Here is a 60948-nt window from a genome sequence, read left to right as displayed (position 1 = left end):
GAGGTCTTTCCTCCAAAAAAAAAAAAAAAAGAACCTTTACTAGAGGTCTAAACTTCTCCTTCAAAAAGTAACGCATTCATAACGATATACTCTAAAGATGTATTCCTGGGTGAGACAAAATTGTCAATCTCGTTTTAATACAAGTCCGGAATATCGCATACCAAATTCCCTTGAACTTGAGAAACGGCCTGTTAACGCAACATTTTGACTTGGGATTTAATATCGCAAATCATCTGTTCATCCCCATTATAATTGAATCAGACAATTTGCTAAAGAAAATGTGTTCCAATGGCAAATAGCAGCAATTATTATCGGCTTAAAATGATTTTTTTTTTTTTTGCGCCGAGCAATGATAACATGGTAGCTTTTCAATATTTTTAATGAGACCAACAAGAAATATTACAAGACATCAAGCTATACATTTTAAGCATTGGGATCACATATGCACAAGCCACTGTACAAGAAGAGCCACAGCAAGTTTTGAGCTGCAGAAACAATACACACACATTAACTTTTGCTTTTGACCTTAAAACTGCATTCGCAAATTTGAGTTCTGACTCCCAACTCAAACAGCAAATCCCCAGCTTTTGTTTCCATCAGGGAAGCGACTCCAAAACTTTATCACTTTCTCTGAATAGTTCATGTTCGTCGTCCTGTGCAAACACAACAATATTTTTTCACAGTTGAGGATCTGAGATGTGTCTTAAGGCGTGGAATTCACCGAGATCTCCTGAGGCATGGGTTGGCTTGGCTGATCTATGTGCGAAGGGATGACAAGCCGCTGCAATGGTTTCAATGCCACTGTGAGTTGACTAAATGAAGGGCGCAGATTTGGGTCCCTGGTAAAAGAAAATGGCATAGAACAGGCAAGACTGATTAGTTGAGGAAAAACTGACAAAATGAAAGAGAAAAATGCATCGCTGTAGTCATATTGTGCAACTTACGTTTGCCAACATTCCCAAATTATTCTAGCTACTAATGGATCAACTTCCTTTGGTATATCAAGACGGCGATTTTGAAAGCCTACAGCACCCACAACCTGCATTGGATTCATCCCATTCCAAGGTAGTCTGAGGGTTGCTAATTCCCACAAAATGATGCCAAAACTATAAACATCACACCTGCACAGAAATCCACAAACCTCTTAGTGCAAAGCTCCCTGCCCTAAATACCAAAAAGCACAAAAGACACTGGATAAAGCTCCCTGATTAACCCATATCCATTTTGTGCCCTGTGTTGGAGATGGTAATATCCAAAATTTCAAAGAATGGTGCTAAACTGCTAAAGCAATGTCTGTTCAAATTTCTTGCAGTTTCATCAACCTTTATTCAAGAATGAAAAGGGCAAAAAAAAAAAAAAAAGGATTTGTGATGACCCTTGTTTACATTTAAGTAATGAATACAAACAATTATTGCCAGAAACTAGAAACCACCAGTGTCACTTCATACATCATAATCAGGACAAATGCGACTTTGCACTTCTAATGCTTTTACCAATTTCCAGTTTGCACCTGGAACTTCTATATGGGCATAATGCACTCTAAAGTTATCAAAATTTCCAAATAATCCTGCCAATTACTTATAATGTTAAATTTAAAATATACGCAAACACATCATGTGTGTGTCCCAAAATTGTTGACTACATATGTTCAAAACATGATATGGTCACTTTATGAAGCATGATGTACAAACACATAAGCAATTGGGCTAATTTGGGACAATTTAGAAAGACTAAGGTAAAAAATGTCCACAACAAGAGTTTGGGAGTCAAGGTTGAAAAAATGAAATGTAAGGGAAAATCGGTTTCGCAACTGATTATGGACTCAATTTCTTGCATCAGCCATCAGTTGCACGGCTCAATCACATGTTCGCCCCTTTAGACTATTGCTTTGACTTTTATGGAGCCCCTAGCCAACAGCCATACTCCAATTCTCAGGAACAAGGAGAATTGGAGTATGGCACCCGCCTAGGGCTTCTGGAAAAGTATTTTTGTGCAGAGTTACTAAAAGACAATTGTGACTAGGTTCTTGTTATAATGAGTTTAGATATAGAATCTGGTAGTATTTCTAAGTTTTTAAACTCTCTCGGTAAATAATACTTTGAAAAAAAAAAAAAAACTCTCCTTGTAATAACACTTGATATATCTTAGATAAAATGATTTAGTTTGCTTTAAAAACTTGGTCAACCTACCACACAAAAATGAGCAAGCAGACAAAAATAGCCTACTTATAATATCCCGAGGGCGCAAGGACTTGCTAGGTTCAATTTAGCAATACACGAGACATAAGCATATTTCAAGTAAAGAAGAAGTTGTAAACAAATTTTAGGAAAGAAAAGATGAACATGAGCTCCAAACACATCGTGTGCTGCACAATGGACATTTTTAGGATCAGATTATAATGCCAACTCACTTCTCATTAGAAGGCTCATTTCGGAGTACTTCTGGTGCCATCCACTCTGGCTACAGGGTAAAAGTTATTTTCATAAGAAACAAAAGAACAAAGCAACTAAAGATTGAAATCTAATCTACTAAAGCTTGAAAGTGGTCATCCTTACTGTCCCAGCTGTCGACTTCGATGACAAAAATGTATTGTGCTTCAAACGTGACAACCCAAAATCACATACCTGCATGATAGACGTTATATACATGGAAATAAACAAAAGATAAGCATAAAGAAAGAGCTACAACTTGGAAGACAAGATGATTCTTGATTAGTTAATGAGAGAGCATTATGCAACCATCGAAAGGCGGGGGCAAAAAAAAGAAAAGAAAAGAAAACAGCAATAACAATTTTCAGTCATATAGATGATTCCACCCCATTATACACGGAAGCTAACAGGTCTAGCTAACAAATGAACCATTGGTCTCCTTTCATCACTAGTTTTAAGTGCTGCTTCATTGAAAGCAAGAAATATCAATTTGACATCCAGACAACCCCCATTAGGAGCACTTTTTCTCAATTAAGTCATCCTCTCACAATAGTTCAAAAGGCATGACTCACAAAAGCAGCCACGAGGATTACAAAAGAATAAATGATACTACAATTTTAGTTTGTGGACACCATAGAATGAGGCTACTGTTGAGCTGACTCGAGTTGTGCTGAATTCAGAAAAAAAAAATCTCAACAGTGTACATACCTTCACATTCCAATTATTATCAACCAACAAATTTGGTGACTTCAGATCACGGTGGACGATTGTAGGTATGCTAGTATGTAAGCAATTCATGCCCTTTGCCTGAAAAACAGAACCTCAAATGCAGTTTATAAGCAAAAGAAAAGTAGGAAATCAGCCAAAACAACTATCAACTATTTCATTATGCCATACCACATCTAAAGCCATTTTAATTCTTCGCTTTTCATCAATTTGACACTGTGGGCGATGAATAATCCGATATAAGCTTCCTCTGGAAAATAAAAGAATTAATGAATGAACTGAACTCACAAAATCTAGAAAGGAATGTTGAGGATAAAGACACAGTGATAACAACAATCAGCTTCTGACATCTGACAGCAGTACCAAGGGGCAGGGGACAATATTCATCTTAAGCTATCTCCTACGAGCAATAAACTCCCAAGTGACACAATGAATAGCTCACATATAAATTCTATTAACACTTCCTGAGCACTATAGATGAGTGCAGTTACCACTTAAACTATTGACCAGCACTTCTACTTTTAGGCAGTTATCATAATTTTATCACCATTGGCAAAACATATTACAACTGCAGCATAATCACTGTAATTCTTATAAAAAATGCAAAGCTTTGAGTTCACAATTTTGATGGGGGGACAGCTACCAGCATTTTGAGAACTGATACTTAAAAAACTGCCTTGTCTTTTGAGTCTGGTATAATTACTGCAATTCTTAAATAATGCAAAGTTTTGAGTTCACAATTTTGTGGGGACATAACCACCAGCATTTTGAGAACTGACACTTGGAAAATTGTCTTGTCGTAATAGCCTTGACATGTTTCTTTACATTTTGTTTTTGGTCCATCCTTTTTACATCTTTTGATAGCAAGAACCAACAGAGACAGTTACTATAGATACGTAAACTTCAATACTAAGGAGCAACCACTATGAATTGACAATATCTGATGCATCAAATCATCTCAAAAGAACCAACTCTTAAAATATGTAAGTCTCCATGAAAAACTAACGATAGAAGAAAACAGGGAAGCTACTTCACATGAAGCAGATTCCAGGATAATTTACAAAAAGTAAAGCATAAACCATAGCTTGTCTTTTAATGGGATGAATTGCCAGTAATTCAGCAAAACCAAATGCAACATGATATGCTATCTTGCAAAAGAGTAGCACCACCTTAATAGGTACCTTTGCACATAAATGCTAACTATAGATAATAGAACAGGGGAAAATTAAGAAAAGAAGGTAGCAAACGTACCGTGGTAAAAACTCTGTGACAATAGAGAGATTCGGAGGCCGAGTTACAGCACCCATAAAAAGAACTACATTTGGATGGCGTAACCTTTGCATTATGCGCACCTGCATGCACGAATAAGCGTTGCTCATCCCTTGTGAACCGATTTATTGTAAAATGGAGATTTATATCAATCTCTGTTTACTCTTACCAAGAAATTGAAAGGAGAACAAGGTAAATAAACATTGAGAAAATCTAAAAAACAGCATGACCTCATGTGAATAAAAACGGCTGTCTTTTAGTTTGTATTGTAACCACACATATCATATGTCAATGTACACTAATAAAGGTTATAGTATTTCACTCAACAAGTGGAGGACTTTAAGTTAATTCCTCACAAATAAATTTCAACTTCAGCATCAAAATTCATTGTTGCACCCAGCGCTTCAAAACCCGCACTCACATTTTTTTTTATTTCCATTTTTAACACTTCACCTTATGTTATCGGCTTAACTAAGAATAGTTCACAATGCTTGCTATAATAATGATGCTATAATCTCTGATTTCTGTAAAATTCTGCTCTCTTGTATACCAAATATTTTTGGCCAAATAAACAGAACAAGAATAATGTACTTTATTATGCGCATAAAGGCACATAGATTAACACAAATGACATCACAGTTACCAGTCAAATGAAGAAGAAAGATGCTTCTAAGAAATAGTTCTTACTTCTCTCCTAAACTCAGCCAAAGCAGCACCCGAGAAATCTTGGTCAAGGAACTTTTTCACAGCAACTTCCTGATCCAGACAATTCACCAGACAAGTCATTAGAGCCAATGACATGCTTTCTTGCAGGAAAAATGAACAGCTATATCAAGTTCAATATCACACAAGACTGTCCTCCAGAAAGAGGATTAAAGTCCCAATAAAAACAGATGCAAACATATCTCATCTTCAAGAGTTTCAAAAAGTTAGTGATGAATTAACAAATGACTGCCGAGTTGATACTCACCAAGGAGGAGGAGGAGGAGGAGGAGGAGAAAAGAGGGGCAGGGGGTTGCAATCCATGCTATGACATATAATCAATATAAAGATTTTTGAGCATAACATCAGAAAGATGTAATCCCCTTTCCGCCAAGCAGTATAAATAGTCCCTTCATTATACTTTCAAGTTTTAACTACAGTAGTGATCTTGGGTCAAGAAATAAGCAATTTAATATCAGATAAAGCCATCTATAATTAAGTTGATCAAAAAAGTGACTGAGACAAATTCTAGTACTGACACTTGAGCTTAGCAGCAAAGCAAATTTGTGTACTTGTCCCTTCATTCACCCATTAGCCTATACCGGCTTCTTTTACGGTTGCCTGATATTAATTCATTTGAATAGGGTATCAGCTAGTTTAAAAATTTAAGTCGACAATAAGTAACATTAAAGGATGGCTCCTTCCTCAGTTTTCATAACGATAGCAAGCTGGAAAAACTGTTCAAGAATGCCTTGGAGCCCAGAACTACTTCCAAATCCAGTTGCAAACAAGCAGAAAGCTCTATAGGTTCCTTTAAAAGTGAACTACTTGCTGAATTAAACCTTAGTGGAATTTTAGAAGTATCCACTTTACGAAGAACTTGTTGGTAAAAAGATTAGGAATTATTCCAAAGAACCTTTACTTAATATTCCTAAGAATGAAATAAAAAAGAAAAAAAAAAGAAAGAAAACATCACAAAATTAGGCATCTGGATCACCAGTAACTTTCAATTAAAAGTTTCACAAGGAGAATCTCATAAGAGACAAACTTCTACTTCTCAGATATCAAGTATGAAAGTAGCAGAACAACTATATTAAGCATGAAAAAAATGACTTACGGTGCCATTCAAATCAGCATGATATACTTCACCATAGGAACCTGTATATAAGGTGGATAATTAAGTATCAGAAAGTTACGACAAGCAATTATATGTCAATGCTAACTCTAATGGGTCGGAGAACCTTAAAAAGTAAAGCAGGCAGTTCCATGTATATACCTAGTCCAATCCTTTCACCAATAACTAGATCTTCCCATGGAATTTCACATTCACTGACATCATCAATTACAGGATCAAGTTGAGGAACAGCTGGATTAACAGAAGAGCTTGGATATGCTTGATCCTTGAATCTTAAATCAGTCAATGTAAAACCATCTTGCTGATTGTTTCTCTGGTCATGCATCCCACTAGCATCCTTCCCATACTCTTTTGTAATATTTGATTGGCCATTCTGAAGCATTCCACCACCACTTTGATAAGTTTTTTTCTGATCAATGCCCTGGTCATCCTGTAGAGACAACCGATTGAATTGCACCTCAGCTATTGCCAAATTATTAACAGCATACATGTTTGCATCATCCTCTCTGTAGGCATCATCAGACTTTCTAGCTACGACTGGAGGAGTGAAGCTTGTAGAAGGAGTTGACAACATACTGCATTCACCAGCTGTGCGATTGCTCTTTGAGAAGAGGCTCTCAACAAAGTCATATTCATTTTTCTTGGAAGCCTCATTATATATCTGGTTACTTTTTTGTGCCAAAGGTACTGGAGGTCGGCCACTAAGAAGGTTACCTTTTGGCCGTGGTATTTCATTAAAGTTTTTCCTACCATAGTCCCCTTGCAACGAAGCCTTACCGGATCCTTTTATTTGGAATGGATTAAGATCAGCAAAAAGATTTTTTGGGTCTTCAGTACTGCTCTGATTATATGGAACCAGATTCACATTCATTCTTGCACCATCACCAGCTGCATTGGGCCCACGACCACCTTTGTACAAAGAAGTCCCAATAGCCAAGGATGGGATATGATCCATCTGGTTGGAAGCTGGTGCCCTTTTGTTCAATCCAGAAGAGCTAACACTGCTACTGGTTCTTCCATTCTGAGGAGAAGGCAATGAATCTGTCTTTTCGGAATCTTTTTGTGAAGAGAAACTATTTTCCTCTGCAGAACTCTGTCCAGATAATAAATATGGATTTGATTGAGCAGCTCCAGTATCACTGGTTGCCTGAAAAGTGGGAAGTTTGCCTAATTTCGGAGGATATGACTTGAAAGATCCATCTTTTGCACTCAAAACATCAGCAGGTATGAGTGCCCCAGGTTCACCCATGAGATCAACTAAGAACTCACTGCAGGTAAAGAGATTAATTTAGGAGCTTAAATTTGGAGAGCAAATGTATAAAAGCATTAATCAACTAGAACCATATATAGGATTATACACTTGCAAGAGTACCAAACGTTGACTGTTCTATAAAACAACTATAGAGTATTCTTCAACATTTCAGCTATAATTAGAGACCAAAATTCCATTATCATTCATTATGAATTCGTCCTAGTAAATCTTCAAACTCACCCCAACCCAAAAAAAAATGATGGAGCACTTGTTGATCATTCAATACCTTAAATGTGAAAGGATTAGAAGAAACCAGGAGGAGGAAATTAATCATTTAGAAAGCATTAATAACCACGCAAATAGATAGGGTAAGCTCCAAAGAATAGTTTTTCTGATGGGTTTGCTTCTTTTATTTATGATATTTATAAGGTTATGAGTTAGTGCTATAAACAAGCAGAGATAAGAAGCAAAAATGTACTGTTTCAGTCAAAAACCAAGTCTTCAAGTTTAATGAAGATGCTATAGGATGTAATGCTTTACAAAAGAAAGCAAACAAAGGTAGCTCAACAAGAATAACCAAAAAAATACCACTGGACAAGAAAAAGTAAAAGAACTGAAAGCCAAAAATAACTTAAAAAAGTACTGCTAATCTAAAATGGTGTCAACTGATACAATTAATCGAGTACTGCAATACACGCGTTAGTTTACTGGAAAGAACTATTTATCTCTCAATGAGGCATGAATCTTCACATTCATGTAAATGAAATGGTAAAACAAGGGGAACAAACGTAGAATAGACATCCTACAAATTTTCTTTATCCACACAGAATCCATAAATTTCATCACATTCTTTCACCAGGCAGCAATTAACTTTAGTCTTTTGTGCACGTGTTGAACTATACATGTCAGTGTTTTCCAAGAACTTTACCCCAGCAATACGATTGAAACCATCAAGATATAAAGGGAACTAGATAAAAACACAAACCTCAACCTTCTCAGTTTAAAATACAGAGTACAATACTGATATTAGAAGATTGAATCATGTATCCTCCATTTTTGTTCAGTGTCCTTATCTAATTATTTTACAATGTCAAACGGTTTCCATTGTGCTGAGCATTGATACAATCTTCATGAAATCATAGAATTTTAAAGTTGGGCCTACAACCTTCAAGTTGGTATAAACTAATTATGATAATGAACATAATCAGTTCAAAAATTCGCTCTTGCTACTTAATGTCCCAGTTGGTACCCACAGGCAGGATCTATACACAATCAGGAAAAGTCCTCAAAAGACTAGTATTAATTCTCTTCCACTGGCGTCCACATAATAGAAATCTTTGGGCTGTTGTGCTCATTTTTGAATTGTAAGATGCGACTCAGACATCAATGATACTGATGCAAAAATCCCTGCAAATCGGACATCTAAACAAACCAATTTCTGAGTGCATTCAAAGACTTAAGGACACAAGAACAATACCAAAACCCTTGTTTCAAGAAATTCAGTCCAGAAACGGTTGAGCAGCAGTCCCTTTTCCAGCACTACTTGTGACTCAATCCTTTGCAATTTATTTTCGATCAACATCCTTGGACTTAACAACTCAAAATACAGAAAGACTACTTGTTTCCAATTATATGCAGCCTTCAAGGAATTATGCACATTTAAGTGACATACAAGAACTTGACATCAATCTTGCTGCCTCTAACAAGTTACATCAAAAGCATCCTCATCCTAATCCCTATTGACCAATATATAATTGGTAGAGAGGAACTAAGCAACTTCCACAACCAGGTTAAATATAGTTCAGTAGTTCATCTTGACTCCTATTTCAGCAAAACAGCTGTACGCAACACGACACATACATGAAAAAGGTTCAGCCAGTTTTATCAACTATCCAACAAAATCCACAATATACAACCGCATTACCAAGAACTAGGAAATCTGCCATCTCTAGCACACACGCAGACTAAGGAAATAAACAATTGAAGGTACTGTCATCCAATCTTTTAAAAACACAATGTACGATCAATAACTCAAAGGTGCATGCCATAACCTTCAAAGTTACTAAGCTAGAAAGCTGAGAAATAAGAACGAATACCCCAAATTCAGAAACATATGAGCAAATCATACAGCTATAAAGTTCTGAGATAAGTGGTCAATTTAAAAGTACATGAAGAGTAAAAAGGAAAAGGAAAGGCACAAATTTTACCTTCCGTCTGAAAACTTTACAAAGTTCACAACATCAACCTCATTTCCAGTGTATTTACTCCAATTCGCCAATTTACAAGGTATACCAACATTGTCAGCCAATACCTGCATTCCAGCAAAAACAAATAAAAAAATCAATACAAAACCGAAAAAGGTAAGACATGAATTAAAGTTTTTACAGCATTTTCTAATAAAATTTGGTGAAGTACAGAAACAACACTAGATATATAGCAAGCAAAGGACACAATTAAGTTCAAAAGAAATATATTAGCCCCAACCTTAAAAAGCAGCGATCGATGACGTAAAAGCCCAAGTCTTAATGACCCAAGAGGTCGCACAACTGTGTGGAGAGATGTCCTTAACTCTGTGCTTCTTTCCAGCCATTTTGCCATTATGACATTTGCATCCTTCACTGGTCCACCCATTTGGTCTGCAACAAGTTCAGCAAGTCTCTGTACTTGAAGACCAATCTCAGTCGTTGCTACTATACACCGTGCAATCTCCACCAACTCTCTCAAAGCAGGATCAATAGATTTGTTGACTATTACTACTTCAAAATCAGAGCCACCAGGATTTGTCTCAAGATCAGTAAGAGATGGCATTTTTCCTTTGCTTGCTGGATCTATGGAGAGACTGAAGACATCATAGAAGCCTTCAACCACCTTTTCCTCATAGTCAAGTCCACTATCTTCCTGACAAATCAAAGATAAATGCTAAATAAGTATTTTATTACTTTGAACAGGAAAATTTCCATTCTCATTACTTTATATCCATTATTCTATTTCCTAATAGTTTGGCATAACGCAAAATGCCTCAAAAGTATTTGTCGCATATGAATTTTAAAAGCTGAAATCCACAAACCAAAACACGTCTAATACAGCACTCAATGGCGCAAGTAAAGCCTGTAAGGCAAATGAACCAACAACTCTCTTCTCAAATCAGTAGAGTGCGCCAATACAATAATGGTCTGGCAATTAAAATTTCCAACAATTCTCAGTATCGTGCATTGGATGAATAAATGCATCACTAACCCCAAGACCAAAATCTGTGCAGAGTGGCTGCAAAACTTGCACATCAGAAACAATTATCCTTCATTTTAACTCTTACTGCAGACAGATTCTTACTGCTCTAGATTAGATATAACTGAAAATCTCAAATGTGCCACGATTAAGTGTGCAGGTTAGTCATTAGTCCTAAGTGACAAGAAGAATATTGTCAAACTGCATAAGCAAAGAACACTTCAATATCGAAAGGCTCATGGAAAAGGAAAGGATACTTCCCTGTTATTTGAGTTTGAAATAGACAATGCCAATTTCCTTGTTATGTGAGTATGATTCAATGTTTCTAACCTGAATTATATTACTGCTCTACCACAGAGAAGGTTCACCAATAAAGGAAACTATTTCAATCTCTTGCCGAAAAAAGCTCTCCTTGTCATTGTAAGGGATTCTAGAACTGAACAATTAGCAATGACCAGTATTCAAGCTCAATGATAAGTTGCTAGATGCATATAGTTGCTAAAGAAAAACATTGCACAGCTACACAGAGCCACCACTCAAAACCAGGTCAAGCTTTCATTCAACAGTCTCCCTGATTTTAATCAGAAAAAGTAGAAAAATCAAATTCTCTCATTCACTAACCTTTGATTTGCCAACACATCTTCATAACAATAGTCTGCACTCAGAAAGAGTAAAAGAATTCTTGCATTAATTTGCACTAATTTACACTACCAACATAAGCAAATATAGATGTCTGTACAACACCCAAAATGGCTAAATCAAGCATGTCAAGCACTTCCTAATTATGCCTAATATTCTTTCTCACTCAACTCTCCCATTTTCTCGGCCATTTTGGTCTCTAATTTTTGTAACTTCACATAGCTATGAACTCAGCAAATATAGTAAGAAAGAAATCTAAAGAGTTAACAACATCACTGAATAAAGAAGCAGAATAAAATCTGCAGAATAAGGGCATTTTTTAATCCAGCTTCGACATTTACATGAAATTAATCAAATTTACCACCTTATTCAGATTCGACTTAAAATAACAAAATTTTCCAATTCAGAAGAATGCAGTAGCCTAACTGAATTTTGGAGTAGAATTTTTTCAGGAAAAAACAAAAAGAAAGCTTTAGACAAAATTAAAGCAAATTCGACAAGGACAAAAGCTCACCCAAAACCGTCTGGACAACAAGTCCGCAGCAGCATCATCCCTGTGGCCCACAGAGTCGCCACCTTGGCCTCCTCCGAGAAAACTCTGATGATGATGATGATCAGTATTCCCATCGATAGTACCAGACTCCTGCGCCAAAGAGGCCGAGACGCTCATTGCCATGGCTAGCTGCATCTCAAATTCCTCCTCCGAATCAAAATAATCCTTCTTCTGCTGCTGCTGCTGCCTATCCGCCACAGCTGTAGCCTCCGGAGAAGTGGCAGGAGCAGCAGAAGTCGGCGAAGTTGTAGTAGGAGAAGCAGCGGTAGCAGTAGTGGGAACACACGCCGGAGCGTTGCCGAAGTTGGAAGGCCGGTGATCGGAGACACCACATGACGCTGACGTTGACGCCGGCGCCGACGATGATGACGTGGACGAAGAAGTAGAAGATGTTGATGAAGAAGATGGAGTTTCGTTGGATCGATTAGGGTGGTGATGAAGCTTTTTCAAGAGGTGCTTCATTTCTTTCCTCCTCTTCTTCCCTCTTTCTTTCGGTCTTCGTACTTTCTCTCTCTAAATTTATACACAAACAGTCCATATGGATAGAAGAAGACGAGTGTTTTACTTCACTAAGTCCTACTACGCGGGTATGGGTTAACGGTTGCGGATATTTATTTTTAGAAACATAACCAATTTTATTTCGGGCAAATTATCCAATTGGCCCTTGAACTCTTTGTCTAAGTAAAAATAAGCATCTCATCTATTTTTTGTTGACTTTAAACCCTCAAACTTGTAAAATTGGGCACCCGTGACCCTTTTAGCCAGTTTCTCCGGTTTTGCAACCGGAAGGTCAATTTACACGAATGTCAGTGTGCTTTTTCAAAGGGTATTTTTGTCCGCATTTTCTAAGTAAAAAGGGGCAACTTCTCCTTCTTCCCTCCATCTAACCTAACCCAACCGCTAACTTATTCAACAAATGAATTGCAAAGGGAAGAGAGAGAAGTCTGCAAAGAAACAAAAAAAGGGAAGAAGGTAAAATCTTTGTGAAGGGAAGGAAAAAATAGGAAGCAGAGGGCTGCGATATTTGCGCATTTTTTTCTTAGTTATTGTAACAGATACAAACTTTCACCAGGTAAACTCGGGTTCCCAATCATTGGAGAGACACTCCAAATTTTTTCAAGTGGCCCAGAAAAATTTTTTCGTACAAGAATGGAAAAATACTCAGAAGAAGTATTCACAACTTCACTGTTCGAAGAAAAAGTGGCTGTAGTTTGTGGTCCAGCAAGGAACAAGTTTATGCTCTACACTGCAAACGATCGTCTTGCTCCTTGGGTTCCTTCTGCAGCTCTAAAGTTATTCAATTGGTTGGATTCACCTGGTCTATCAGTCAAAGAAGTAATTTCAAAAGGTCGCAATTTTCTTTACAGTGAAATCCTGAAGCCTGAATCTTTGAGACAGTACATCTCCATCATGGATTCCTTGGCCAAGGAACAAATGAAAACTTACTGGGATGCTTCCCAAATGGTAAAGGTTTATCCTCTTACCCAGAAATATACACTTTCATTGGCCTGCAAATTGCTACTTGGTGCTGAAGATGCTCACCAAGTTGAAAGAATATCTGAATTTTTCCATCTCACATTGCAAGCCTTATTCTCATTGCCTATCAATCTGCCTGGCACCACATATAATCGTGCTTTGAAAGGGCTAGAAAATCTCAAGCAGCACTTCCCGGTTGCAAAACCGGAGAAACTGACTAAAAGGGTCACGGCTGCCCAATTTTACAAATTCGAAGGCTTAAAGTCAACAAAAAATAGATGAGGGGCTTATTTTTATTTAGACAAAGAGTTCAAGGGCTAATTGGATAATTTGTCCTTTTATTTCTCACATTTTACAAAAATAATTTTCGCTCATGCTATAATTGCGAACCAAATTCATGATATTTAAAAGGGTTAAAAACAAAAAAAATCCCTGCGATATACTTAATACACAAAAAAGTCCTTCATGATTTCAAAATATACAAAACAACACCTCATATTTTGAATTAAATTATAAACTAGCAGAATTCGTTTAAACTTAACGGAATTCGGTAAACTTAACAGTTGAGACCGTCATTTTCATTAAATTTAACGAATTCTGTTAGTTTACAATTTAATTTAAAATATGAGGTGTCGTTTTATATATTTTGAAATCACGAGGGGTTTTTTTTATGTATTAGATATATCACATGAAGTTTTTTTGTTTTTAACCCTATTTAAAATATTGAAACTACTATATCTTTAAAATCAACTTTCAATCCGAATCCAATCACCCAATAACCTGATTACAAAATTTGGGAATATAATTGATAGATCACTTGGTAAACTCAACATAATTCTTAAGGAAATAAAAACCCAACAAGAAAAAATAAAAAATTATAACATAAAAAGGAAGGATTAATTTTTCATACATTGTTATTGTATGCACTGACGTACCTAGTTATCTACTGCATCATATTAATTTAAAATTAAACACCAAAATTTATATGTATGATATACATCTAGACTCGCAAAATGTATATACTAACGGTGCATGAAATGATTGATCCAAAAAATAAACTCATTATTCCAAGACAAAGAACGTCCTTTTTATGTTATAATTTTTAAAATTATATATATATATATATATCCTTTCATGATACTACAAAAAGTTTATGATATGTATGTACATGGATAATTTTAGAAACCTCCCTTAACGTTTGTGACAATTTTATTTAGCCCCCTGAACTTTAAAAATATTGATTGCCTCCATTATTTTTAACTTTTTGTAACATTGGTAGCACATTTCAAAATATATTATCCAAAAACTTATTTGTGGATAGAGAGTATATTTTCATTCCAATATTTTCTTGTGAACCATTTTGTTTACATAACAAATATAGTTAATCTCTTAACTTTTGAACACTTGGCCGATGTGATTTTTTAATTAGGAATTATAAAGTGGTTAACAAAGTTGAAACACATATTCTTAATTTTCGTGCCATTATTCTACACAAGGAATTTGATAAAATTTTGAAATTCTAAAAATTTGCATGAGAATTTTACAATGATAATAATAGCATTTTGCACCTTGAAACACCTCAAATGAGTTTTTAAATTTATAGTTAAGAATTCTATGTTATTCAAATTTTCAAGCCATTGATCTAGTCAAAGAATTAGCAATTCAAAAAATTTATACACAATTCATAAATCTTTAATTTCATTCATAAATATTTTTGAATTAAAAAAATGACTTTTTTCTTTGAGAAAACCTCAAATGAATTTGTAAACATAAACATTTTATCTTTTTAATGATTTACAAGCCATAAATCTAGAAAAGAAATTTACAAACTTTTAAAACTTTAAAAATTTGAAAAACTCCTCAAATTGACCAAAAACACTTTATAATAAAGGAATAATCTTTTTTTTTTTGTTGTAAAAACACTTTGAATATATTATTAAAATAAATTTTGTGTACATTGATATACTTACAATTATATTGTGTCTTTCAAAATTACACATTTGTACAATTCGTCTTTATTTAACTTTTTATGACAAGTTTACAATTTTGAAAAAAGTAGGACAACAAAGTGTATTTTTGAAATGAAAACATCTCCTCTATCCAAAAAATGAATTTTTACATATTATATTTTGAAATGGGTTGACAAAATTACAAAAAGTTAAAAGTAAGAAAGACAAATGATATTTTTCAAAATTATGTGATGCTAAGTGAAAATTTGAGAAACCTTAAGGGAGGTTTGTGAAATTATCCCATCCATGGCTTAGCGCGTTTAGGAAACTTAAGGAAGAGGGGAATTGAATTGACGGTGGTGATATGAACAAAACGGGCCCCACTTCTCTTACATTGTGACACGTGTTTGCGCCCCAAATTTATTAGCAATGGTGAGTCCCACATTGGCAATGAAATTTTATTTATTCGAACTAACTTCTTTTTTAAATCCTACAAACAAAAGCATTGCTTTAAGCTTTTTTAAGAATTACTGAAAAATTATACTCTACTGATAGATTTCAACTCTTGTCTTCCCTTTCCTCGAGTCGTCCCAAGAAAAAATAGGGCCAAAACCAGAATAATGGAGAAAAGGAGGTGTTTGATAAATAATGTAGAAAATGCAACCAGAAAATATTTGCTGAATTTACACCAGAATTATTTGGAACAAATACACAAATAGCGCTGCAAAAACAATGGGATACAAGATCAGAATTGACGATGGTGTTATAAGAGAAAATATGGATGAGAATCTCCAGTATCATACTGGAAAAGTGGTTGGAAAGATTTAAACATGTCCATTGACAATGGAATCATAATTCCTTCTGAAAAACAAAAGCTTGACAAGATGCAAATCCTCGTCATATCAGTTCAGAATTCTCAGTTGACCACCGGAAGATGAACCAAGTCCCTCCCTAGGCGCAGGTCTGGGGGTCGAATCCCCCTAACTGCGTTGCTTCCTTCCCTAGAGCATGACTGAAGGTTGTTTAGCTTTCTTCGAACCTCTCAATAGATTAGATAGGACCATTCTCGTCCACTTCCAGTATAGGACTAATTGTAACAATATTGTACTGAAAAAAATTCAGAATTAGATTGAAATGGTACAATGAGTACAGCTACTGATACAAGCCGGTTTGGCAGTGGGCAATTTTGTTCTAATACAGGCAAGAAGGAGACTTGATGCAACAAATGTCACATTGCTCCCTCCTCTGTAATGCGAAAAGCCTACAAAACTGAGTTACAGGGTTTCCTTAACTGGAAGAGCTTGCTGCAGGAATTTGTCCAAAGGATCAAATCATTCTCTCTCTTCCACAAATTATCGACAGCACAAGCAGATGGCGAACCCCTCATCTTATAGCAGGGAGTCCGGGATGATTTACAAACTCGTCTCTCTTTGGAGTCTCATGTTTCATTACTCATAAGTTATCTTCTATTTCATCCGGTACATGCAATTTTTCAATGGCAGCCTGTTCGAGGAAGGAATGAAGGGTATACTTAAGCAATGATCAAATAAATTGCCCAGCTTAATAAACCACAAGAGGAAGTGCACCATAATCTATAATTGATTATGAAGATGATAAATGACTTCTCTTGATATCTGAGCTATAGAAGTACTATCAAAAGATTGAATCGGTAGGAAATACTTGTACAGATAAAATGTAGGGATGGAGAGGGGTCAAATTTTGTGATTCAACAGAATGCACTAGACCAGTATTAAACATGAGTTGCAATCTCACGGTTCAAGTCAAAGTTGATGGTTTATCCAAAAAATAATACTAACAGTATCTAATTTTAGCAATTTCTCATGCTGAAATAATAAACAAATAATACCAGTGATTCTTGTACCAGTACTTCAGTAGCACCTATTACAGGTAGAAACCATAGATAAGAAGCTATATTGTTACCTTAATGGTAGCAACATCAGTTGCAGATGGTTTCATATCCAAAGCGAGTCCAAAATGTAGCATGGCCTTGTCGTACATATCACGCCTTTTGTAGATCCTACCCATCAGTGCATACACGCTGCTCTCCCGCGGCGCATACTCCTTAAGCTCCTCCAAGACTTCCAAAGCCCCATCGAAATTCTCCACGGTCACAAGAATATTAGCCTTCTGATAAAGTGGGAGAGGATTCTTCTTATCTGCCATAATAGCTTTCTCCATAATCTCCAATGCTTCCTTATTTCTCTGCCAAATTTAGAAGATGCCAATGGTTAAAATTGAACTGTCTTAATAAGGTTCCCAGCTCATAAAATTTGACAAACCTTCAACGCATGTAGAGCTGTCCCAAGATATGACATTATAACAGAAGAACGTGGATTTATTTGAAATGCCATTCGGAAGTGATGCTCTGAAAACTCAAACTTCTCTTGCCGAAGGTAGACCATTCCAAGACCATACCAGGCATTGTAATGTCGGGTGTCAACACGAAGAGCACTCTGATAGCTCTTTATACCATTCTCAAAATCCTCAAGGGCCACATATCTGTGAATATAAAACCTCAAATTAAATAATCTCTAAACTGATACTACGTTTAGGTGAAAAAGAAGAGAGATCCCATCTAACTCCTGGTTTCATTTTTTGCCTAAAAGAGCAGATATATATTCATACTCATGACCACAAAGGGTGTGGGCATATGCAAATCTTGAATCTAGCTGCACTGCACGCTGGAAATTTTTGAGTGCCGTTTCATGGTCTTTCTGCAAGCTATAGCAATTTCCCATAGCACACCTGCCATATCAACATAAAATTTTTTTAAAAGAAAGTGACCAGAAGCAAAAATGTCTGACAGAAGAAAGGTGTTCTATGCTCATCAAAAGACTGCTTATATGACTGCAACTAAAGGATTTATAACCAAAAAGTGTCATCATATTACAGTGACAGCAATAAGCACCAACTTGAAAAAGCAACAGAACAAAAATAGCAGGTAATATTAAAATGGCCAGTTCCAAAATAGGATGGAAAAACGACCATTTTATGATTAAAATACTCAAGACCATCACAAAGCACGTAAAAGTGTTTAATTTCAGATAAATGACAGATTTCATCAACTGGCAGTAAATCAGCTCACTTAAGTCCCAGGCTCAAAAGCTATACTGCACAGATTTTGCATCAGGTCAGAGACCATTCAGCAACCGTTTTTGCACGGATGACAACTTCAGGAAACCAAGGAACCCATCTCTATTTAACATGTGAAAAACCAAGGAACCCATGAAATGTTGCATTTTCCAAAACCAATTGATTCTCTCAAGTGTAAAAGCACAGAAAAAGGGAATGTGTGCTGCACACAATGTTCTATTGAGAAGAGAAGACACCTGGCAGAAACTAATTTTTCAAGATTAATAATTTAGTCAAACAAACACAATCACAAATATAGCATATCTACCATGATTGGGGAGCCAGACGGTCAGTTGATATCAGCTCTTGAGCCAGGTAACTCAACTTCATATCCTCCTTGAGATGCTGATATACACGGTTCACATAAAATTCAGTTAGGTTTTGAGGGGTCCAGGAAAATGCAGTTGGAAATGAAGAAATCAACTTTCATGATAACTAAATAAAAGCAGCATAATCCTTCTTTAGTAATTCTTTTATTTTCTATGTTGATAACCTTGAGTTTTCAGGCTAAATGAATAAAACAACCTCCTGCTCACACTATCTCCACAACTACTTTTTACATTGATTGGAAACTATTAAAAACAGTCAATTACTTTAGCATCTTTAGGAACAAACAGCAGGGAGCTTTTTTGCAATGCACAGCGCCTTTTTGTGCTCATGATTCAAAGAATAAACTTTCCAAGAGTGTTGAAAACTCACATATAATACTGTAGAATAAACATCCATTCCTTCTAAGCTATAGGGGGAGGCAAGACGAGCCAGATTGAAGGCATGATCTGCTTCTACATAATCAACCATTTCAAAGTATGCTTTTCCGACCTGCAACAAATCCGTATACATGAAATAAGTATGTAAGACATGTCACTGATTATACATGGTTAGTAAGGAAGACCTATCACTATGTTCTGCCTAAAACGAACATAAAGATGTAAATTGCAGCTTTGTCCTCTGGAAAAACCCATGATACCATTAAATAGAGTTAATTCACTTTATCCCAAAGTGAAAGTTGCCATTCGACAGGTCTTCCTTTAATGAGAAGTTTGGAATATTCAATAGTCCAAGGAAAAAATAGCAACCAGATGGGGCCCAACACTTAAAGTGCAAATGTACAAAGGAAAAAGCGAAGAACAAACAGGTCCCTATTTTTTTGGCTGCACCAAGCATGTCAGAGTTCAAGATTTCCAGTTGAGGAAAAGTCTAAATTAGTTTGGGGAAAGGAAAGTAAGACACTCAATTTGGACATATTCAGCTCAACACACCACGTTTGAAGCTATCTTTTCTTTTCCCCTCAAAATCAACCACATCTAAAAGCTTGAGAACAAAGATTCTGACCACTGGTAGTGGCAACCATCTCTCAAGGAAAATTTCTAGATTCAACTCACACTCCCAGTTCATTTATCCCACTAATACACAGAAGAAGCCAGAAGAAAAGCTTTGCAGGTGATGTAGAGAGATGGGATGCCAATGTCTGTGAAGTCAATTGCTTGAATTGGTGCATGCAAATCATAAGATCCACAAGACATAAAGCACGAAATAAAGCTAGCAAAGATACCTGGGATAGTACCCAGCCTGTATTATATTGCTTCTGCGGGAGTTTAACATAGACATCCAATGCATCCTGTCCTAGCAAGAGGATTCATACAACTAAATATAGTTTCAAGAGAGACTGGAGATTTCATTTCTTCAGGATGTCAAATGCATACCTGACATCTATATCCACAAGAGAGTCTATAACCTTCCCCAAGTATTCTCAAGAGCGCCAATAAATCCGAAGCACCAACTGCGACTCTTGAGCCACTCAGGCAAACCCCAGCTGCAGACGTAGGCCCTTCTTGATCCAGAGATCTAGATTCACTAGACGGGGATGAACAAGTTGTGCTACTATTACGAGAATCATCATAACCATCATGCTTAATCCCTGCAAACGTTAACCACTTCTTTTAGCTACTGGAATACTTCATATATAAGAGGCCTGACACTGGGAGAAATAGTGGAATATCTCTTATTAGTCCTTTACTTGCGACATCAGTTAAATTCCTATTTTGACGTGGTTGTTACTTGACAATTGCTCAAGAAGTTTTTTCAACTAATGTCTGTCTTAAAATCAAGCAGACCAACTTCCCTAATTACCAAGTATCATAAGATCTTTATGCACAATAATTGCTCATACACCCCCAAAAGCAATATGAGAACATAATAATTACCTTCCAAAACAAAGAATACAATGCATATGAACCCGTTCTGACTAGTTAATGGGCTTAAATGGAAATTTCTACTCAAACTCAAAAAAAAAAAATTAAAACAAATAGTGAACAAAACTTTGACCTTGTAGAATTAGGCAAATGCTATTAACTTGTATCTATTGTATGAGAATAATTTCATAAATTTTGTAGACAGTTAAAAAGACAAGAATATTGTAATTTGCGGAATTATCCATACAGATCAGAACTTTTAGTATAACCAGCTAGAGACCTAGTAAAGGAAGAAAAAGCCCTACAGCGAGCTCAACCAGATTATATTCAATAAATTACAAGGGCCAGTATGAAGAAGGGAGTCTCAGCCCTAGAAAGCCACCCAAAATTGGAATTGCAGCTTGGTTTTTTCTGCAATCCTAATCCTTGGAATTGATGCATACTAAATATTTGAACGCGTGCTGATATTTTACATCCAAGCCTACCAATCAACTGATATATGAAAAAGTTAACAAACAAATGAGCAAGAAAGATTATCAGGAGCTTTGCCAACAAGATTCATCACCTTCATCAAAATTTTCATTAGACCAAGACTGTCCTTTCCGACCTGTCACTGGACGTACTGATCCAGTTGCAATCTTGGAACCACCAAGGTATTTTGACGAATGATTTGTCCCATTGCCAGACACTGTTGACACATTTGAATTAGTGTTGGCCACAGAATCTCCAGTGGCAAGTCTTATGCTCCGTCGAGGGGCAGAATCAGCAAATAACCTCCCTGATACCTTACCACAATCAGGATGAGTTCAAATCAGTAACACAAGACACTATCAGCCACAAATACAATGTCAGATGAGACTTATATATGCTAAATAGAACTCGATGTGCAATATGCACCTAAAAGGAGAACAAAAGCACAAAAGGATGCAAAGCAGACGTACAACTCTGTGATGCCCAAGAGTATTAGGTTTCAAATGACCTTAACCAATAACAAATCGAAAAGCCAACTTCAGGTTGAATCTTGCCTTCAACATGACTCTGAGCTTTGATGGCCCAGCATAATCAATATCCACCTTACCGTACAAAGACCATCTAAAGATACAGTCCTGAAGTTTCCTTTCTATTTTCCATATCATTTTACTTGTACTTACTACTTGAGAGTTTAGACTAGATGCCCACCCCATCCATTTATTTTAGCCTATGTTCCATCTCAAGGCAGAGCCTCACTTCCCTACCAACATAACCCAGATCTGGATAGTTTTCATACATCTGAAAGGTTCTCAGCTCATTTCCGTAGTCTCTCTCTCTCTCCCCCCCTTCCCCATCCCCCCACATAACTTATCTAATGCTTTTACTATATTTTACTTTTTAGACTAAAAGAAACAAATACAAGAGTATCCAAGTTACTTTGGTCTGAAATAGCAGGGTAGAAAAGTGCAATATATGGTGAAGTGTGCTACCAGAGTACTCATTAGTGTCAAAGCCTAAAACTACCTTAGCAAAATTAAGGACCTTTCTACAGCACACATCTGGGTTTAACAAATGCCATCTACCTTTTAGTTACTACAGTTGATGCAGCTTTACAGAAAGCAGGCACCAATCTCTCCTACAAACATTATTTTGGTTACAATCTAACAATCAGGAGGTGAGACAACAATTTCAAGCTAGAGTTGTATCCTTATCAGCCTTCAGGTGAAAGACACATAGTTCTTATGCATTACTATGATATGCTCCGTCCAAGCATGACATACTTTAAAAACATTGCAGGGGAAGTTTGAATAGGTAACAGAAAAAGATGGTTATCAGAAGGTGCAACAAACCATGGATGGCATGTGGAACCAACACTCCATTTCCCTAGAGATCCTATGAGGTGCTTGAAAGCAGTCAAAAGTAGTTGACTAGGAGCATCACTATTACTGGTTGTCCTTTGAACAGGCACAAAAAGCAACATAACAACTTTCTAACCTTTCTTAGTTTTCCTTCATCAACAAATTTCCTCCGAGGGGCCTGAATCGTTGAGTTCACAGTTGATCGTGGAGAACTATCAGCCCCAGTTGCACAAGAATTTGGGCCATTTATTTGCATATTTCTGCATATAGGAGGTGGAGCTACACCTGACAACTGCAAGATATTAAGAAGCTAAGACGGGCAAGCTATCTGCAAAACTCATAAAGAATATGCAGCTATTGAAGCTTAGAAAAAGAAAAAGCTACTATCTAATTTATGAAATTAAATAAACTTAATTGCAATTATAGAATCTCCAAAAGTAACAATAGAATGATATTATCTGGCCAAGATCACCCAATTGCCCTTCCCTGGCAAGATACTCTTCGTAAGCTATAAGCTGATTGTCATACCTGGGAGGCCGCAGCCATTGGTGAAGGAGTACTGTAGAATGACAAAGTAGTAGGACCACCATTTAAAGGCTGACTACCAGTTCCTCCAGGCTGAGGTGCACTGTGATAGTTCCCAGCAGCATCTCGTTGACTATTGCCATGGATATTTTTCAAATGCCTTGGACTCAAATCTTCTGCACCAACATTCCTGCTAGAGATTAGACCCTGATCTTCAGCAGATGCTTGCATACTTTTGGAACCCAATCCATGAGGCAAATGCTGCTTTTGGATACAAAGAGAAGCAGCATCACCAAAAACTGTAGCAGCCTCTTCAGCAGCACCTGTCTCCAAAGTGTGTTTTTAGCTCAATCTTATAGCCACAATACAAAACAATTCCAAGCAATGTTAGACAAATAAAATAAAGGTAGGTAGTAGCTTAAGAGGAATATGCAACACAAAAAACCGAATTGCTCTACTGGTGAAGACCTTACTTCAGCCAAAACAAATCATACTGTTTCCATAGTAATCCAAAGGACTTTCTTTAATCATAAAACTGGAAATTGGCCAAACAGAATCTACATTAACTGCTGACAATTTGAGCTGTGAAAATCATATTCAGTGGATAAAATGGAATAATACCTCAAACTGGCAAAGAATTTTATTCCTATCTTTGTTCATAGAAATTCTTTTTTCTTTTGATTTCCTTATTGTGCTGATAAAATATAGTTTTAAAACACGATCACAAGCTGTATGACTTCAAATTAAAGGTACTATAATTGAGTTAAATTAAAGGTACTATAATTGAGTTAAATTAAAGGTACTATAATTGAGTTGACCAACATGATGACGGCAGCCATCATTTTCAGGTTAAATGGGTGCAAAATATGGAGAATGATTCAATCTTTCTCGAGGAGATAGAATTCTGCGTCTGCTATCTGGTCACAATTAAATCAAACCAAGCAACTAAAACCACAAATCCTGTGGAAATTCAGGTCAAGATTATCCCTTTAGTCCATTTCCCCAATACCAATGAGATATAAAAAATGAAAACTATTCATGGTTGCTGGTCCAAAATAAGAAGTAGCCAGCACTATCAACTACTTATCAAATAACTCAACAAGATTAGTGTAATAAATTCTGCCAAAAGAAAAAAGGAAGATTGAATAACGCCAATGTTCATTTACAAACCTAATATGCACAATTCCTCATAAGCAGCCCAGAGCAATGGATCCAAGGACAAAGCTTGATTAAAGTGATAAATGGCACTCTTTCTTCTATCTGTGCATCTGAAATACATGGTGAAAGATCAACAGATCAACAAAAACTTATAGAAGACACTTTTCTTAATAAATACACAATTTTGGAACCCAGTAAAACAGAAGTCAAAAAAAATAAAAATAAAAAACCCAAGAAACGAATGAAAAAACAGTAAGAAGATAGCTGAAAAAGAGGAAAAAACAACAAAGCTGTGCAGACAGGCCATAAACTGTGAAATACCATTCAGAAAATACTACTAGCTAGTAGCAGAAATTAATAAGCAGGTTATAAAAGGAAAGCCAAATCATAGAAGTAAACTGTTGCATTGATAAAAAAGCATCATCCACAATCCAAAATTCCAGTTGCTGTAAAGAAACTTTAAAAATGTTCAGACATAATAGCTCAAAGCACTCGGGAAAAACAAAAGAAACTAACAACCATGATATAAAGTTATAATATGTCCAAAACCAGACACATTAGAAATTGTATTTGTGAAGATACCAAGAAAAGAAATCTGTGCAATAGTATCATTAATAAAAGTTGACAAAATATTTCAAGAACACACCTACACAGCCAGCCCACATTCTCATGTTTCAACACAGGTAAACTTTGAATATGCCATTGTTCTGAGGTTGGGATATTAAATGGTGACAATATGGACAAAACTTTTAACAGAAAAAGGAAAAGAAAATTTCTGAAATGTTCATCTCTAGTCAAGAAAGAACTTTCGGGAAGTGATGTTACAAAGCCACACTTTGGATGTATCTAATTACATCAAGTTTTAGCAAATTAAGTACTAAGGTAGCAGACTCCATTATCCATCCAGAGGAAGCTTCTCCAAAACTTGCAGACATAATGGAAAACGAATGATCAATTCATAGCAAAACTCACATAAATATAATGACTAAAAAATGATAAATAACTAATGAGAACCTGTAAATAAGCCCAAGAAGGTAATGCCCAGCTGCACCATTTGGAATCTGCCAAAAAGACATACTTCAAGTAAAATCACCTGAATATAAGGTTGATAACTACAAAAGAAGGCGGCACTTGTATTTGTCTAGATTCTAAGAAAGCATTGTAGAAAGGTTTTCTATTTCTGTCATAATACAGTGCCTACTTTCTACTAACTTTTTCCCCCTCTTGATATCATCATTATTTCTCCATGTATATTACTGCACCTTGGGTTATACTTCCAACAATTTAAAATCAGAATGAAGTTTATCTATCGATATTTAGTTTAATCCTGCCACCAAAAACATTTAACCATGACCAATATACTGAGTCAAGCAACTTAAATTTCACAACTCTAACATAAAGCAATTGAAGTGTATTTTTCACTCAGGAAATATAGTGCCCAAGCTACTGAAAGCAAGGAAAACAATATAAAGCAAAGTGGTCAGATATAATTTCAAAGTCAAAACAAAATCCTTAGACACTGCCATATATGAGTCTGTGCCATTGCCTCCCATCCAAAACATTATGCTCTTTCCAACTCTCTAGTCAGAAGTATTAATCAACTCATAGCTACATGCTTTAGCATCAAGCAAAATATGTAAACTTTTATTCAAAATATTTACTTCTTTGTTCCAGCACTTAACTGGAATAAAGTTTGCACTTTCCATAACACTAACCAGCATTTTGAAGCTCATATTGGACTCATCATGCATTATCATTGTCCAGTAAAGACCTGTTATACATCTAGGGTGAAATTTAAAACATAATACGCAGACAACATCCTGAAGAAAGAAACAGTTATTGTTTACTTCCATAAATAAGGTCATAGGTAATTATTCTGGAGGAAAAGGATCCTTTACTTAATAGACCCTTTTTTTTCCACCAGAATTGTAATCCCAGAGTGTTCCTTTATCCATTTTTCACTGGCTGTTAGCTTCTCCAGCTGAATACACTACGTCACATCTTTAAACAAACAAATATATCCAAACTAATCTACATGTAACACAAATTTATATAGCAATACAAGCACACAAATGCACAAGACAGTTCCAGAAGCTGACTTCCATATTTGTACCTCTGCAGATGATTCATTAGGTGGGCACAATGCCGCTTCCGCTTCATTTAAAAGGTCCATCTTAAAGCATGATTGTGCAAACAAGTACCGGGAATGAGCCATATGGTTTCCTTCAGAAGATATTTGAAAAGAAAAGTAAGAAGACCAGAATAAGAACTACTGTGCCAAACAAAAAAGAAAAGCAAAAAGTAAAGAACCAAGGTGCATGAGAGAGTAAAACCACTAGCATAACCAGTAAAACATACCTTTTAAGATGTGGTATGCAGAGTAAGCCTGATTGTTCTGCAAGTAACAGACAGCTAAGAGCTGCGAATTTGTCTGAAATACATGAAGAAGACATTGAAAAGTAAGAAAAAAGTTATCAAAGAACCAAAAGGCTTGCTGAAACCTACTTAATGAAAATGCATGGCAGCAATCACTAAACATATAAAAACGTGGACCGTATGCTTCAAACTCAAAATAAATTTGGAATTATATAAAGGATACTGGGGCTTCTTCAGAACTTCAAAAGGCACAGTACAACTAACCCTCAGCATCGAAATGTACTTGAATAAATTTCAATTCCTAATTGTCCAAACTTTCAAAGCAGCTAGCCCTATTTTGCCTCGTAAAAATTGCCAATGCACAAATATTCAGATTTTCCATAAAACTACATCTCCATTTTGTCCAAAACATCTCTATTCATCTATAGATACCTAAACTTCAATTTTCCCCTTTCCATAAAACTCATCACCGAAACCCCAAAAACATATACCCAAAATTTTCAAACGTATCCACTAATTTTCCAAAAAAGGATTCTACTTTGCCTACACTTAAGAATACTAATAACAACAACACTAAATTGTACCTAAAAAATTAATTACTAAGCAACTCTAGGGTTCAAAATAAGTAAATTCGTTTAACTTTTACTCAAAGAATTAAAAAAAAACAGAGGAAAAAAAGTGAATTATAAGCTACCTCAGAGGGAAACTCAGCGCAAAGGCGTTCGCACATGAAAATGGCGTTGCGGTACATGAAATGCCGTAAGCTGTTCTGCACACACTCCGTCAGTATTGCCTCCATGGATTCCGATTTTTAGACGCAGAACACACAGTAATAAAGAGAGGGGTTTTGATTTGAGGGGAGAGGGAGAAAAAGGGTTTTAATTTTGGGATTTGGAGGATTCTTGTAATTTTATATCCAGATTTAATTGGAGTAGTCGGAGGAGGAAGACGAGGCACGTGACATTCGAACTCTAATTCAAAATGTGTCACGTGATGAGGGGGGACTGTGGCCGTTGGGGCGGAGCTGGTAAGGAGTTTCCATTTTCCGCGGACGCCATTATATGAGAAAGAAAGAGGGGAGACACTTTTGAAAAGATTAATTTTGGGAAAATTGCTAATAATGTCCCTCAATTTCTCAAGTGTATCTTTTGGTCATATACATTTTACATAAAATGCAATTTTTTGGCATAAAAATGCAATTTGTTTACTCACATTAGTCACATTTTTTAAATTTTTTCTCAAGAATTCTAAATTCGGGGCTCAAGCCACTAGATTAAGGCATCCTTGGTTATGGTAATCCATATCAGTTACATGTATGCTATACGCGTAATTTAAGGGCGTGCTTGGCATCTCAATTCTTTCCTTGTTTTTATTAGATAAGTTTTTTGGTTTATAAGAATCCTTAAAATACATACAAAAAATGTGTTTGGATTGAAATGTTTTAAAATAAAATAATTTGTTTTACAAATTTCAATTACCTTTTTATCTTTCCAATCATCTTTTTACCTCACATACATCACATCACAAAAAGTGTTACAATAATTATTTCAAATAAATTATCCAAATAAACTCCTATCCAAACAAACCTTTAGTTTTTTAAATATACATTTCAAAATATCAAACACACACCCAATCCTTCTTTTACCACCACTATTCCTAACCCTTTGTACCTCTACCACTACTGCCCCTACCTCATCCCACAAACCACCACTTGTAGTCACCTCATTAGCATAGGTCACCCTTCTTCTTTTTTTCCCCTTCTCCCTTTCTCTCTATTTCTCTCCCTATGCTACTCCCTCTTTCCCTTTTCTTCCCTTAATTGTCTTCTCCTCTCCCCTTTTCCTTCTTCCCTCTTTTCCTGACACTCTTTCTTCTCCTCTCTCCATCCCCCGCTGTACGCAATAAAATTTCAAGTCTACAAAATGACAAGTAAAAATACACCGATAAATATGTAATATATAAATTTAAGAAAATATGTGAGTACATTCTCCGGGATTTTCTCAAGCTTATAGAGAGTTTCCTTCGATTCTTCTCCTCAAACGCCAGTCCAAGGGTTTCGCAGTTTATTCTTGGATCAACCACTGATGCCTTCAAATCTTGATATGGAAGATTTGAAAAACTTGAAAGATATTTGAAGATTCAAGACTTGATATATGAAAGACTTGAAGGGCTTAAAGATCCAGATCTTTGTAACTTGGAACTTCAATACTTGAGCGTATGAGATGCCTCTTGTTTTTTGTCCCTTGATTTAGTAGAGAGACCCCTATTTATAACTGTAATATGAGATAGAAATTGAAGACATTGTTGTATTAGGACTGTTCCAGTTTAAATATTATCTATTCTTTTTGTATTTATTAATAAAGAGATAATATCAATGAGTGGTTCCTTGATTGGCCAAACTTGCAGGGACATATGACGTTGTGCCATTTGGTTGGACAAGCTATTGCAGTATATAAGACATCTACATATATTAAATAACCCTAAATATTATTTCTTTAATAAAGAAATAATTATTTAGATATTTATCCATAATTTTGCTAAGTCATATAGACATGTGACATGGTATAATTTGATTGGCAGAGATATTCTGATAATTTTAATTGGCCGCAACACCTCATTTCGACATGTGAAGAGACATGAATAGCTGTCGAATAGCACAACTTCCAAGTGTGCATGATATATGGCAATATTCGATTGGCTAAGTATAAGCCATAGAAATCATTTATAGACTAATGGTAATTTTAGAATTTAATTAAAATTCCATTATCTATAAATGTCCCCTCGAAACTTGTTCGTGATTGCTAGAGACTTGAAGCAAGATTTGAACGGACAATCTTCGCATTTTTTTTTTCAGTTTGACTTGAATGCCATTGGAATATTTATTCTAAAAAAAATGGACTAGAACTTGAAGCTTTACAAATCACATGGCCGTGGCTTTCGAATGGACATAGGATGGCCATGTAAAATATTTCCCAAGTCATCACTACTAAATATCAAATGCATGCATAACTTGGTGAAGTCAATGGTTTCAATTTCTAAGACTAAATCCTTCCATGCAATAGTTACACCATGGCCCTAGCTTTTCCGTTGCTTTCGGGAATTCAAATATTATATACACACGAGCTCTTTTCCTTTTAAGACTCGAACAACCTCTTTGAGCTAGACTTTGCAATATTGGTAATTTGTGCAACTTTGTTGTCGAATTGAATAAAAAATCCAATGCGGATTCCAATATGATTCTAGTTGTCACGATCATGGCCCATGAATTACAAGTCTTTTCCTATTTCAGCTATGCTTGCTCAATTCCAAGTCAAATTGGAATTCTTTGTCATTGCAAATTAGTTAGTCGAGTATTACTAATGCAGTCCATAAGATCTTGACAAACCGGTTTTGGATCAATAAATCTATTCCAAAAAGGAATAGACTTTTTTCCAAATTTGTATGGAAGAAGACTTTCTTTCAATAAGAGCAATCCTTCCACTATATATAGTCAAGTCAAGGCCACAATTTCTTGGACATGTTTTATTCCTCTCCTTTAGCTGCATCGTTGAGTCGTCATTGTTGCTAATATCTGTCATTGCTGCTGCTATTAAATTGGTGTCGCTTGCTAGTGCTCTTCAACAATATTGCCTTTTTTCTCTGTCTTGCCCACCAGGTACTTGAAGCTTTCCCTTTACTCACAATATTTAATTGTTACAAGAGACTTCGGACAAAACGGTTCCTTGAGTGCCATGAATCTGATTAGTACTTGAAATTTGCATGTCTATTGGGCACGTGTTTTTAGACTTATAGAATTGCATCGCCATATATTATAAAATAGCCTGACCATTTGATTCATCTATTAGAATAATACCAAACATGACATCTGAGCAATATCTTGTGGCTAAAACTCTGGTCTTAATTTTCACACCAGTCCATATCAATGTTTCAACTTTGTTAATTTACTCCCTTGTAGAGAACCAAAATCGCGCTTGAAGTGGAGTTTGAAGCAATTTCGGGGACTCGAGAAAAGGACAACCAATTAAGTAATTTAATTACCAAAATTTTGTAAGAATTTCCTTTCATCATCTAATATTTCTTTTACAAAATTTCAGCAACTATGCAAATTAAAGATTACGCCACACTATTACCACATATTTCATTGACGGACAAACGAGAAGGATCTGAATCGAAAAGTCTATCATTATATGTCAATAAGCAAGCAATCGGCGCCTTTGCTGAGTCTTTTATACTCCTTGAAGGATGCTTTTATCTTGAAAATTGGACTAGCAAGTGGACTAAGGAAGTTGTAGCACCATCGACTTTGTCGACTATGTCGAGGTTAGAAAAAGTGGTCATATTAAACTCGTCACTTCATAATGGAGATCCAAAAATGGTCAAATTTACGCTTTCATTTGTGGGATTCAATAATGACAAAATTACATGGAAGATTCATTCTTTCTTCTTTGGCGAGGCGTGCTTCACTTCCTACTATTGGGATTGGGTCGTGGACATCATTGGAAGGCATAAAGAGGTACTCACACGTGCCGACGTATTTGAAACCGTCTACTCGTCGAGATTTTTCGACAACCGTTGTGAAAATATCTCGCGAGGTTTCTTTAAATATTGGTGTCTCTCAACAAATACACTCCATACGCCTGTTGGGGAGTTATTTATTATGCTTTGGGACCTTTATCGATTTGGTGATCTTTCAATTGATGGCTTATTCTTTGATGAAGTTGATCTTTCGGCGCAGGAACTTCTCACTTGTAACAAAGAAGGGAAGCCACTTCTTCCTGAGAGTTGTAGGCATCTCTTTTTCGCTTACTACCACCTTTGGACGAATGACCAAGGAGTGTGGATGAAAGACTGGATCCATTTCTGGTTCAAAGGAGAGATTAGATATAAGGCTCATCTGAAGAGGGCGAATAGAAGAAAGACCCATCTAAATAAAAAATGACCTATAACCCTTCTGGAAGCATAGAATCTCATGACCTTGCTGATACAAAGGACTTCAACATTCCTTTTGACACATTGGATATCCCAGGATCCTTGAGAAAGGAAACCTATATTGCGGCATTCATAGCGTGTTGGATTTGCAAGTTTCTTTTGCTAAGCAAAAAGATTGATCACATTCGTCCAAATGTCTTCAAGGTTGCATACTTAATGTGTGACGCCCCCACTTCTCCCTAAGGCGAACTAAAGGGTATCTGCGGGACGCCTGCCTAACTCTCGCCAGGACTCAAGTAATTTCCGTTTGAGCTTAAAGTAATACTATGCATCACAATCAGATAAAATAACGTCAAAAGTACGGAAGCTTTCAAACTTAACGATGTTCAACAATTATCCAATCCTTATCTCGGATTTCCAGATTACATCTCCAAACCCAAAATAAACAACAACCAAGATGTCTAACCCAATACATTGGAAATCCTATTACAAAAGTATATCAAAAGGGAGTCCCTTCGAGTCTCATCCCAAACCCATTCCTGTTAAGGAAAACAAATCTACAGGGTGAGCAAAAAAGCTCGTGAGGCCAAGAACACACATGCAAGCACATTGTTCAGATAACAATTCCAATTTAACAAGTCAGGCAATAATATTCCAATAAATGACAATTCATGCTAGAAAGTAAACAGAAATAATTCAAGGATATAGGAGCTCTCAGGAGCTATTTTCCACTTGCACGATCACGAACCTTTACAAGTTGACACTCCGTCAATCGGGTAAGTTTAGTCCGTAAAAATTTCACTTACGCTTCCCCTTTCACCTTGCATACCATACCGGGCCCGCAATACATTTATGAGGCAATACTCTGCGAGTATGTCAAGTAAGACCTCTCAATAGGTCAAGTTTATATGATCTCATGGTTCACCATGGAGCCCGACCAAACCCATGCCGGCTCAAATCCAAGGTTAGCCAGTAAGATTTGGGCGTCCCCCACTTACCACTTGAGTCGAGGAGATTCACTCCAATCGACTTATGCAGCCATAGCATAAATAATCACTTAAATATTTCACTTAAATTCACTTAACAAGTCATTTCAAATATTTCATATCACGAAATTCAAGTACACTTAACTTAAATGAGAACGAGTGCGATAAAGTACACACTCGATTCAGCATTTTCAAAATCTCTATTTTTGATAACACTTAACACTTATCACGTATATCACATAATCCACACACTTGGCACTCACCAGTAAACAAAAGAAGAAGTTTCACTGGAAGTTCAGGTGTCCACCGCGGGATCCTCTTAAAGGTGCTCGTGCGAGTCTGAGTAATTAATAATGAACAATCACTTATAAATTCCAATCATTAAGAAAGATTGCACACTTGTGCGATTTCAAAAAATTTCACGAAAATGAAGCTTAATTATTCGTAAATCGAGACTCAAAAGTGGAGTTTTAAAACACAAGCGAAATCTAATTTCCGTTTTTGAAATCGAGGGTAAAACAATCAAGTGATGTCAAAGGAAACGAGAGAGTTTGAAAAAAACTCCATTTCCTTTAAGTTATGAATTTTTAGATTTGTTACTCCCACTTTGCAAAATCGTATCTCACTCTCTACAAGTCCAAAATTAAAAAACTTGGTACCGTTGGAAACCTCTTAGAAAGTACTAAAAGTTTTTAGAAGACACTTTTCCATGATTTAAATAGAAGGTATTCAAAATTTGGCCCAAAGTCACTATTTTGGACACCAAGGCAGTTTTTGAGGTCGGTCTTCGGCAAAGTTGTAAATTCGGTAAAAATTCACACAATGCAAACCAGCCTCTGAAATTTGGAACTCCATTAGAGTTACATACAAGGTTTAAAACACAATAAGCGAGTCAACAATCGGAGTTTTGAGCACCAAGATATGATAGCTCAAAGTTGGTGAAAAATCGAAACTGTTAAACAAAATTTCAGATTTAAACTTCAAACTTTGGAACTTTGGTTAGGTATCGTAACGAACTCGGAATGGTACCAAAATTAGCAGTATTACACTACCATATAAGGGCGACTCCTCTATAAATTTCATAGAAAAATATGTACGGAAATCGGTTAACGAAACCGTTGAAATCACAAGAAATTCTAAGGCTAACCTGCCTTTGAACTTCCATTTTGCCGTTTCCAAACATTTGGTCAAGGAACATCTCAAACATGGTCCATTCCAGTAAGAAATGTCTAAAATATGTCCAAGGTACATTCGATAGGTGATTTACACTAAGAAACTTCGGATAACAAGTCCCAAATCATTGTTAGTTTCAAATCTGTCCAAATGCATGGTATTCCTTCACAAGACCATATTCGAATTTTGATCATAAATCACTCAATTATGAGTTCACTCAATTCAACTCAGAATTGAGCATGGTTGGTGGCGTTGGAAAATAGACTCATAAGGGTATATTTTCTCAGAAGAAACTATTTTCAAAATCTGTCCATAACTAGCTCGTTTGTGAGCATTAAGTTACAGCTCATGTGCTGCCTTCCAGGAAGCAACGAAACAGGACAGCAAATTTCAACGAATGTTTTGGCTTGCTCAAATGGAACCAGGACAAGCATTTTATACCAACGGAAAGCTGGGAATGTCTAATTTCCAGTGCCGCAAACGGCACTCGATTCTAACATCGGAGCAATAAGTTATAGCCAAAACAAGATGACTGTTTGGGTAGTGACGGGAACCAATTCCAGATTTCTAAGCTTCCGAAATTCCAACATTTGGGTGACCAAATCAAGTTATTTTTCAATGAAAATTTTTACACACTCAATATAACATGTAAAAAACATAAACAAGCCATTCGAACCTCAAAATTTTGCACCAAACTGCTCGAACAAAGTAGGGGCAAAATGGTCACTTTTGGTTATTGCACCATCCTTGAGTTTCTATCAACAATCCAACATTAATCCACTAGTTTAGGCACTAAATAAACATTATTACCAGTAAAACACCACAAATCAGTCCATATATCCAAGGTGGGAGTTCATAGAGTCCACACAACCATTTTTCACCATAAACAAGCTGCCCATGAACACGCATGAGTATATAAGGGCACTAGAACTTCCATAAACCAAGTTTTGAAGGTTAGATCGTTACCTACTTCACTTGGTGTGCAAGAACAGAATTTTCGGTCCTCTCCTTGGCCAAGAAAACCGTGAAAAGCTCCCCCTTTTTGTAGTTTAATATGATCTTCAAGTAATAAGTTAAGTGTAGTTAAATTTTGGTGCAAAATGGTGCAAGTTTGGTAACGGAAATGGAGAAGAAAATTGAAGGAGCAAGCTTGGTTCTTTTCCTTGGAGTTGCACGCTGGAAATGGAGCTAGGAGAGAGAAAATTCTGATCTAAAATGAATCTTCCAAAGGAAGCTTTAGTGTGTGGTCCAAAGTTGCCTAAAAGTCAACCCTCCTTCGCGAGCGCACGCGCGCGTTTTGTGCTCGATTTCTCTTGAGTTTATTTTACTAATGCACTAAACCTTCAATACACTTATATTCATATAAATATTATTCACTCTTAATTGTCTCAAAATGAGGGTCTAAAGTTTCTCAATTAAATCGCGCGTGTGAAAACGCGTATTTCCAAATTAAGCGCGATAAAGCGAAACCTCTAAGAATTTCTTATAACGATAGTACTAATAACTATCACTTGAGTACTTAAACATAAAATTACCTATTTTAGGACCATTGTGTAAGTTTCTAATTTTTCAAACGTATTGTATTCTCGAATCGATTATTGACTCCAATCGCGTATTCACTATTTTTACTTAATGAGTTTTCAAAAATTAAATTTTGAAACAAGTCACTTTAAAAATATAACGAAACTATAGACTCATATAATTAGGTCTAAAGAGGTTAGAAAATAATATTCGGAACAAACGGTCCATTAAATATTTAAATAAACTCGAAATGAAATTTAAAATAATAATTTTTTGTAAATCCTCACATAATGGCCACAGAAAAAAGATTTTGCCTTGCAATTTTCGTCCTTGCGAGCATATATCATGGGTTGCGGGAGATCGTCTACGCCCTTAACCTTGGAGAATGTGGGATAATTTTTCCAATCCATTACGTCTATGATTGGATTGGCCAATACTTTGATGTGTATTATGAGAATAACTAAGTGAGTAGCCACCACGCGTGCATAACAAGATTTAATGGTGAGAAAATGACAATATTTTATGGTAAATCAGAAGTTGAGGAAATCTTCAAAGAAGTGAATCCCTTGATACTTTCCAAATTGTGCTGGATTGAGAATGAAGAAAAAATGTTGATAGACGACGGATCCTTATCATTAAGGCTTATGAGCTATTTTATCAGTCAATGCTCTTGCCACTTAACTCTACGTAGGGACAATATCTTTATTATTGAAAAATATTATCCTTGTAGATTTAGTAGGAAATTCGGATTCTGTCAGGATATTCCAAATAATTTGAAAGAAATTACTCACATTTATACTTTGGGTGAGACTATTCAATTATGGGATTTCTCAATTCGCACGCAGACGCGATCTCGGATAACTATACCTATGCATAGGAAGCATTCATTAATGACAAAAGACTACCATACCTGGTGGTCAATACGGTCAAATAACGTCTCTTCAACATGTTTTAAATTCACAATTAAGATCTCTCAGTAATCATCAAAGAAGGGCAAGGTTACCTCTATCAATGAATCAAAGCATCACAATAGAGCCGTAGATACTAGAATGAATTCTAATACATCTACCTTGTAAGAGGGCAAAATGACAAGCACTCGGTTGAAAAGTGTTGTCACGAAAAATAAGTTTTTAAAGAATTCTGAATGGGCTATCAAAGAGACGAAACTAGCGACTCCAATAAAGAAGACACCATCAATAATTTCAAAATCTTTAACCATGACTTCTATGGGAGAAGATGTCAAAATTGAAATGTTGAATGATCACGATTCTATCAAGACTATTGAAAAGAAAGAAATTCAAGTCCAGGGCACCGGATCTACCCAAGGAGGAACCCATTCATTGGCAAGCGACAGTAGTAGTCACCACCGTCATTGAAATTAATCAAAAAAGAGGATTTCTTCTGATTTGGAAGAAATTTTCTTTATATCATTATAAGTTAGAGTGTCACCACTTAAGATAATTAAACTTATATTATCTCTTTTTTTTTTCTTTTTTTGTAAATTTTTTTTCTTTTTCAACCCCATTTTCTTGAATTTCGCCAAGAAGATGTTGGTAACAATTCACTAATTGAATTTGAAGCTGATAGTGCAATTTCAAACAAGAAAGGTGACAAATCGTCGTCAGCATTTCAAAATAATTTGCCACTAGTGGATGTACCTTATCAATGCATAAGAAGGAACTGATTAGTTCGCACGAGATCCAAAAGAGGCATAAGGCAGTATTGGTTTCAGAATTTCATGGACAAAAATTGATCCAAAAGCATCGAAGGAAATATTTGTAAAATTTGTGGATGAATTTTCGTGAGCAGATTTTTGACACTCCTATCGAACACATCTCTTCTTTAAAAGAGTGCGCAGAGAAAATTATTGCAGAAATCATAAGGACAGATCTTACCAATGGTCTCTTTAAAATATTCTTTGATAGAATTGTTCGCTAAGGCAAAGACATACGATATTTTGGCATCTTCATCCTGGGAAAAGATGAGTAAAGAGACACATGCAGAACTTCTTTCTAAAGTGATTGCACAACTCGGGAGAACTAAGGTAAAGGAAGAAAAATTAACTTATCAACTGTGAAATCTTGAAAAAAGGTTGCAATCTATCGAAGATAGGAAGAAAGTTCTTCAACTGGAACTTGTTGATTTGGAGAGACAAGGCACGAAAATCAGCTCAACTATCGATCAGAAACATGAAACTTTCAAAAAAATCCAAACTGAGATAAACCAAATGCATGATGAGCTTCCTCTATTGAGAATGCTAGCGTCTTAACTAATGATGCAGCAAAGGAAATTGAAAATATGAAATTCGCACTCGAAACATGTAAAATAATTGTAGTGAATCACAAGTTTGACATTTAGATTTTCCATCATGTCCTTCGTTTTTTTTTTAAAAAAAATTTAATCATTTTTTTTCATGTAATGAAACTTTTTTTTATGAATAATAAAACGCTTTTCATTTCTTATCTCTTATTTTTTTTTAGAGAAAAGAACTTTAAATTTAGCATTTTATTTTTAAATAAAGAGAGGATTCTTTTTTTTTTTTGCAAGAAAAAAAAAGATTTGGTTTGGGAGGTGTAATTAAATTTAGAAGTTGCCTCTAAACTGCCTACGTATCCCAAAGAGGGAATCAAGTTACACGTAGTTCCTGTCGTTCACACTTTAATCTCATGCGAGTCAGGAGTATCTGTTTGTCTACCATATTAGATTTGGTAGAGTGTTTCAGCAGTTTAACCACATACTACACTATTGATGGTGGGAGTTTTCAAATTATGCATAGTACCTTTTTAGGTACTTGCCATTGATGGGGCTAATTCTTTATCCATCATTAGCAATCAATTTATATGAATTATTTATATACACTTCTCGGACAATATATGGATCATCCCATTTAGGTGTGAACTTCTTTTACCTCCTATAAACGAGAATGATCGGTCTCCGAATAGTGAGTACTAACTCTCTAATTTGAAAAGAGCGTGGTCAGACATATCTATTGAATGCTTTTGAAAGACGAGTTTGATAGCACTCAATCCATTGTTGAGCTTCCAATCTCTTTTCATCAAGTGATTCTAACTCCTCAAGATGAAGACAAATATTATCTTCTTCACTAAAACTTTCTTGAATAGTAATTCTTGGTGAACGTATTTAACATTCAAGTGAAAGAACAGTTTCAATACCGTAAACAAACGCGTATGGAGTTGCTTGCGTGGGAATTCGAAAAGTAATTCTATATACCCAAAGAGCTTCTCCTATTCGAATATGCCAATCCCTTTTTGATTTATCAATAATTTTCTTTAACAAATTACATAAGGTCTTGTTGAAGGATTCAACGAGTCCATTTGCAGCAGCGTAGTACATAGAAGAATTATATTATTTGAAGTGAAACTTTTCGTAAATCCTATTCATTACTGTATTGCAAAAGGACTTACCATTATTGGTGATGATATAACGTGGAATTTCATACCGGTAAATGATGTGTAAACGAATGAAATCTACTATATTCTCCTTTTGATCTCTCTTAGAGAAACTGGTTGATCAATCCACTTTGAGAAGTAATCTGTCGCCGCCAAAATAAAAATGTGTCCACTAGAAGATTTTGAAAGCGGTCCAACTATATCCAAACCTCAAGCATCGAATGGCCAAGAAGTCACAGTTGGGTGCAATGGTTCAGGAATTTGATGGATGAAATTGCCATGAAATTGACAAATTTAACATCTTCTAGCAAAATCAATGCAGTCCTTCACCATCATCGGCTAGTAGTATCACATTCTCTTAATGCGAAAATATAATTTCGAACCAGATTGATGAGCACCGCATACTCCAGAATGAGTTTCTTCCATTGTTTGCATGGTCTCATTTTCTCCAAGATATCGTAGAAGTACTCCATCAAATGATCTACGATAAAGCGTCCCTTTATAGTAAATGAAACGTGGCGCTCAGCAGCGTATGTCAACCATTTTCTTGAAATTTTCTGGTAACTTTTCATGATTAAGATAATCAATGATGAAATGACGTCAATCCTTTTTTCCAATCTTATGGACGTAAATATGACAGGCATTTTCTTCCCTACCATTATCTCCTTCATCGAACATTAGAGGCATGATCTAATTTTGACATATTAAGATTTGATTTCAATGAGAAGACAGAGTGAGCATAGACACCAATCTTGCCAAAGAGTCAGATTGTTAGTTAAATTTTTTAGAGATATGTTCTATGGTGACATTATTTAAATATCCTATGAGTTGTCTTGCATAATCATAATATGAAATTAATTCAGATTTCTTGACATTATAAATACCAAAAAGTTGATTTATCACCAATTTTGAATCACCGTAGACCCTAAGATGTAATTGTTTCATGTCTACAGCCGATTCAAGACCAAGAATTAACACATGATATTCGGCCACATTGTTTGAATATTGTCGTCTTAAAGTGAAAGAGTACGACAATATATCTGTCTGAGGAATAAAAAAAATGGCTCCTGCACCAATCCCATCAAAGTGGGCAGCCCCATTGAAATACATCGACCACGAAAATTCGACCATAAATACTTTTTCATCGGGAAGTTCATCTGTCAACTTTCATTCGCCGGGCATGGGATGATCAGTTAGAAAGTTTGCTAATACTTGTCATTTGACAGCCTTTGTAGGTACATAAATAATTTTAAATTATTGAAATTGAAGATAGCATCTAGCAAAGCGGTCAGACAGCACAGGTTTTGTCATGACATATTTAATGGAATTAGATTTGGATATTAGTCGAATAGTGTGCACTTGAAAATAATGTTTCAACTTTTGAATGGCAAATATAAGTGTCAAACACAACTTCTCGATAGGTGAATAATTCAACTCATTTGAGGTCATCACCCGATTCAAGTAATACAGCGCATTCTCCTTACTTTCATCATTTTCTTGAGCAAGTAGGGCTCCAACCGATCGTTCTTGAGCGACAATGTAGATAATTAATGACTTTCCGAGAACTGGTGCAGCTAACACAGGAAAATTCATGAGATAAGTTTTAATATTTGCAAAAGCATTTATACACGCTTCATCCCATTCGAAAGGTCCCCTTTTTTTCATTAATCGACTAAAAGGTTACACCATCCAGCCAAATTAGAGATAATCTTCGAATATATGCCAATTTTCCTTGAAGACTTTTTAATTTATGAATATTTCGCGATTCAGGCATATGCACAATGGCATCAATTTTAGATCAATAAACCTCTATTTCCCGCCGGTGAACTTTCAAGAAATGACTTCGAATGCACACTTTAAAAGAATCATTTTCAGCTGATATCTTCGAAGGCGTTGAAAAACTTTTCGAATGTCTTGAATGTGATCTTCTCGCTTTTTTATTTCACAACGAGGTCGTCAAAGTAGTACTCCACATTTCAATGAAAATATCATCAAAAATTTTCTGCATTACTCTTTGTTACGTTGTTTCGACATTTTTCAACCCAAACAGCATTACTGTATAACAATAATTCGTTTGGGAGTTCGAAAAGCAGTGAGTTCCTCATCTTTAGCTGCCATGCATATTTGATTGTAACCAGAGGTTCTATCGAGAAAAGATAGTGCTTCGTGTCCCGTTGTAGCATCTACTGTCAATTCTGTGATGGAGAGTGAAAAATCATCTTTTGGACAAATTTCAATCTAATCTTGAAAATCTATGCATACTCGTATTTGTCCATTCTTTTTTTTTTTCAAGCACGATACTCGAAATCCATGTTGGGTATTTCACTTCTCGTATGAACTCAGTTTTAATCAACTTATTTACCTCATTTTCTATCAAATGAATTAATTTGGGTCGAAAGCGTCTTTGACCTTTGCTTAACAGGTTTTGTTCATCGTTTGACCGATAAATTATGAACTGCGACTCTTGGATCCAAACCAAGCATTTCTGAGCAATTCCAAGCAAAGACATCCTTGAACTTGAACAACAAATCAACATATTCTTTCTCTTCTTCAAGAGTCATACAAGAACTTATTTAAATTGGACGAGAATCATCGCTTGTGCCAAGATTAATTTCTTTTAGCATATCAGCTGTATTTTTTACTCCTTGTTCAAATTTTGGGGAAGCATCATCTGCATCTTCTTCTTCTTCAGATCATTGATCGTAATATGATGGCAAAAAATAATACTTTCTTGACCCTGCTCTTTAAAAATGGTTTTAATTCTTACATTAAACAAGTTTTTATAATGTATGAAGAAATTGGAGGCTTGCTTTCTCGAGCTATTCTTTTTCATTGGAGCGAGACTTTCTTCCCTGACAACTTGCTGCTCCCTTTTTTTATTGCCTAATCTCTCATGGATAAGCGGCTTCAAACTCTTTGATTGTGGGTCAAATCTATCAAATACAGCAGTACGATTTGACTTAATTTTTAATCTATTGAAAACAGACATCTTCTGACTTGTGACTTTCATTTTTTCGTCACATAATTACAACTCGTCCTTTTGATCACTATATGAATGGGAGAAGGTTGTCGATAATCAAGACCTTTTGATAAACTTTCACCATTATAACCTCTTTCTTTCAATATTTTCTGTGTAGGTGTCAATTCATGAGTCTTCTCGTCAGTTATTTCAGGAGGAAGTTTGTCCAATGCATTCTTTTTACTTGGGTTATAACCTACCTTAACAAGAAGCATATATAGATTTGGATCAAAACTTTCTTGAATCCGATTGGTTAATAATGAGTGATGTTCCACTGCAGGTTCTTCTCTGGGATGGACAAATCCTTGCAAGTTCATTTTTTCACTTTTAATCGGCTCTATTTTGGTGAGTGGAACATTTAATGCGTGAAAAAAGAAGACTGACATTCTTTTCTCTTTGATTTTGGGATGTAATGCAAAATAGGTACTTTGGAATCTTGAATTTCTTCTCTCACTGATTCTTTTCTTTTTGCTTCTTTTTGAAAATAAAATTTGGCAACGGCAAAGTTTGTTTCAATTTCAGTGAAAGGCTTATCATCAGCAGTAACCTTCTTAACTATACTATCTCGACAATATTTAAAATATTGATGAAGAGTAGATGGTATAATTTCGTTCTCATGAATTCAGAGTCTTCCTAGGAGCATGTTATAAGAGGTTTTGGCATTAATAATATGAAATAGCGTGCTTGAAGACATCTCACCAATAAGCAATTCAAGTCTTATGAAGCCAATCACTCTTTGCCCCATTGATTAAATCCTTGGATTATGAGACGGTTTTGGGAAAGCTCATCATTTGAAATTTTAAGTTCTTTCATAGCACGTACGGATATGATATTGATAGCATATCTCCCATCGATGAGTATCCGACTCATCTTCTATTCTCGGACATATGCACTAACAAATAAAAATCGATTGTGGATTTTAGAGTCAATTGTCAAATCATCATTATAAAAAATGTTAGTCGTTGCACAATCTACAGGCGATTTATCATCGATTTTGAGTTTTTCCTCAAATTCGGTGCCAATTTGTGTGACTTGAGGGTTTTCAACCTTGATGACGTTACAAGAAATAAAATCATCATCATCATCACTTAAACATCCTTTTAGCAGAAACTCTCTCAGTGTCACAAGTTGTCGAATCTCTTAAAGAAACTAATGATTTGAAGGAATTTGTGTTATGACTTCTTTTTGTTTCTTTATTGCATTTCGTTGTTTCTTTTTTCGCTTTAAACTCTGTTGGACGAACGTTGAAAGAAGCATTCTTCTTTATCTTCGACTTGTAAATTTTCTTCCGAATGATTGAAGTCCATCTTTCATTATCGTCTTCGACGACACTTTTAATTGGAGATTTTTTAACCTCCTTTCTTACAGGAAGAGTATTGTTCAATACGGATAGAACTTCTATTGGATAACATAAAGAATCAAACATTATTATTGTTTGATTTGCTGACACTTTGTTCTTCTCGAGAAGGATCTTCCCTTGACGGGTTAATTTCATGATTTTGTCTTTAAAAACAAAGCATTTGGTGAGAGGTTGGCCAATCAACCGATAATAACAGCAATAATTTGGATCATTGGCTTGACTGACTTCCTCTGGGTGCTTCATGTCGGAAAGTTCAAGGAGTTTTTTCTTGAAAAAATCATCAAACAACCCCCTCTAAGTCAGATTCAAGGAAGGAGTATTCATTTTCTTGCATATCTTTTAAAGTGGGCTTTCTTACTGACTTATTTTGGGGGAGTCTAATTTCTTCGTGACTTTTCGACTTACCTTAGTAGCAATCTTCATGGGAGTCGTGTTTTTTGCCATGGACTCTTTATTACTGATCCTTGAAGGAAGTTTATCCCCTTTTTTATTCTCTTGTCTCTTATTGCTTTGGCGAAACGGTTGTATTCGTGGAGTTTGAATAGGAAGTCCATCAGTTGCATTGGCTGCGATGCTCAATTCCATATCATGAGTACGAGTAGCTAATTCTTAAAAAGTGTTTGGATGTATACCTTGTAAAATGTAACTTAAACTCCAATGCATATCTCGGATGCACATTTCTATGGCAGAGGGTTCAGATAGTCTATCTTTGCAGTTAAGATTCAAACTTCTTCACCTATCGATGTAGGTGACCACAGGTTCATATTTTCATTGACAAGTGTTAGTCAATTTCAGTATATTAACGGTTCTTCTGGTGCTGTAGAAACAATTCAAAAACTCTTGTTCAAGTTGTTCCCAATTGTAGATAAACCCTGGTATAAGATCAGTATACCAATCAAACGCGTTGCCTTTCAAAATCTAATAAACTGTTTGACTAGTAGGTCACCATAGGTTCCAATATTATTGCAGGTCTCGATAAAATGGGCCACATGTTATTTTGGACTGCCTTTTTCATCGAACTGTTGAAACTTAGGCTGTTGATATCTAGCAGGCATTGCTAGGTTGTCAATTCTAGCAGTGTAAGGTTTGGAGTAAGTAAAGTTTTACTTTGAGCCACCTCATTTTTGTCTTTAATCACGTCTTCAACAAGTTCCTTCAATTGTTCTACGGGGATAGTCCCCTCGGAGGTCACATATACTTCCTTCACCTTGCCCTTGCCTTTAGATGAGGAAATTTCGTGCTCTTGATACTCCTTAGAGTTCAAATGGTTTCCTTCAAGAGCGTGATCTTTCTGGATAAGCAGTTGGGTGATACGAGCGTCTTGGTCCTTGATGTGCTTCATCATGGTCTCCATCATTTTGGATATATTCGAAACTTGTTTTTCGAGACTTAAAGTGTTTATCATAATAGCAGATATGGCGGCAGAAGAAACAGCAGAATCTTCAATAGAAAACTTTGATTGAAAAGTTTCATGTGAAGAGGCTGATCCAGTGCTTGATGAATCATCATTATCATGCTTAGAAAATTTGGATCCGGATCCAAATTTGAGCATGGCAAGAGTCTTCTCAATCGAGGCAGGAACGTTTTTGATCCTTACTGTAGGAGAAGAGCGCATTGGTGATGTTGAACCAAAGATGAGAGTTGATGCAGATGGAACCTCCATGCTACTTTGGGTGGAAATTTGCGTCATACTCCTTGTCACAGAACCAATAGCACGAGTATTGGTGGCAATATGTGCAATTTCCTGAACAGGTTTGGCATCAGTAGCTTTAGAACGAGTAGTCGTAGATTGTTGCTCTTTGGTGCCATCGATGATTCATGTAGTTAAATATTCGAAGAGAAGAAATGGAAGGCAGAGATGGTCCCACTGGGCGTGCCAAAAATTTGTTACTGATAAAATTTCAAATTTACAAAATGACAAGAAAAAATACACCGACAAATATGTAATATATAAATTTAAGAAAATATATGAGTACAGTCTCCAAGATTTTCTCAAACTTATAGAGAGTTTCCTTCGATTTTTCTCCTCAAACGCCAGTCCAAGGGTTTCGTAGCTTGTTCTTGGATCAACCACTTTCCTTCAAATCTTGATATGAAAGATTTGAAGAACTTGGAAGATATTTGAAGATTCAAGTCTTGATATATGAAGGACTTGAAGGGCTTGAAGATTCAGACCTTTGTAGTTTGGAGTTTCAATATTTGAGAGTATGAGATGCCTCTTTTTTTTTGTCCCTTGATTTAATAGAGAAACCCCTATTTATAACTGTAGTATGACGTAGAGGTTGAAGACATGTATACCACTCTACTTGTCTTGCAAGACATGCAGTCGTATTAGGACTGTGCCAGTTTAAATATTACCTATTCTTTTTGTATTTATTAATAAAGAGATAATATCAATGAGTAGTTTCTTGATTGGCCAAACTTGTAGGAACATATGACGTGGCGCCATTTGGTTGGACAAACTATTGCAGTGTATAAGACATTTACATTTATTAAATAACCCTAAATTTTATTTCTTTAATAAAGAAATAATTATGTAGATTTTTATCTATAATTTTGCCAAGTCATATAGACATGTGACGTGGCATAATTTGATTGGCAGAGATATTCTGATAATTTTAATTGGCCGCAACACCTCATCTCGACATGTGGAGATACATGAATGATTGCTGAATAGCACAACTTCCAAGTGTGCATGACATATGGCAATATCCGATTGGCTAAGTATAAATCGTAGAAATAATTTATAGACCGATGGTAATTTTAGAATTTAATTAAAATTTCATTGTCTACACCGGCGACTCGCTTTTCTGGTCAATTTGGACCAAATTCGAGGAAAAAAAGGAGGAGGAGGAGGGAAAAGAGAAGAAAGAGGATAAGGGGAAGGAAGAGGAGAGAAAGAGACAGGCGAAAAAAGGTGAAAGCGACGATGGCAATATTGGCGGTAGTGGTTGGAATAGCAGTGGTGGCAGGGGGAAAAAGGAGGAGGAAGGAAGGGGAAAAAAGAAAAATAAAAGAAAAAATAGAAAAGTTTTTCAATTTCTTCGCAAAAAATTTCTACACTAAATTATAGTAAAGTTTTATACAAATTCAAGGCAATCAATTTCTTTTTTTTTTTGGGTTCATTGGTTCTATTTTGATAAGAGTAATATTCCGATATTATACAATTCCTTTTTGCATTGAAATTTCCTTTTTCCTAGCCTACTAGAGTTTAAGTTTCTTTCTTGTGGAGAAATCCACCAATCAATAGATCATGCTAGTTGTTCTTTTCAAGCATGAGTGTTCAACCATTTAACTATAACAAAAAAAAAGACGAATGTTCTAATAGTTGTTTGTATGAATTTTTTTTCTTAAACAAAAAGATAAATAATATTGACGATATGTTTTGTTTGGGAACCTTTTGGATTAAGATTATGGGATCCTAAGTATTTTCTTCGGCATGATTACATGGGAGAGCAGCCGCCTACCTATTATAGTGTATTTTTTTTTGTAACAACTATATATAGTGAAACTTGCTTATGTATTTAAGGAATGCAAAGTTATTCAAATTGAGGAATGAAAGAATGCCAATGATAAGTTTTTTCGTGATACAATCAGCACTTAATTTGTATGCTTTTATTCGCAGGATCATCAAGCTTGCTATTCCTGATTTTATTGCAAGTACTAACATTTTACACTCTATACATTTGTTGATTATGCATTTTTAATGTGAAAAATTTGGGCACATGACCAAAAGCTACACTCATTAATATGGTGTAGGTATCAGCATAAGTAACACTAATTATTTATTTGGCTTATGGTTGTTTGTTGACAAAATTCAATCTACGGTCTTGAAGCAATATAATCCTTTCTAGACTCTCGAGAATGTAACATTCATCTATTGATGGTGATCATAAATTTTCAAACAATTTCTGATACAATCATGGGTCAAATCTTGATTTGAATTCGATGTAGAGTTAGAAGCAGTTTCAGATACATTAAACATCTTGAAACTTCAAAGGGTTATCAAATTTAAATCCTGTATCAATCTAGGTCCCAAATTCAAATATAATGTTTTTTTTAAAAAATATCATAATTTCATTAAAATCTACACTAATGGCAGAAATTACATCATCAAACATATACAGATATCAAAGAGCAAATATGAAGAAAGGATACTCCAGATCTGAAGAATAATAAAAATTATATTATAAAGCTCCAAATTTGAAAAATGAGATAAAATAATTGTAACTCCATGGATATTTGTGCATGCTTCCAATTGCCAGATCTGTTGATTAACTACTTCAAATTCAGATATTATGGTGAGATCTGCTGAATAGCCAAGAAATTTCAGATTTGATAATCAAAATTAAAAAAAAATCAGATCTAATAAAAGAAAAATGAAAAAATTATCAAAAACTCTCACTGGAAATCCCTAGGTGAGAATAAAACTCTCACTTAAAAATTTAGGAGAAAAGAAAACTCTCACTAGACAACTCTAAGGAGAGAAGAAACTCTCACTAAAAAATCTTATGAAAGATTTATTCACAAAATTGAAAATTCTGATCTTTGTCCCATGGGAGAGTTGAAGGGAGTTTTAGTTAGAAAGTTTTTTCTAGAGAGAAGAAAGAGAGAAGGAGGAGAGGAGGGGTTTATAATGTTGTAGAGGTACAATTTATCTGCTGGATTCATTGATAAAATTTTGAAGAGACCTAAATTTATATGGGATAATAGCAGAGATGGAAAACAACACAATGTACTTGAAAGTATTAATTCAGGTTTGTTAATTCACATCGGTTTCTTGCCAATCGAAATGCTTTGATCTTTTCTAATTTTCAATTTGATCACATCCCCACTCAAATTAGAAATACCCCAAAATCGCATGTATGTAAAATAATACTTGTACATTCATCTAAATTGTATATATTATTTGTCAATATAACATATGTTTCTTGCCAAAAGTTTTAATATTTGTAATTAGGTAATATGCTATGGTGAGTTAAGCATGCATATTAATAGTCTAAAAAAATCATACTCTAGTTTAATCATCAATTCTAATGTGTATTATATTTCTTCATGATCTGTTTATTTACACTGAATTGCATGACGCTTATATATTCTTTAGTCTACATGCACTGATTTGCACTTTCATATACCATTGAGTTTGTTTGTTACAAACCAAAAGTTATCCTATACTATTTGGTTCGGTTGTCATTAACCAATATCAGAAATTGCTAAAGACCATTACTTGTGTTGGGTTGTTATTATTAATTTAAAAAATTTAAATTGGATAAATTATATTTTTCTTATTATTGTTGAACCAAAGTGATTTTATTAGGAAAGGAAAGTGATTTGATTTACCACCTTATGAAAAGGTGTTTAACTTGAGTAGAAGAATAGAATACTAGTTCAAAAGCACCCTAAGAGGCTGATTTACTTTTCAAAGTATTTGACAAAACACGCAAAGAAAGCAAAAAAAAAAAAATCAACAATAATTAATTATAAAAGTAGGAAAAGAGACTTGAGAAATCTTTATTTATAATTAATATTCGAGGCACATATGAATGTGCGTGCAAATAATAAAGGAAATTTGTGCCAAATTTTTTTGAGTATATTTGAAATCATTTTCAAGAGAATTTGTTTCATGCTCTAATAGTAACTATCTAGAAAATCCACTAAAATAAAATATATAAATAAATAATTATTTCGTAGTAATTCATAACCATAATAGGCAGTTACTAATAAAAATTAAGGTTTATTAAATATGCTGAAAAATAAAATAATAAGTAGCACGCCCCATTTTTTGAAAAATAAAATTTAGGTGTTAAAAATGTATTTATTGATTTTAGAGATAGAATAAATAAAGAAAAAAGGGTCTAAAATGGGACTTAAGAAATGCGACGATTTGGGCCCAAAATAATAGTCTAAAAAAGGTTTTTAAGAAAAATAGGAGTCGCCACTTGGTATCGAGTTTAGATGTACTATGTCACATCAAAATGTATTTTTAATAAAAACTAGATAAAACCCTTTTTAGATGACTCCAAGTTTTTGAAAATAAGAGAAAAGAGTTCTGAAGTCACGGTTGAAGAAAGAGAAGGCAAAGATTTGATAGAATCAAACCTAAAACACCCTTTTAACCTAACCAAATTTAGTTGCGAGATTTAGTCAAAAAATTTTCTAATCTAACTTATAAAATTTATCACATTTGGATGTTTTTGTATCAATACAAATCTAGACCTAAAGGATATTGAAAGGGTCAAAATATCTCTTCAAAATTTAATTGGTGCAAATCACATTAATTGTTATGCCCAAAATGATTCTTAGAAGAGGTCACGAATATGCAAAAGATGAGATTGAAAAAAAAAGAATTATAATATATAAATATACATGACCTAAAAGAGATGAGTGCAACATAATGGGTATGGGAGGGACTAAGATTTGTGACTCAATTTTTCTTTTTATAGATGGGATGAGAGTGTGCTAAGGCTAATGAAGCCATGCTTGTTCCTTTCCCGTATTTGAAGGGTGATTCTCCTAATCTAGTTAAGCAAATAGACTAGCCTACTTCTAACTTCCTAAATGGAATGCAAATCTAAAGGTCATGTTTCACGCACATAGGGATAAGAAAGCTAATATATAGAGAAAATATCATACAAGATGAGAACATATTATAAAAATGAAAACAACATGTATGGGATACGATGAATGTCATGCAAAAATGTGAATCTAGAGCGAAACGGTCTAAAGAGTCTAGCATTTGACTAATCCATTTCAATAAAATCTCACTAGCATTGGACTAGCAAAAATCGGGGAGAAAGGCTACAACTAACATTGGACTAGTGTGGTAACGTCATGCATTTATTATAAATTAATAAATCATATAAAATATAATTAAAATAAATAAACACATAAAGCACATAGAACACATAACACGTAGGCATGATATCTAGATGTAAAACCCTCAAGAAAATGAATAAATACATAAGCACATAAACATGCAAGCACACAAGTAATAAAAACACACATAAAACCCTAATTATTATATTTGGGACCCTAACTACAATCTAAGGGAGGAATTTGAAAAATAATAACCTAACTATTACATTCATGTAACTAATTACATTTTTTACAAAAATAAAACTTATCTATTATATAGCCTAACTAAATACATTTCATGGATATCTATTTGTTACAATTTGGCATTTAAATGCCTCTCAAATAATCATCAAAAATTAAATATAATAAATAAAAATTTAAAATGAATAAAAGGAGTAAATACAAGAAAAATCACTCAAAACATGCAATCACACATAAAAACACATAATATCAAATAAAGGGATTTAAAATAATAATAGAAAATACCTCCCTTGAAGTAATGGTTAAACGGGGTGGAATTTGCCCTATTTGTACTCCAAAATCAACAAAACTGTCAAGGCACTAATTTAATTAACAAATAAATTATAAAGCAATGGAAATAATCATGAAATCTACATATTAAAACATTTAAATGAAGTATAATTAACAACTAAAGAAAATAGATAAATTATATGTAAGAAATTAAAACTATTAGGGACCTAATTGCAAAAATTAAGAAAGTTTTTGATGTTAAATTATAATTATTATAAAGATTAGGGATCAAATTGCAATTAAAAATTGAAAGAAATCAAAAGTTTTAAGTCATAGTAAAAGTACTCTAAAGTCTAGGGACTAAAATGTAATTTTCGTATCAGATTTTGTAAAATAAAAGGCCACTTGGTCCAATTTTATTAGTTTCTTGGGCCAAAAGCCTCCCAGGCCCAATCAAAAGTTTGAAAGAAAAAGGCGGGCCAACTCAACTTTCGGTCCAAACAAATCCAATCAAAAAGTTTGGGTTTTGGCCTCTCAAACCCATATTGAAATCCAAAACAAATAAGTAAAACCCACTATCAAAATTCAAAAGAAAACATTACCCAAGTCTTGATTTATTTTTACCAAAATCGAACAAGATATTAAATCTTTCAAAAAATTTTAAACCCTAATTATGTGTGTAATCTGCCCAAAAACCCACTTAAAATATACAAAAGAGGATTAAAACTTAAAAGGGGTGAAATTGATTCAATTTTTCCAAATTTTGGGCCACAGTGATTATTTAAAAAGTTAGGAGTTAAAATGTAATTTTTTGAAAATTCCATGCAAGCCTTCGAAGCCATCTTCTGCAACTTTAGGGGATTACCTTTGACGTCTTGTGGAGTCAGGCAGGCGTGGTAAAACTCGAAAATGGATCCAAAAGTCAATGGATGAACTGGTGAAGTTTTCTTCGAAACTCAAGGGTTGTCAAGTCGGCGAATTCCAACCCCAATTCAACACATTTAGAGGTGTTTTTTCTAAACAAATTGTGAACGAAAGTTGTCCTTCTTCAAGCGTAGATAGCGCAGAAATGAAGAAGTCACCTAAACAACTCAAGCTGAGATCAGATTTTGCTCATGAAGGAGACAAGATGATCAACCCTGGCTCAAAATTTTTCTGTTCTTCTTTTTCCTTCTTTTCTCCCTTTTCTTTTTGTTTTTTCTATCCCCACCACTCTCCTCTTCTACTCTTACCCTAAGGATGCGTTTTGAAACCTTTTTATACAAAACAAGGGTTCTTATATCAGATTTTACTGCCATTTTTTAGAGTCATTAGATGGCTTTAGATTCTAGAACTCTCTTGATAATTCTAATGATAAGGTGGCAAAAGGTTTGGGGAAAAAGAAAGGCCAGAAAAATCGAATGGAAATGGATGCGAATTTGCTGCTGCAATTTTCTTCTTGCTAAATTTCCTTTTCTTTTCTGCTTTTCCTTTGCTTCTCTTATCTTTCCTACAAAACAAAACAAAATAATCAAATAAAATCAAATAAAAAATGAATTCATTTAAACAACAACTTGTACTTCTTTTTTTTTCTTTTTTTTTTTAAAATTAAAAATAACAATAAAATGAATTTAATAAAATTTTGGTGTCTACAACTTGCCTCTTTTTGTTTGGATTTCGAAGAAACTCGAGACAAAAATATAAATACTAAAATACTTACCTGTTTGCTTCAACCGTAATTGAATCAAAACAAACAAAGTGAGTTTTTAAACACAATTGAAATTACTAAGCATTTGAATCGATCGGTGGGATTCAACCCAATCTCGAGCAATTAGGAAATTTACAAAATCATTTTGAAACTAGATTGATCGATGGGATACAATCTAAGCCACAAATGACTAGTAAAACCTAACAGACCGGTGGGATAAGATCCGAGTCCAATTAAACGAAAAGTTAGTGGGATAGAATTCAAAACCAACAAAAATTGATGGGTGGGATACAACCTAAACCACAAATGACTAGTAAAATCTAATAGACTGGTGGGATAAAATTCAAACTCAACAAAATAAAAGTTGGTGAGATAAAAACCAAACCAAACAAAATAAATGTTGGTGAAATAAAATTTAAATCCAACAAAATAACGGTTGGTGGAATAAAATTCAAATCCAATAAAATACGAATTGGTTGGATGAAATCTAAATCTAACAAAATAACGATTGGTGAGATAAAATTCAAATGCAACAAAATAAAGGTCAGTGAGATAAAATTCAAATCCAACAAAATAATAGTTGGTAGGATAAAACCCAAACCTAACAAAATAACGGTTGGTAGTATAAAATTCAAACCCAACAAAATAAAAGTTGATGGAATAAAACCTAAACCCAACAAAACAACAATTGATGGAATAAAATCCAATCTCAACCAAATAACGGGTTGGTGGGATAAAATTTAAACCCAACAAAATAAAGGTTGGTGGGATAAAATCCAAACCTAACAAAATAATGGTTTGTGGGATAAAATTCAAATCCAACAAAATAAATGTTAGTGGAATAAAATCCAATATCAATAAAATAAAGATTGATGGAATAAAATCCAATCTCAATAAAATAAAGGTTGGTGGGATAAAATCCAATCCCAACAAAATACGATAAAATGAAAATGCATCTCAAACCTAGGTAGTTAATTTTTTTTTTCAAAACTAATTGCTAAAGTAAGCTCTTCTCAATGGACAGGCTAGCCCACCACTTTGCCACGTAGCATTATTGCCCATTTTTTTGTGTGCTTGAGATCCAAAATTTTTTTTGGGATTTCAACTTGCACATTTTCATCGATATTGGTCATAAATGCCTGTACAGAGGAGATTTGTCAAAGTATAACATGTACTTGAATTTTCACAAAAAAAAATTCTTACTTTATTCTGAAAAATGATGCAATTACTGCTCAGGAAAGGAGCGATCTTATTGAAATTAAATTTTGAAAGATAAATTCGAAAGTATATTACTTGACTCTTGGGTGAAATCCCACAAATGTAGTACAAAAATTTGCTCCAATTTGGGGCTATTTGGCGAAATCTCACAAATGTATAACAAAAATTTGCCTCAGTTTGGCATATTTTAATTGCAAAAATTTTTTTTTTGTTCGGATGATACTATATTTATTTGGACACAACAAGAAAACCATGTTTTCTAAAGTTTAAAAATACTCACCTACCAACATGCAATGTGAATTGATGTACAATAGAAATTGCATTTTTTAAATGAAGAAATTTAAATATTGTCTTCAAATTCATGTAGAAAACTCCATGATGAATCTCTCAAAATAAGACCAAATTGCAAAAGATCTCTTCCTCACTTTAATATCGGTATTTAGGAAAAAGAGTCACCCCTTCTTGTTAGCTCATCTTTCAGAACCAATCAAGTGGGTGTTATTTCTGATTTTTAGGTAGTTAAGAAAAATGATAGTTAAAGATGGTATGACAGGATCTGTCTTACTTTCGTACCCAGATCATGTCTAACCCTATTTAATATCACAAGTTAGTGAAAGTAAATAGTTTGTCACCCTTATTTCTTGAGAAAACTCAGTCAATATATAAGTTTTATAAGTTTGTAATATATTGGTGGAAGCGATAGCTAAACATATGGAAACTGATTATGACCTTGTGATCACGAGCGATTGGCAAATCACTTAGAGGCATGATCCTTACTTCAAGTTGTCATGAATAATAAGTCAGCAATAGATTTTATGAGTTTGTAATTTGGTTTCACAATGATAGCCAAAAGAAATAATATTTTCAAGAACATTGCATTTAAGATTGCATTTCTTCTCAAAATTGCTCCAGTTTTGGACTCAAAGATCATGGATTCCTTTTTGACTCTTATCATCAATTACTGGAGGGAATTCAGCATTGGATCTCTTTGCATTTTTTTCATTTTCTTCTCTCTTTTTTCTTCACATTTTCCTCTCTTTTTTTTTTCTTTTTTCTTTTTCTTCTCTTTTTTTTACCAATACCGAAATTCGAAATATCAATGATAGAATTGAAAACCCCCAAACTTTTAGACGATATATGTAGTTTCTCCATTTTTTCTTCATTTCTTCACATTTTCCTCTCTTTTCTTTTTTTTCAATTTTTTTATTATTATTTTTACTTTATGCCCCTTTCAAAATTTTAGCATCTTTGCTATTTTTTGAATATTCTCAAATCTCCTTCCACTAGTGTGGGGTGCGATCATAAGTACTTTTGAAACAAATCACCAATTTAAGATCAAATGTGGATGCAAACGATAAATAATGTTTAGATAAGAGAAACAATAGCCAAAACATCATTCTTATTTCACATGACAACCAAAGTAAAGAATAGTCCATTGTGAGAATCCATTCTCTTTTGATATTTGAAATTTTTTTTTCAATGTGGGGTTATAATCAATAAGCCTCTTATTTGAAACGAAATTATACTTTTAAAGGTTCAAATGGGAGAACAAATGATAAAATATGTATAGATAAAGAAACGAACGTCTAAAGCATCATTACAAATTCTCAAAATAAACCCGAGTAATGTATATATTTTTTTCTTTCACTTAGATGTGGATTGAATTTAGTTAGATACAGTGGACATTTTCAAAGTAAAAATTGCCCCACTTTGAAATTTGTCAATCAATGTGACTAACTTTGAAGGATTGATAGAAGTAAATAAAATATGAATTGTAAAATGAAAAGAGAAAAGGTATTGTAGTTGATCTTGTAAGACAAATTGCCAGGTTCGAGTGATTCCTTTTGATTTCGAGCACAAAGATTTTTAGAAAGCCAAACACCCTCTTGTAAATTTCATGCAAGAGATTCGAAATCTCAATTTAGTTTTATTTCTTAAAATTCACCACGAAATCTCCTAATGAGCAAATAAAGAATGAAATGTACATGGACAAAATCATATGTTATATTGTTTTATTGAAATTGACCGTGTGGTAGGTCTCGAATCGTTAAACGAAAACTCATCCAATTCACTTAATGGTAGCTAGAGAAAAAAACTAGGGCTTCGGGCTTCACCGTTCCTTGTTTAGCAAGTTGTTGCCTGGGCTGCCATGGTTGCCTTTCAGTCGGCGGCTGGAGGGGTGGTCTAGGCTCTGTCCAAGTCTTTCGCCGACATCCTCCGCCAGCACCCTAAGCCAACGCCACCTGCCCACCCCTCCATCGTACCGAAACCGTCTCTGTACAAGGGAAGACCCGCTGTTTTTTTCACTACTGAGGACATCGAAGCCCTGTCCGCTCCCTTCCGGTTTGCTCTCGTTGGAAAATTTTCTAAAGGTCGGCCTAATCTGGAGTCTTTGCGGAAGGATTTTCGCACGATACGATTCAAGGGGGAATTCACCATTGGCCTGTTGGACCCCCGCCACATCCAGATACGTTTTGACCACGAGGAGGACTATCTCCGTTGCTGGTTGCGTGGAGTTTGAAGTTTCCAAGGTTTCCCCATGTGCACATTCAAGTGGACACCCTCCTTTACAGTGGATTTGGAATCGCCTTTGGTCTCGGTATGGGTTTCTCTCCCTCACCTCCTAGTCCATTTCTTTGCCAAAGGGCTGCTCTTCTTCATTGGCCGCCTCCTTGGAGAGCCTCTCAAAATCAACGCTTCAACAACTTCGTTAACCAGATCGGGTGTCACCCGATGCTGCGTCGAAGTAAACATTCTGGGTGACCTCCCAGACAAGGTCTGGATAGGGATTGGAAACTCTGATTTTTGGCAACCAGTCCAATATGAAAACCTTCCCGAATTCTGTACTTTCTGCCACAGGCTAGGCCACACTGAGGCGCGATGCCGCCTTCATCCAACAAACTCGGACAAAAACACTCCTCCCAACTTGACCGGGGTGCGAAAACCAGACCAGCACTGGATCTTCACAGCAAACGTAACAGACGCAAGAGAGCTGCCGGGCACGTTGGGGTTTTTGAACTGTGACAAGGAGCCAGAACATCAACTACACCATGATCAAATGCTGGTCACCGTAGGCGATGTCCAGGCACGACGATCGCATAGCCCTAACACCCCTCAAGCGTGCGCTAAGCAGAATCACAAGAGCAAGAAGAAGGTTGCCACGACGCTGCCCCAAGAGGCCAACCCAGTCAGCTTAGAATCCAACAATTTAGCTGCCCATTTCCTGGATGATCAGCGCCTTCTGTCTAAACGCAGATCGCATGCCCTTAACTCTCTCTTTGACTTGGAAGACTTGCCACAGGATAAGCCAGAAATCTTGTGCTAAAGGATTTTATTTTGCTAAAACAAAAAATTGATCATCTCTTCCCCATCATGAGCCAGTGAAGCGGGGACGGAAACGTCGTTTCTTAAACTTACCGAAGACAGTGGTAACTAGGCAATCGTTTAGGACGGTTTCCACTCACGTTCCTCCGCTGTGGTCTGATGATTAACACGCTCATACGGAATATTCGAGAGTGGTTGGCCGTGCTACGGCCCGACACCTGTGGAAACTCTTATGGCTACATACTATCACTTTCTTAGTAATTTTGGAACCGATGGTTGACCCATTTTAGCTCGACACATTTAAAAATAGGTTTGGTTTTCACCTTGCGGTCTACAATATTTCCAACAAAATCTGGGTTTTATGGAAAGCAGATTTCGCTGTAAATGTCCTCCTCAACGAGGACCAAATGATTCACTTAGCAATTCCTCATGCAACATGGACGGGGAAGGTTTTTTGTTCCTTTGTTTATGCTAGCTGTTCCCAAGTTGGTACGAGGCATTTCTGGTCTAGCCTGCTTTCGCTGTCGGGGACATTAGCCTCCAAACCGTGGCTGGTTGGAGGCGATTTCAACATAATAGTAGACATTGACGAATACTCTGGCCATGCGCCTCAGAATTTGGCGGCAATAAATGAGTTCGCTGAATATGTCTCAAGCTGCGGGATGAAAACTATGACGCTGCTGGGGAGCCGTTTCACTTAGACTGGTATTCGCAGTGGCCGACGCGTTTGGAAACGCTTGGACCATGTGTTGATGAATGCGACTTGGCAGCATCATTTTTTTGGCTCGGTTCTGCAACACCTTAATAGAGCAGGTTCGGACCACAACCCCTTGCTAGTGCAACTAGCTGACGGGAGTAGACATGGACACGGTTCCTTCAGGTTTCAGCACATGTGGTTAAAACACCCAGATTTCTTAGATATTGTTCGACAGAATTGTACGCAGCTGGCGGAAGGATATGGCATGTTCCGTCTTGCGTAAAAGCTGAAACGCTGGTGGGTGAAGCTCGGCAGCTGGAATAAGCGAATTTTTGGGAACATTTTTGCTAAGACCTTGGCGGCAGAGGAAGGGGTCAGACAAGCAGAGATCCGTCTAGAGGAGAGCAACACGGATAAGACGGGGTCACAATGGGATCAAGCCACGACTGCTCTAAACAGATGCCTTGCCACCGAAGAAATTTATTGGAGACAGAAAAGTCGAGTTAGCTGGTTGCGCGAGGGTGACTCCAACACTCGTTTCTTTCATTCTACGGTGTTGGATAAGAGAGCTAAGCTCGCAATCTGCCAAATGAAAAGTGCGCAAGGTACCTTACTGACTGAGGAGAGAGCGATAGGCGAAGAAGCCTGCACTTTCTTCCGCGAGTTTCTGTCGGCTCCAGCATTGGCGGATGAGCACGCAATGCAGACCTTATTAGGAAACATCCCTACTTTGATACCCCAAGTAGAAAAAGACCGCCTAGCCCAGGAGCTCACTAGTGACGAGGTGAAACAAGCGATTTTCCAACTAGATGGCCAAAGCGTGGCAGGGGCAGACGGCTTCACGAGACTGTTCTTCACTCATTGTTGGGAGATTATTGGGGAGGATGTTTGTCAAGCAGTAAAGGAGTTTATGTGTGGCGTCCCTATACCGAAAAGCATTGCGAGCACTCTCATAGTGGTTCTTCCAAAGATTGGATCTTCGCAAACTTTCTCTGACTTTCGGCCGATTAGCTTGTACACTTTTGTCAACAAAATCTTCACCAAAATCCTTTGCAACCGCCTTAAACCAGTCATGCCTTTGGTTATCTCCCCGGAGCAATCGGCTTTTGTCCGGGGCAAGGAGATTTCTGACAATATTTTGATAGCCCAGGATTTGGTCAAGGGATTCGACAGAAGGGCGCGCGACCATAGCTTAATCTTCAAATTGGATATGATGAAGGCGTTTGACTGAATGTCCCAGGAATTTTTGTCTCGCCTACTCCTCCGCTTCGGGTTTCACCCTCGTATCGTGGCCTTGGTGATTAATAACTTGCGCTCCTCTTGGTTCTCCGTGCTTATAAACGGGAAGCCAAATGGTTTCTTCCAAGCTAGTCGGGGCTTAAAGTGGGGTAACCCCCTGTCGCCTCTCCTGTTTAATTGGGTTTTAGAAGCGCTAAGCCGTGGGCTCGGCTCCCTGCTTTCGTTGGGGAAACCTAAGGCCTACGTGCAATCGCGAGGCGCGATGCCGATCTCTCACCTAACCTTTGCGGATAATAGTGTCATTTTCACCAAGGGGGATTGTTGGTCAGTGCGATGCTTAATGGATTTTCTAGAGGTCTACCAACACGGCTCGAGGCAGCAGATTAACATCGACAAGAGTTTCTACATCCCTTCTGTTCAATGCTCCGCAACACATAGACGACTACTAACCAGATTAACGAGCTTCCGACAATAGCATCTTCCATTCACATGCCTCGGTTGTCGCCTCTACAAGGGTAGGACCAAAAGGGAGTACTAACAACCCCTAATAAGCAAGCTGCAGCGCGAATTTGCGGGATGGAAGAACAAGATGCTTTCTGCGGGGGCCGATTAATTTTGATCAAACACGTCCTGGCAGCAACACCTCTATACACTTTTGCAGTTCAGGAGCCCCCAAGAGCAGTCCTCCACCAAATTTGATAGATAATGGCTCGGTTCTTTGGGGGTGAAACAGAGGGGGCATGAGAAATGGCACTGGAGAAACTGGAATGCACTTTGTCATCCCACAGAGCACAATGGTCTCAGGCTTCAGAGGCTTGAGGACGTGATGCTGGCTTTTGGTTGCAAGCTGTGGTGGAAGCTGAGAAATGGCAACACACTCTGGACCCGTTATATTCTATCCAAGAATATGGCAATGCATGAGCATGTGATGATGGCACCAGTAAGGCCCTCAAGCTCGCGAATCTGGAAACGATTGACGGGCGTCCGAGCTTTCATAAAGGATCACATGCAGACTTTGGTTCATGACAGTAGTGCATCATTTTGGTTTGACAACTGGCTGGGCACAAGTCCACTTGCCCACAGCAAACCAACTATCCCTCAACCCACCATCAGAGTTGTGGAGCTGCTAACGGAGGGGGTGTGGGTTATGGATCATGTTGGGGAGTCCCTCACCAGGGAGGAAAGGCAACGCATCCTAGTTTTCCTGATTCTTCCCTTGCCAGGTAAGGACCACGTGGTTTGGTAGCCCTTCGCAGCTAGTGCTTTTAAGGTTTCATCAGCGATGGAGAGGCTTCAGCCTCTCTCCAACCCTTTAATCTCCCGCAGGCTCATTTGGGATCAACGTATACCGCTTAAGATCTCCATTTTTATGTGGCGCTTGCTTAATCACCTGCTGCCGTCCCCTGATATCCTGCGGCAATTTGGCCTCCAATTGCCTTCCAAATGCCTCTTTTGTCCCCACGAAGACTCTCTGGCTCACTACTTCGCCGACTGCCCAGTAGCGGTTCAGGTCTGGGGTTGGTTTGAGTGAGGCCTCAATTTGCATGTAGGCGCCTCAGACTCGCTGTTACTTAAGCTGCAGGGTTGGTGGATGCACTCCTCCGGGAAGACACTTTTGGCCACCATCACCCATATGTTGCCGGTGCTTATCTGTTGGGAGCTGTGGAAGGCGCGAAACAAGGCAGTGTTTGAGAACATTGTGATTTAGCCAACGCAGGTCCGCCGTTAGGTTGTGGCGTTACTGAATAGTATAGGTGAACCGCACCCCTTACCTTACTCTCCCCCTTAGGATTCCACCTTGCGACACTTGGGTTTGAAAACGACAGTAGCGCATCAGCGGGGTAAGACATGCGTTCCACTCTCATGGTCTTTGCCGCCTTACCCTTACGTAAAACTGAATGTAGACGACTCCTCCCTTGGCAACCTGGGTTACTCAGGGAGAGGGGGGATTATACGTGATCACACTGGTCGTGTCCTACAGGTTTTCTCTACTTTCTATGGCCCACGTACCAACATGGAATCGGAAGCCATGGCTCTTTTGGAGGGATTTAGGTTGTGCATTTCTCTGGGGTTGCCAAAACTGATAGTGCAGGTGGACTCCAAACAATTGCTTACTATAGTGCAACAAACTTCAGGGGTGCCCTGGAAGATCGACACCATTATCTGCCAAATACGCCAAGTTCTATCCACTGCAGATTTCATCTTGGAGCATTGCTACAGGGAGCTTAACACCGCGGCGGACATTCTGGCGAAGGGAGCAGCTACAAGCCACCAATCAGCCACTTATGACGCAACTAGTTTGCCACCACAGGTGAAAGGCATCTCGGCCTTGGATACTCAGCATTTCCCGTGTTTTCGTCTCATGCTTGTAAGGGAGTAGTACTCCCTGTTTTCACTATCTTTTAGCCACGTTCCTGCGTCAGCTCTTTTCCAAGTAATAAAAGTCTGATTTAAAAAATGTACATGAATAT

At 36.2% G+C, this 60948-nt stretch overlaps 3 protein-coding genes across 4 annotated transcripts; 1 reads left to right on the top strand and 2 right to left on the bottom strand.

The window, feature by feature from the left end:
• Positions 1-281: 281 nt before the first annotated feature.
• LOC113761885 (serine/threonine-protein kinase EDR1) lies at positions 282-12480 on the bottom strand. Of its 2 annotated transcripts, XM_027305051.1 has the most exons (13): positions 11892-12476; positions 9998-10411; positions 9721-9824; positions 6403-7529; positions 6244-6284; positions 5112-5180; positions 4407-4507; positions 3327-3405; positions 3138-3236; positions 2556-2624; positions 2411-2460; positions 945-1121; positions 282-839 (listed from the first exon to the last, which is right to left on the bottom strand). In XM_027305051.1, the coding sequence occupies exons 1-13, from the start codon at positions 12390-12392 to the stop codon at positions 704-706; spliced, it is 2967 nt and encodes a 988-aa protein (XP_027160852.1). In that variant the 5' UTR covers positions 12393-12476; the 3' UTR covers positions 282-703. The 2 variants fall into 2 exon arrangements, with proteins under 2 accessions (XP_027160852.1, XP_027160853.1); XM_027305052.1 differs by lacking the exon at positions 282-839 and having other exon boundaries at positions 995-1121; positions 2411-2456; positions 11892-12480.
• Positions 12481-13079: 599 nt separating this feature from the next.
• LOC113760092 (beta-amyrin 28-monooxygenase-like) lies at positions 13080-13688 on the top strand. The gene has a single exon (XM_027302666.1). The coding sequence runs from the start codon at positions 13080-13082 to the stop codon at positions 13686-13688; it is 609 nt and encodes a 202-aa protein (XP_027158467.1).
• Positions 13689-16006: 2318 nt separating this feature from the next.
• On the bottom strand, positions 16007-27622 carry LOC113764047 (cell division cycle protein 27 homolog B). The gene is made up of 16 exons (XM_027308082.1): positions 27283-27622; positions 26571-26643; positions 26326-26435; positions 25227-25273; positions 24225-24322; positions 23058-23377; positions 22666-22821; positions 21266-21485; positions 20212-20426; positions 20061-20126; positions 19208-19327; positions 18777-18853; positions 18002-18121; positions 17656-17875; positions 17297-17578; positions 16007-16858 (listed from the first exon to the last, which is right to left on the bottom strand). Exons 1-16 carry the CDS (start codon positions 27385-27387, stop codon positions 16808-16810), a joined length of 2280 nt encoding a protein of 759 aa, XP_027163883.1. The 5' UTR covers positions 27388-27622; the 3' UTR covers positions 16007-16807.
• Positions 27623-60948: the final 33326 nt, after the last annotated feature.

This window comes from Coffea eugenioides, chromosome 2, assembly GCF_003713205.1.
Source record: "Coffea eugenioides isolate CCC68of chromosome 2, Ceug_1.0, whole genome shotgun sequence".
Classification (NCBI taxonomy): Eukaryota; Viridiplantae; Streptophyta; class Magnoliopsida; order Gentianales; family Rubiaceae; genus Coffea; species Coffea eugenioides.
This window is presented reverse-complemented; position numbering and strand designations above follow the sequence as displayed.

Coding starts and splice junctions, on each gene's coding strand:
- LOC113761885 (XM_027305051.1), bottom strand. CDS start 12,392: ATGAAGCACCTCTTGAAAAAGCTTCATCACCACCCTAATCGATCCAAC. Junction 3,237..3,326: donor TTAAAATGGCTTTAGATGTG/GTATGGCATAAT, acceptor TCTGTTTTTCAG/GCAAAGGGCATGAATTGCTT. Junction 840..944: donor ATTTGGGAATGTTGGCAAAC/GTAAGTTGCACA, acceptor TTCTTTTACCAG/GGACCCAAATCTGCGCCCTT.
- LOC113760092 (XM_027302666.1), top strand. CDS start 13,080: ATGGAAAAATACTCAGAAGAAGTATTCACAACTTCACTGTTCGAAGAA.
- LOC113764047 (XM_027308082.1), bottom strand. CDS start 27,387: ATGGAGGCAATACTGACGGAGTGTGTGCAGAACAGCTTACGGCATTTC. Junction 20,427..21,265: donor TAATGAAAATTTTGATGAAG/GTGATGAATCTT, acceptor TAACGTTTGCAG/GGATTAAGCATGATGGTTAT. Junction 18,122..18,776: donor CGTCTGGCTCCCCAATCATG/GTAGATATGCTA, acceptor TTGATATGGCAG/GTGTGCTATGGGAAATTGCT.